Raw genomic sequence first — 70,863 nt, forward strand, 5'->3', positions numbered from 1 at the left:
TATCTGCTAGAACCGTTATCGGACATTCCTAAATATTTCTACGCACTAAGGAATTTAACTTGGGCGTCGATTCGAGTCCACGAAACTGAGTCATCGGATCCACTCATTGCATAAGTATATTTTAAATCAAAAATTCTGAGAACTCGTTTCGAAAATTTTTACTTAGGCCTAAATCACGGTGCTAAACGAGATCGTAACACCAGGGGTGTTACAAGCAACTATAGGTATAAATCATTCAGCAGAAACTCTTGGTTTTAGTTCAGCAGTGTTTACGACGCATTGAGCAAAAACGTTCAAATAGAAGCAGAGTTATGTTGGACTTTGTGCTTGCCTTTGAAGGAGGAAGAGTGTTGTTGCTATAGTTGTTCCTATTTCAACTAGGTAGGCCTTCAGTATTCATGCTTCCTTCTATCAAGAGCATTATGGCAGTACAAAATCTTTCCTCAGCCTTGTTTATAATTTTCACCAGGCATATTTGATTTTTGGACACTTGCTGCATTCTAACCCTATCGCTTAACCGTTGTAGCACCCGGTTTTAAGGACAAAACTAGATACACACCATATGTGAGCCCAGGAAGTCAAATCTCATATATAGCTACAAATAAGGGTAATATCAATAAACAATGCTTAAATACATAATGTATTAGTATAAAGAATATAACCTCAGAGTATAGACAGCGGAAAGACAACTCTGATCTTCAGGCGAAGACTATAAATCCACAGGGACAACTGACTGGTTGATCACAAGCCTAATTCCTCCAAACTCTAGAAATCTGGTACCCATTCGGGATTTTTTTCCAAATATGTGAAAAATAAAGCAAGCGTAAGTACATGTCATACTCAACAAATATAACATGGGGTTCATGAGGCTCAAAAGACTGACTCTGGTTTACTGCGATTAGCTTTTAATGAGTCATGATTTTAGCATAGGAGTAGCAACAAGTTTATCACAAGCCCATAAACACATGATCAGATAAACATGAATAATAAATAGCATAAACAGTAATCATTCATGAGCATCTTTATCATCAGTATCATCAGGGTTCATCATTATTAACCATTAGTGATCATCTATTCCATAAGGGTTCCAAGGCCGCTCGTGACCGTGAGCATGGCTGATATACCAGTTTTACACTACAGAGGTTGTACACTTTCACTGTGAGTCGTTATTTACCCTTTCGCCCGAGGTAGCTAATCTCTTGACCCACTTCCAAGGAAGGTCGGTAGGGTTCACTATGAAGCCTTTCAAAGGTTCATCTAACAAGTTAGGGCCATTAGATTCACTCGGCAAATAGATGTGGAGCCCCCCTTCCCGATGGCACAATGACACGTAGCCTATACACAATGGGACAGAGGCCGCACTATACCCGATTCGGCAAGCCATTCTTACGCCAATAAAGGTAACCACTAACAAGCTAGAAAAGGTCCTCATACTGAGCTAAAGCCAGAGCCATGTAGCCCTTATAGTTGTACTGTAAGTCCTGGATGATCACTTACAGATAAGTCCTTAGGGAGAGGAATCTAGAGCACCATAAAACAGCTCAATGCTCTAGCCCCCTTGTTCCATGTTGCTAAAAAGCATCTTTTAATGTTTATTGCATATTACATTAGTCAAGTTACAAGATCATGGTTGTAGTTGAGCACTAGCATCATACAACCCAATGCAATACCCCATAGGTAACAAGGCACAAGTACAAAAGTCTAGGATATCCTTAGTGGTAGTCAAGGTAGATACATGCAACATGAATTAAGTGATTAAAAGTGAATAGGTAACAAGGATGGAACCATGCTATACTTGCCTTAAACACCGATCCTTCGGTAAACTTTAATCCTCAATCTTCTTCTTCTTCTTCTTCTTGATCACCACGTATATCTCATCAACTAGACTTAATCATAAAGCACCACACAAGCATCCATATAATCATACACAAAGCAAATAATAGAACTAAATCAGAATAGTACACCAATCATAGAAAAATAAGTGAAAGAGTTTGAAACACGATTCTACACATCACTATAAACACACAGACGTGAAAAGCACACTAATCGGAGCTACGGTTGAAAAGATACAACTATCGAGAGATCTACTCATAAAACTATTAGCTTCATGTATTTTAATTATATAAAAACATATATAAGATATTTTATAGATAATAGAAATTAAGTCAAATTTAAGTTTGAAATATAATACTAAAGTAAAACAAATCATATTTTATTTATAAAACCCAGTTGCATAATTATTATTTAAATTAGAGGTTAAACCATAAAATTCCAGAAATAGTGACATGGTAAACACTGTTACTAACGTGTAGATCTCGTTGCTATGAATCTAACGCAACTTGAATGGACTAAAACGGAGTTAAAACGCAAAAGATATGATTTAAACAAGATTTCCTTTAATAAAATAATAGATTAAATCTAATCATGAATTTTAAAAGTTTAAAACACATCTAACAGTAGTATAAACATGTAGGTTATGAAATTATGAACCTAACGCAATTTGAACGGATCAAATCGGAGTTAAAACGGAGAAGTTATGGCTAAAACAGAATCAGTGGCAATTCTGTAAATAGGTGAAAACGTATTTTAGACTTAACCGAAACAAAATACGCTTTCAAATGAAGAAAACAAAATCCGTAAACATGTTTTGGACTGCGGGTTTATTTGCCGAAAATATAGGGGCTCTTTAGCAAAAAGAACAGCGAAGGGGTATGTTTTAATCTGGACCATTGATCTAAAAATGGACGGCTCAGGATGATTGTGTATTTCTATTGTATTTCAGAATTTGTTTTTGTAAAGGAAAACGGCCACAAATAGAGCATGACGTTGGAGATGATGTCGTCAAGCTAACTAGCAAATTGAATCACGGCGACGCATGCACGGCTCACGACGGTGGCACCGCGAACTCGGGCATGGACAGCGGTGAAACGACAGGCAATGTCAATGACGACAGCGACGTGAGCTCGGATGGAGGCGACGACTTGCGCTTGGATTCGGCGAGGGCGTAGTGGTGCCAGGGCTCGGTATTTATGAGACCGGGCTGCTTGAGGCGCAAGGCTAGGCGATGCTAGGCGACCTCGGACTCTCGGCGGCGGAGTCCGACCTAGTTACATAAGGTAGGAGAAAGGCCTGACCTATGGGCCTAGGCTGTCGGTGAGCGCGGAAGGAAAGGAGGGGCACGCTACGGCCTTGCTGGCTACGAAGCTGGGCCGGCGTGGTGACTTGGGCTAGCGTGAGAGAGGGAGACCGGGATGGGCCGCCAGAAGCAAAGGCCGAGTGGGGAGTGGGAAGCGGGCCGCACGGTTCCGAACAGAGCTGAACAGGCCGGCGCAGTGGAGAGAGGGAGAAAGTGAGTTTCCATTTTCATTTTTTCCTATTTAGTTTTTTAAAAAACCAAATTCAAACATGACCAAAGTCAAATTCAAATGGGGTTTCAAATATACTTTTTTCAAATCAAGTAAAAATGAGTAATTTTAGTAAGTCTTCCCAAAAATTATTTTTACAACTTTTTAAATTCTTTTATTTTCAAATTTTCTTTTCTTTTACTTCAAAGCCATTTTTAATTCCTTTTGCAAAAGCAATTTAAACCACTCAATCAAATACTTCAAATGCAAAGGCATGTATGCTCAAACATGTTGCTAGCTTATGATGAATTTTAATTTAATGAAAAATTTTATTTTCCTATATTTCATGTGCACAAAAATTCACAAATAAATCATTTTAAACCTATTTTCAAAAGAGGCAAATTTTAGGGCGTTACAACCGTTCACTTCTTTCCATTGCTTCAGCGCTCGTTTCAAGCAATAGTCAAGAGTTACTAAAGTAGTTTGTCCTATTAAAGCTATAATCAGTGACTAATATGCACACAACAATAAAGACAGTTGTTTTTTCTAGTGAGAAATCGAGTACTATTTTTACACAGCTATAGCGTCTGTAAATTTGACAGAAAAGCAAGGTTCAAAGCCCACAGAGCGGTAGGTCGACATTCCTTCTTCTTTCCAAGCTTCTAGTGGTATCTATACCTTTCGAGACCAAGCCCTGCTACAATTCATTGCTGGAAGAGACTGCTAGATTGATTTTGAATAGTTCGCTTCAGGGTTGTAGACAATGCTCTATCAAAGAGCGCCAGCTTACGTGCTCGAAAGCGTTAGTCAACTAGCTACTTGTCCTTGGTTTTCCCTAGTGTGCCCCTTCATTCAATCTCTAACTCAATGTCTACCCACATACCTTTCCTTTCTGAATCAGAGCTTTGCTTACACATCTAATTCTACATTTGACCCATTTGACAGATATTTTCTAAGGCTGAAATCACACAGTTCTTATCCCGACATCTTACTTACTATTTTGAAAACGACTACTCTTTCCTTTTCCTTTAGGGTTATGGGGTGATAATCTCCCGTTGCTATGGGGGAAGTCACTGAGAGCTCTGAGTCAGATGAGGTGGAAACTTTGCTCTTTCTCCTTGGCCGGAAGGAAAGAAACTTGCTACCTTCTGGAAGGTTGTTTCCCTCGGCTAGATAGAATGGATATCCATTTGTTGAGAATAGAAATAAGCCTCCCTCCTAGAGATGCCCCACTATCAATGAGAACCTTTAGGAAACCTAACACACATCTGTGCCGTAAAGAACTCTTGATCAGCTTGCTCAGTAGTCATAGCTTAACAGAAGGAAATCCTCGTTCACTACCTACATGCTCCACCGGGGGTACGCCCCAACCCGATCTTCCATAATGCATCAAGCTAGCCTTAGGCACCAATTCTCACACACCAATGCAAGGGAATTATGCCGATGAGTGAAACTCCCCTTTTATCAACTGAACACTTCCCCTTTCCTTGAACCAGAAACGGCAACCGGCACGAGGAATTTATTTATTCTTTTTTAATATATGAATGCAGGTAGTTACTACTCTTCCTATAAGATAATATGGATGAGATCCTATACATATGTATGAGACTTCTAGGCAATAGAGCAATAGGCATTGCCCGAGTACTAAATCAAGGCTCCCGCATGAAGGTAGGAAAGGTTGCTATCAAGATGGTGATCCACAGTAAGAAGATAGCATGTAACTAGAGGGCAAGAGTTGTAAGCCAATAAGGGGAAGTAGAATGCTCAGGTGGGAGGAATCCAAGCCTAAGCACTGGATAACTCGTACAGAAGGATAGAGGAAGAGAACCGGGTGGCTTGACACCTGGTGATGTTAGAAAGAAGACAAGTGCTTATGCTTATAAGGAACCCCAAGGTTAGCTTATAGCTCTTGAGTCTTATCTTATGTGGAAGCTCTAGAGAAAGGAAAAATAGAGTTCCAACAAGGCTGGCCCAGTCCACACTTCTCATCACTCTGCCTCCTTCGGTAGGTAACTTTGACACCTAGGAAAGAGTTGATGGCATCTCAACGCAAGAGGGTAGAGAAGAATCCCTAGAGCAGATGTGCTGAGAGTAAGAAAAAATGGCTCCTATTTACCAAAGAAACTCTTTTGTTAGTTCTTTCTAGCAAACTGATGAAGGTAGGCTTCCAGAAGCAAGCTAGTTGGGAATGGGTTTGATAGCTGAAGAATGGAACATCACATGGTTCATAGTTGAGGAAAAGGCGAGACTTAACTGACCCTCATTCTATATCTTGACAGGGCAGATCGCAACAGAAATGGCAGATACTACATTCTCCCGCCTTGATAGATAGTTCTACTAGAAAGCTCATTAGAAGTCGAATCAAACATTCAAACCTAAGGCCTTTGTTGTCCTGCTGAAAAAGCTTAGTAAGCCGGTCTTTGAGAAAATCCAGCTCTCAAATCGGACTAAAAGGAAAAGATATCCCTAGGTGGCAGAGCAGCCTTTAGAGTAGAGCTCACTTCCCCACTCTGTTCCTAATCTATGTCTTAATAAAAGACTCCTGATACCAGACATTACCCATTAGACTAATTGGATCACTTAAGAGGACCCCTTTAGCTTGGCTATTCTAGGCCTTCTTCTATTCGTACCTCCTTCCTTTTCTTCCCCCGCCATTCAAGCCAGGCCATCTCTCAGGCTTACAGTTTGAACTCTGAGTTCATGGATTGATTTCTTGATCATAGCCTAAACCCATAGCCGAAGAATATGAATTGTTGAAGGTGGGTACAAGTAGTGTTTCACTATAGTGAGTTGTGGTTGGTTGTTGACCAATAGAAAATGGGAGAAAGAAAGATTCACAAATGAGGTAAATTCTTGAAAAACCAATTGTTGCACTAAGATACTTACGATTATGCGAGCTCACCTAAAGTCAGATCGAGGGGCAACACTTGATTTACTGTCAAGAAAAACAATCTATACTAGACTAAGAACTCCCTTGGAGGATGAGATCTCAAAATCTCGATCAACACTATTTTATATCTTACTAAATATATTTATTTGTCAAGCTTTTAGACTTTGAAGGACTAACTTTCTTCTTAAGAAAGAAAGAGGAAGACTATTGATCTTATAATACGTCACCGGTGTACTTACTTCAACACAAGAAGCATGGGCCTATTCGATAGAAGCACTCTCTTTTCTTAGCCCTATCCCCATCTTTGTTTTCTGTAACACTAACTTTACCATCAAGCCAAGTTAAGATAGTGAGAGAGTGAAAAAGACGGCACAACTTCATCACCAAAGGAAGGAAGAGCGCTATCCTAGTCAAGAAGAGAAGTTCTCAAGATATCTATGGTGAACCAATGTTGCTTAGGGTGGGTGACCATCTTATGATTGAAGATAAGCACCGAAAGCTTTCCTGGTGAATGGAAGTGAGGCGTTCGGAACCTATTCTAGTAGAGGAACCAACCCTAAGAAAACCTGACCAAAAGATAGCTACGTTCCCGTCACTAACATTACTTCGAAGTATGTGGCTAATCCACTGAGAAAAGATGGGAAGGCAAATAGAAAGTACCACTTTTCTTATCTTAAGTTAAGATGAATCTATTAAAGAGTCAAGGTTTCCAATGAGCACGGATGAGGTGAAGCATCAATCCCTAACAAGCGAGGTAAGCGCATGGATACAAAGGAATCTTAGTCTATGTCTTGGTCACCCATAAAAGTATTCAGAGATAGTTGAATTGAGGGACCTCTACTTTACGTACCTCTGTAGTCTTAAGAGAAAGTAATACACTCAGTCTCACCATTGGAGGATTTAGTGGAAGATCTAGGGCGTTAGCCAGAAGCCCATAGAGAGAGAGTCAAAAGCCTATAGCACTGCAGGAAGACCAAGATCTCGATCGACAGATCTACTGGCCACTCACCGTCAATATTTGATTCTATGGCCTATGCTGATAAATTCAAATAGCAATAAAACAATGTTCCTGGGGAAGCCCTAGCCTTGAAACAAGGGGCTTTACTAATATATATAGAAATGGAAATCTGATAAAGATGCCTAGTCTGTGCTGTTAGAATCCATTGGAGAAAGGCTTGATCACTTCTTCATCTGTGAGATACTCGTATTATAATAATTTAGAATAATGGGACTGGACCTTAGCCGCTCGGGAATAGAATCCTTCACCACCAGGAAAGGCAATCGCCACGATGCTGACATCTTTTCATACGTACTAGACCCGGAGGCAAATTTGGAAGAAGCCACTTACACAACTTCCAATACAGACAACTCAAGCAAGAGGTTTGACATCACTCCTGCAACTACAAGACAAAGACTCAATCAAGAACCAGAGAAACTGAAATCAACCTTAGTAAAAGACTAGCTAGCCACATCCCTTGACTGTCAGTCTCAGTCAACTCAAGGTGAGAAGCGAAAGGCCAGCAACTGCACTAACTGAGGGACACATTGAAAGCAAAAAAGAAATAGAACTTAGACAAAGAACAATAATACAATACTGAAATCCGAGTTGGCAATGGGTCGGAGAAACATTCACTCATTAGCGACTCCTACTAAACAGCCAGATAGAGAAGGAAAGCAATGGAGATTTTTCTATTATCTATTATACATTCCCTAAGAAAGGAAACCTTCGCATACTCGCCCTAGCTCTGAGGCCTTGTCAATGACTTTATTGCTTGGGTTAGTTGCCCTAGGTCAAAATGGGACTATTCCTGAATCACATCAAGTATATAGGAAACATAAAGGGAGATGGGAGCATCTCTCCATCTGACTTCTTCCTCTCACTCAGCCATCTCTCCCACATCATCCTATTATTTACCAAAAACTGACTAAGTGAATAGCAAATTTTCATAAACCTAATAAAGTCAGAGTCGCTCATTGCTTCCATCCTCCTTTCCAATTTCATTGAAGCAACTCAAAGCGAGGTTAGGAAGAGAGCAAGCAGTGTCTCCTCAATGTTAGTGGGCCCAGAAGGGAAACCTCGGATTAAGCCAATTGCTATCATATCTTGTCGCATGGTGAAAGGCGAAATGCAGCGGTACCACAAGTGCTCATTCATTGGTCCAACCTAGAAGCTACTTGGGAAGACTATGAATTGATTGCAAGTAAGTATCATGGACAAGGAGGATTTTTAGGAGAAAGGAGATCCTCTCTCAACCCAATAGATGCAATGTAGGAAGACTAGTATCTTTAGTCCAAGGGTGTAACACCATAAGATGGGATTGATGGTAATCTATTGATGTAGACAAGGTCCGATCTTCCGATAGGTATGATAGCATCGATTGGTGGAGACTTGACATTCATGATCTAGGCTTCGAACCAAGACTGATTCGGACCCTTGCAACTGTTACACCACTGCTCCGTTGGTTATCAACCACGCGAACGTGATTGACCTCGCCGAGAAGGCTTTCCTGCAAGCGAATCAAGAACACAAGCAAGAACGGGATGAACGTAATCTGAAATTGCAAATAGATATGAGGCTTATGATAACAAGAAGGAGTTCAAGTCTTTATTCGAAAGGACTAATCGCCATAGGCGAACAAGATCAAGAACAGGGGCTCTGGTTCACAGCAAGTGGCCTTGGCGGCACAGTTGCAGCAAAACAACGTCTGTTTCATGAGGAAGCAAAGAACTAAACAAAACCCAAACCCTAAGGAGAGCGACGGCTGCTAATTATAGAGTCTTGGGCATCACCCCCATGGATGCACCCCCTAATGGACCCAAACACAATACACGGTCCAACGGACCAAAAGACGGTGTCGTAGCACCCTGGCAGATTCTGGACGCTAACTTGTTTCGACGATTCCCACTGATTCTAGAGAGATTTTGATGTGAAACCACTTGCGTTGGCTTCCTTATCTAATTAGCTTTCCATCCATATGTGGATCGTCGAAAACGGAGTCCGGACGCACCCGTGTGACCAATTTTATGACAGACTGGTCCTAGAACTTGAGATGGGCTCCAACTTCAGTTGGACTGGGCCTCCACCATGAGAAAGATGAATTGGACGCCCATGCTGGACCTCCTCCTCTCCTTGGCTTGTATGTGACAAAGTGATGTCCTCATCATCTATCATAAATAGTTTCCCTTTTGTCTAGATGACGTCCCCACGGTGTCTATAATTTATGTCAATCAATAAGAAATACCTGAAAGAAGATGCGTAGGCCTTCAATCATGGTGCAATGAATATCGTAGATAGAGTGATGGAAGAAGTTCGATCTCATATAGCTAGCTGGAGTCTTTCTTTTCAAAGGGAAACAATTTTCCTTTTATGTTGAGATATTTGAATTGGATTTTCTTTCACCACTACTATCGTAACGCATAGAAAACACTGACGTTTCCGCTCGCTTTCAACCACTACCACTTTACCTGAGCATTATGACATAGTCAATCAAGTATTAAGGCTAGTATACCAAGGACTTATGAGAACTGAAAAGAAAAAAACTAGGCAAATGAATTATCAAAGTTCATTGAGTTAAGGGAGGACCATTCATGGGGGGTTCGTGGAAGAGTTGGGTTCGATTCCCTTTATACGCGATGTGGCGAAAAAAGACTGATTCAATGAAATATGCCTACATTAAGATTTAAAATGTGTCGTCTACTTCTAGGAAATGTTTGGAACAAAGAACTTTCTCTAATCCAACGCCGCATTCTACGAAGATTGAGGAACAAGAGGAGATCCATTAAAAGAAATCTTTCTCTGAGAGAGTCTGAACAGTAACATCAAATCACAAACTACACAAAAGTTGTCCCTTTATTATGGGGATTTACCCATAAGGGAGATGCATAGAGGAAGAGAATGAACTTCATATATCCCTTTTTTACTCAATCAAGAAACAAGATCATACGTGATTCTGGTTCGTCTCCGTTTTAGGGACACTCTTCCTCAAGCAAGGCAGCCGATAAGTCATCGAAGGGTTTGTTTGAATAATGGACTTGTAACCATTACTCATTTTAAAGTTTCCCATGGTGATCTAATATCTTTTAAAGAAAATGACGCGAGAACCCACGGTGAAGAAATAAGGAGATCTTTCTATATCGACATATCAGTTGGAAAAATCATAGGCAAATTCCTACCGGTCAGAATCTGGAGAAGAACAAAAACAGAATGGTTCCGCTTACTCACAACTCAGAGGGGATGCCGCTTACTACTCAAATCTGGGTTTTTGCAAGAGTTGCGTTCTTATATGCAAGAAGAAGACTTAGAAAGAACAAAGAAGTTTGGATCCACAAAAGTATGCTTAGGCAGTTCCTTCGCTGAGCACAACAGAATGAAGAGGAATTTGTTTCATTTCAAATACTTCTTATGGAAAAGAAGGAAGGAGGAAGAGGAATTGATAAGAACAATAGGGGAAGTGTAATGGAAAAGAAGGAAGGAGGAAGAGGAATTGATAAGAAGGAAGGAGGAAGAGGAAGGGGTAGAAGAGATCCTCAAAGTTATCGAGGAAAACAAAAACCAAAAAAGAGCAATAAGCCCTTTTGTTTACACAAAAAAATTATATAGAAATTCGACCTATTGCTCCAGATCCCCATTTACTAGGAAGATAAGAATCAAAAGGATCGAACTACCTACTCATTATTTGGAGGTGAATCATAGAACACTAAAAGTTGTGGTATCTTATGGACCTAACATAGGTCACATCCCTCACGACATAAGATTGAAAGATCCAAACCTTCCTCTTCGGAGCAAAAACGGACGTGGACAAAACATATAAAAAAGATTGGCCTAGTCGCCCATAGGGACATATCTATCTAGATAGAGGATGGTCTAGATCAATTTTTAGAAAAATCTCTCTCTATATAGAATAGATAGGTATCTCTGTGGATAGATATAAAGATAGGGATCCCTATAAATCGAAATATATGGGAAAAGTGCACTTTTTACTACTACTATTTCTTAGACTTTTTCAAGGAAACATCGTTTTTTCAATTTTTACTGAATTGGTCGAAGCATAGACGAGCAAGCAGAGCCCAGGAAAGAGGTCAGATCATCATAGAGAAGTCAACTATAAGTATAAGACTGCTGGCCTAAGAGAAGGCAGTCTCTCTCTGGAAACATGGCCTAATTTCTCCTTTCTTTTCACACGGGCAACAATTGGGAATAAAACAGACCATGAACATGAGTTTAAAATGTAAAAAAAAGGTCTAAAAGAATTATTCTTTTTTAAAAGGAGGATAAGATAATTTTTAGATTCTTTTTTGATGTTATTATGTGTTATTTACTACCTTTGGCTTTGGGAAAAGTTTTCTACTTTTGAAGTTCTTGACAAGTCCCAAGTGGAGGAGATTAAGAGGTCATTAAAGAATTCTTCCTTTTAGTTCTCTTCAATGTATCGATCATGCATTCCTAAACCACTTAAGCCGGGGGAGATGCGCCCCATTAGATAGCCTCATAAGGCAGACATCATTGTCATGGATACGGCTTTTGAATAGCATTTTTGAAGACATCTTTCTAACGTACTCCCATGGGTTTGTGATTACTGAGGCAGCCCCATCCTTTGAAATCCCTGCACCACATCACTCTGGAACCCAATTCATAAGTAAGGAACTGAAGAAGAAGTGAACCACTGAATCTGATAGGTCTTTCAACTTAACTATATCTAGGCCCAAAATGGATTTTCCTACTTTTTTACAGTGATAATCTAGTAGGATGGACAAGATAGTATGAGAAATACTTTGATCTTGCTTGAGTTCCTCAGGGGATGTGGGTATCAATGGCCCCTCTTCATTGTTGTGGTAGAGCTTTTAGCTTGAAACATGCCGTAGTTCCTCGCTGGGACAGGAATAAGTCATCAAGTAGGCATATGAATAGGAAAGCCTTTTTGCATGGTATACGTCACTAATAGCCGCCAATAAGATAGCTCATCACGAAAAGTAGTTTCTAGGTTTTTTACAAATAGGCTTGTAAAGTAGCTTGGGTCACGGAAAGGCATTTGTGGTGAGGTGCCTCCGGAATCACATAAAGTATGCTTTCCAGTCCAACTCTTCAGTCCTGCTCAAAGGTTGACCTGTCCGGTGGTCCAGAAGAATGAAAGGTAAGTCAAGGTGATCGAAAGCCTACATATGGTTGAGGAGACGAAGGGAGGATTGTCTTGATCATACTTCCGCTTTCTACCTTCTTGTTTGCAAACTCGTAGCTTCTTCAACACTTAACCTAAAACAACCATCTTGAACAAGAATCTCTTCTTCAAAGCAGAATCTTAAATCAATGAGTCTTGATCTACACCCTTAGACGTCAATGCACTTACTCCTTACTCTATTTGGACTTTATGGTTAATGACTTATTTGAAAGATTCATGCAGGTACATATACAACTGACTATACTACTAATAATAATAGTGACTCTGGTTCAACTTCTTACTTTTCTTGATCATACTAGTACTAAATTAGAGTTGATTGAATAAGGAAGACTAACACACTTCTCGGTGGTGGTTGCCTTCTTCTTTTTCTTAGATTGTTGATACATATTGACTTGTTGACTTGATTTGAGAATATACTTAATTTACTTTCTTTCATTGTTGACAGAAACTGAACTCAAGATAGACCTTCCAGCTTGATCTTATTGATGGATTCCTATCTCAAAGGATAAGAAAATGCTAGTAAATGCACTTAGTCAACCAAAAAATGTATAAGAAAGAGTGCTTCTGGAGGGAATGTAGGTTTTAAGAGAAATGATGCACTTAATCTCTTAAGATGGGCAATGGCTACTTGGACTTGTTGATCCAGAATTGTCCCGCTCGCTCGTGAGAAGCCTCCGTTTTTCAATAAGCTCAGCATCAACCATTTTCTTTGTAATATAATATGTGATCAACTTCCATTATCGTGCCTATGTTCCCTGTTCCCTAACTGTTCCTATCGACCAAAGCACTCTCATACACGGCAAATTGGAAAAATAGACTTAGAATATTCTAAGCGAAAGAAGCTTGTTAAAGCTAATGATAAAGAAACAGATAAGTAGTTGTTGCAAGCTAGGGATGAAACCAATCAGACTAGCTACGCTGGCTAAAGAATAAAAGTATGAACCAACTGAAAACTTCCTTATAGTGGCAGCTGGTGAAGAGCTAGAGCAAGGAAAGGTTGTGTGCGCAATAGCTATAGCAATTGATCAAATCGAGTAGTTCTTTTGCTTGGAAGCTGAACAATGGATATAAAGATTCATGTGTTATTAGAGCCTTTACCAATTACTAATTGTGCATTGGAAAAATAGTTACAATGGATTTCATTACAGGATTGCCCAAGATAAGATATATTGACCAGAGGGTTGGACAAATGCGTAGAAGGGAAAGCCAGCATGGTAGGAAGTAGGTTCTAGCTTTCATCAACCCGGAACGATAGTGGAGGCGAGCCCGGATCTAGAGATAGATGGTGCACTAGAGTCAAAACAAGAATCCCTTATCAAGCAAACCCGGCACTCCTTAACTAACTACTGTTCAGTTGAAAGTAGGTGGATCAATAGAAAGCCTCTTAAACATCGGCCCTCGTCATCAAGAGCAATCTGATCTCGCTTTGATTCATCAACAATAGGATGACCTGATAAGATATGGTTACTGGTCTAGTCTGCTCATTTTACTTTCGGAAGGAGAATGGCTTTTCTTTTTTCTTAGACTCAAGGGAGCAAGCTAGAATCCTGCTTTTCCCAAAGAGAGTGGGATGCATCTACCAACTTGTCCTCTTAATTGAATGTTACCAACTTGTCCATTAATAGTAAGGAACCCAGGGATATCAGGGACGAGAACTTATCGATACCGATACGCTCAAAGTCTTGATTTGTCTAATACGGATATTGAACGGTATTCAGCGAGGGCTGCTGTCATTTCATTTCTATCACGTAATGCAAGAGAGGCAGTTTGTGTAGCTTGTCTCCAATCAACATATCAACATATGGTACAGAGGGACGTTATCTATCCATTCTCTCTTCCTCAAGCCACATACGAGAAGCATAACATTTCATCTATATTACACTAAGCAAGAGACATGGAACGTATCCGTTACTAGGCGAAGGAAGAGGGAATCCTACTCATCACCGGGAATCCTACCATGACTGACCCCAACTCTAGGAAAGCTGGTGGATAGCTGAACAGAACAGGGAAAAGCTGTATTCATTTTCTAAAAAAGAATAAGTCCTTCCAATTGCGTGAGCCTATTTCTCACTTTTCCTACCAGCCCTACCTACATAAGTTTGCTATAAAGAACTGAAGAACGGCGCATCTTTAAGGGGTTAGATGAACTTCTTGCTTCCCTAGATGAGGGAAAAGGTGGATACCTGCTACTGTACTTACGTGAAGTAAGCTATTCCCTGTCCGCTCAGCAAAGAAAAGTTAGCTATTAGATTAGTTAGGGTCCAGCTTTTCCCAATAGATTAGTTAGGGTATCTACCAAAACCATAGCTCGCTCCTCCTTTCTTGGGTTTCCTATGTTCCCTAACTGTCTGCTATTGATAAAGCTCAACCTATGCCTCTAGCAAAGGCAAGACGAAAAGCAAGCTAGTTAAGGTTTCAGAAACATGAATGCAACCAAGCTAACAACAAGAAGCCCTCAGGTCATGAGAAAAGGAAATAATGGATCATCTGCATGGAAGGTCATCCCTATTCCTATCTTTTTATCTGACTAGAAGCTTGTAGCAGTGGAAGAATAGCAATTCTTGATACTTTTCTTTATTCACTCAATCCAACCGCTTCATCTAACATAAACCCTTGTCTAGGTCAATTGATACATACAAGCTGCATATATCATCTATACAATCCTTCTCTCTCTTATTGAGTCAATCTAGCATAGTTCAATCTTTCTTCTTCTTATAACTTTAAACAAGCTGCAAGGCGTTGCTATCCATCGCAATACCCACCCACAAGAAGTAGTGGCAATTCTCTTCCCTTTGCTGACTACCTTCACCTTGTGCTATATCTCGAGTGGACATAGCCACCCTAACAACTAACCTATATCTACTTGCTTCGGCCTTTATATATCTGCATTCTCTGCTATATCCACCTTTACTTGGTATTCAGTGCTCTGTTCTAGAAGTCTGTAACACCTGACCTCGAACTCCATTGGCTCCTTACCTCGAGCCGGGATAAGAAGATAGATTATTTGATTGTTTAAACGTGAGACTCATTTTAAGCATGTTTCAGTGAAGGAGAAGTAGTGATGAAGGTTTCGTAAAAGGAAACAGGAAAGCAAAGCGGGTTACCGGACTTGGGAAACGGAAGAGATCAAAAGCGAGAAGTGACTAGTTGGAAGTTCCTGAAAGCAGGGAAAGCGATAGTTGACTTTTCTTGAGAAGTAGGGACCCAAGAATTACGTATTACAAGTGGACTAGTATTCATAGGGGCCTTTTCTTTCGAGAAAGGCTTACCGGATACTATGCTGGCCCCAATGCGAGGTAGTTTCCCTGCTTGTAAGATCCTGATTTTGAGTCAACCATATCACAATACTTTCTTTAGCAGATCGTTTATGTTAGAATAAAGGAAGAACCTATATTGCGTTTGTCCTACCGGTCAATAGTAATAAGGAAGAACCTATATCGCATTTCACCCGGATTTCACTAACCGACAGAGATAGGGGACCTCTCTTCTCAATCAGCTCCTCCCTGCTCCGCATAACCTAGGGTATAGATAGAACAGTTGGTCCAGTGAGGACAAGTATAGTACTGCCCCTAGTTCTAGTTAAGTATGTCTTATTGACCTGAAAGTAAGGATAAGCAGAAGAAGCAGCGAGATAAAGCAAACAGGATGCAGGTTTTGGAAAGAAGGAACAATCCTAGTCCGAAGGCAAGGACTGGAAACAATAATATTCAGTTGTTGGCCAATGCCAATATCAACAACCAGATCTTTGAGAATCGATGGAGCTTCCCCGCTCTTAGTTTGCTTTACAGGCCCACCACCTAGTAATTAGTCAGCGGATCCTTCCCCGATACAAGACAAGAAGGGTTATCCTATTAACCAGAGCAGAGCAACCAGTGTCTTCTTCCTCGACTGTCCTCTATCTGAGGGATAGCGAATAGGATCTTGGAATGCATCTATCTATTTGGGATGCATCCTAAGAAATGCTTAAATAATAATGATAGTTTAGTTCCATATATCATCTCGATACGGTCTACTTCCATACACCATAGTAAGTAAGGGGCTAGCCTGATATATCATTGGAAGTGTAAGGGTTTAGTAATCCCCTCCTACGAGAAAGAATTAGTAAATGAATGTGTATGAATAAGATTTTTCTCTTCTCTATTTTGGATCGGATTTGGCGGCATGGCCAAGCGGTAAGGCAGGGGACTGCAAATCCTTTATCCCCAGTTCAAATCTGGGTGTCGCCTGACCAAAAAAATACTTTGGATTTCTTATTGTACTGATTGAACTCTACAAATTCTTGCCCTGCATAAGCAAAGGAAAAGAACTAGGCCTGTCGATACTGGATTTTTCTTATTTCATATCTTCAAGGCAAATCGATCCAATACCGTGGCTGATGGAGTTTTTAACCTTTTTTTCTAATATCCGTTGCAAATTTTGGTATTTCTGCTTGAGCCGTACGAGATGCAATTTTCATATACGGTTCTCGGAGGGGGAGTCGGGCTAGTTACCTATCTCAATAAAGTATATGATTGGTTTGAAGAACGTCTTGAGATTCAGGCAATTGCGGATGATATAACTAGTAAATATGTTCCTCCTCATGTCAACATATTTTATTGTTTAGGGGGAATTACACTTACTTGTTTTCTAGTACAAGTCGCTACCGGTTTTGCTATGACTTTTTACTACCGACCCACCGTTACAGAGGCTTTTTCCTCCGTTCAATATATAATGACGGAGGCCAACTTTGGTTGGTTAATCCGATCGGTTCATCGATGGTCAGCAAGTATGATGGTTCTAATGATGATCCTGCACGTATTTCGTGTGTATCTCACAGGTGGATTTTGAAAACCCCGTGTTGGGTCACAGGCGTGGTTTTGGCTGTATTGACTGCATCATTTGGTGTAACTGGTTATTCTTTGCCTTGGGATCAAATTGGTTATTGGGCAGTAAAAATTGTTACAGGTGTACCCGAAGCTATTCCGGTAATAGGGTCCCCTTTAGTGGAATTATTACGTGGAAGTGCTAGTGTGGGCCAATCCACTTTGACTCGTTTTTATAGTTTACATACCTTTGTACTACCTCTGCTTACTGCCGTATTTATGTTAATGCACTTTCCAATGATACGTAAGCAAGGTATTTCGGGTCCTTTATAGGGAAGGCATATCATAGAGAATTCTAATTCTCATATATCATATCGGGTAGGTTGTGGTATTTCATTGCTACAAACATGGGTTATTGTAAAATAAGACATGTCATTTGGATACTTCTCTTCAACTTCGAAGTATTTTTATACAAATAGTTGAAGTGAATTTTACGAAAGAAAATAAGGCGGATTATGGGAGTGTGTGACTTGAATTATTGATTTGGCCATGCAGATAGAGAATTGGATCTGCCACATTAGAATTCACGACCAAAGGTGTCTCCGCATCCAATCAACACGTAAGTCCCCTATCTAGGAAGGATAGGCTGGTTCACTCGAGGAGAATATTTTCTATGATCATACCCCAACCATGTCATCCATGAACAGGCTCCGTAAGATCCTATAGAGTATAAATGGAATAAGTCATGTGATATGATCCAATTCTATTTTTATTACACTTACTTTTTATTATAGTATGGAAATGCATTCATTTTCTTTGCATCGATTTTGATCCGCAATACTATCGGAGTAAAAGAAGGGATCTAAGGAAGAACGCAGGCTAAACTTTTTGATTTTTTATTAGTAACAAGTAAATACTTTGTTTGGACATAAGAAACTTGCGATATCGAGGGGATAAACACCAACTAATCAAGAGACAATCCACAAAGCAATTGATCATGATCAAATTTGTAAGCCCACTTGGATATTGAGCATTTAAGCATAAGAATAGGATTCTTTTCAATGAGTAGTTATAGGCGCAACTTCGGAAAAGATAATTTGATAAAGCTTTTCTTACCTTGAGTCATTGAGTCATTATATACCCTATTCTATTGTGGATCCTCCACGGTCTTATTTCTTTCATTCTTGCTCGAGCCGGATGATGAAAAATTCTCATGTCCGGTTCCTTTGGGGGATGGATCCTAAAGAATTCACCTATCCCAATAACAAAGAAACCTGACTTAAATGATCCTGTATTAAGAGCAAAATTAGCTAAAGGGATGGGACATAATTATTATGGGGAACCCGCGTGGCCCAACGATCTTTTATACATTTTTCCAGTAGTAATTCTAGGTACTATTGCGTGTAATGTAGGTTTAGCGGTTCTAGAGCCGTCAATGATTGGTGAACCGGCGGATCCGTTTGCAACTCCTTTGGAAATATTACCCGAGTGGTACTTCTTTCCCGTATTTAAAATACTCCGTACAGTACCCAATAAGTTATTGGGCGTTCTCTTAATGGTTTCTGTGCCAACGGGCGCAGTACCCTTTCTAGAGAATGTCAATAAATTCCAAAATCCATTTCGTCGCCCAGTAGCTACGACCGTTTTTTTAATCGGTACTGCAGTAGCTCTTTGGTTAGGTATTGGAGCAACATTACCCATTGATAAATCCTTAACTTTAGGTCTTTTTTAGTTTAGGGATTTTTCGAGTTGATTCATTCCACCGCGAAGTCCCCTGCATGGGTATCTAGGAAATAGTTACTTCCAAGTGAATCTTCCCTAGATACCTAAAATCTATTTTATTATGATCCATTTCGCGAAAATATAGATTGTGCCAAAGATGCAAAATTGCTTTCTTTTTTCTTTTTATTCTAACTCAAAAAAGAAGAAGAGGAAAAAATTGCAATGATTTAAAGCGAGAACTTGTTCTTAGGTAAATCAATTGGGAGATGCTTCTCTAGAGTGTCCCATATCAGTTTTCCATCTTCCATACGAAAACTATTAATTCGCATAAGATCTTCTTCAGTCTTACTCAAAAGGTCCAATAGTGTATGTATATTGGCCCTTTGAGACAATTATACGTTCTAGAAGGCAATTCTAATTGATCAATAAAAATACAATTCAATGGAATTCCTTTTTTGTTTTTCTTTAGATTAGTGAATCTTTTTTGAAAGGTTAAAAGGGGTGGAGTTAACCTGTTTTTATTTTCTTCGAAACTAGTGCCCTCTTCCTCTGTGTGTATAAAAGGAAGAAATAAATCAATCAAATTACGAGAAGCTTCATAAAGCGCTTCTTTAGGAGTTAAACTTCCATTCGTCCATATTTCTAAAAAAAGTATCTCGTGTTTTTCATTTCCATTCCCACAAGAAAAAATACTATAATTCACATTTCGAACAGGCATGAATACAGCATCTATAGGATAACTTCCATCTTGAGAGTTCTTTCTGAGTTCCGTATGATATCCGCGATCTCTCTTGATCTGTAACTCAATACAGAAATCAACGGGCTCTCTCAAGTTAGCTATAGGTTGTGTCGTATCAACGATTTCTACGGAAGGCGGTAAGATTATATCTTGAGCGGTTATGTATCTAGGACCTTTGACGCAAATTGATGCGTCTCTAACTCCATAGAGATTACTTCTCAATACAATTTCTTTCAAATTTAGTAAAATTTCTTGTATGGATTCTTCAATACCTACTATTGTGGAATATTCATGTGGCACGTTCCCAAATTTGGCGCGTGTGATACATGTTCCTTCTATTTCTCCAAGTAAAGCTCTTCGCAAGGCAATACCGACAGTATCTGCTTGCCCTTTTCTAAGCGGAGACAGAATGAAACGACCATAATAAAGACGTTTACTATCTACTCTTGATTCAACACACTTCCACTCTAGTGTTTGAGTGGATCCTGTTATCTCTTCTCGAACCATACAGACTAGTATTATTATTTGATCATTGAATCATTTATTTCTCTTGAAAGCAGTTTCATTTTTTAATGAGGAATTGACAACTCTTCTTTTTTTACTTTATAGAGAGAATTTTTTAGCATTTACAATTCATATTAAGCAATAAAATGAGAAGAGACAGCTACATGAGTAGGCGAGCATTCATTTGAGCTGCCTTAGTTCTTCACAAGAAGCAAGCCCCTAAGATAAAAAGTTGTAGTGGGTGTCCTCTCCCCCTCCCTCTGTCTTTTTCCGCTTTGCTAATCTTCCCCTCTAACGCGGGCCGGGCTTAGGCGGGCGCGGGAGGAAGAAAGAAAGTCGAAGAGCGTCTTCTCCTTTGTCCTTTTTTCAGTGCAACACAGGAAAGCACCCTCTTTTTGTAATCTCTGCAGCTTCCCAGAGGCTTTTTTTTGTATTGAACGCATGGCGTAGCTAGGACCCCCCAATCATGTTTGAGCCTATGTTCACCCGGGGCTCAAAAAGGAGAATTCCGGAATGCCTGCCGACGTTCAGATAAGGTGCATATCCCTTACCACTAAAGGAAAGGCTCGACGAAGGGGGGGATATTTGCAGGGTAAGGAAAACGCTTTCGGAGATTGAGATGTCGATTTGTTTTTCATCGAAAAGGAAGAAGGCCGAGGGGATAGCAGCCTTCCTTCGGGCTTTGCCTGCCGACGTTCTAATAAAGAATTCCGGCTCGGCCAGGGAAAGCGCTGGCAACAACATAAAGAAAGGGGTCCATGTAGCTACTGCGCCCGCCCACTGAGCAGCAGGTTCGGCATCTACTACAAAAGAGAGAATCCACTTCAGATAACCACGTCTCTGCTAGGCAGCGTGTGGAATGGCCGAGAGCGGACCAAATGGATATATAATCCAAGCCGAGAGTGGAGTTACGTGAACAGCCATCTGATGGAAAACAACTTTCATGTTCGGTTCAGAGAGAACTTTTTTTGTTGAGAACAAGTCCTTCCCTTTTGTGTGAATTCCCCAGCGGTGAATTAACCAACTTGTGGGGCCCTATCTATTCAATGTCTCGAGCCCCAAGAAAATCCTCCTCTCCCTCGGACTCAATCTCTCTTTTGACTCTATATATGTGGGCACCTGATATCTATGAGGGTTCACCCACCCCGGTGACAGCATTCCTTTCTATTGCGCCTAAATTCTCTATTTCTGCAAATATGTCACGTGTTTCTATTGTTGCTTCCTATGGGGGTACATTACAACAAATCTTCTTTTTCTGCAGCATTGCTTCTATGATCTTAGGAGCACTGGCCGCCATGGCCCAAACGAAAGTCAAAAGACCTCTAGCTCATAGTTCGATTGGACATGTAGGTTATATTCGTACTGGTTTCTCATGTGGAACCATAGAAGGAATTCAATCACTACTAATTGGTATATTTATTTATGCATCAATGACGATAGATGCATTCGCCATAGTTCCAACATTACGGCAAACCCTTGTCAAATATATAGCGGATTTGGGCGCTCTAGCCAAAACGAATCCTATTTTGGCTATGACCTTCTCCATTACAATGTTCTCATACGCAGGAATACCCCGTTAGCTGGCTTTTGTAGCAAATTCTATTTGTTCTTTGCCGCTTTGGGTTGTGGGGCTTACTTCCTAGCCCCAGTGGGAGTAGTGACAAGCGTTATAGGTCGTTGGGCGGCCGGAAGGTTGCCATGAGTAAGGTTGGGAGACCGAAGGCTGTTTTCCATGCACCGGACACGTAGCTTACCGAATCAGTTGCAATACAGATGGGAATGCATGCTACGAAAGATAGGGTCGAGTCTGATACATCAACCATCGACTCTATATCCTTGTACGAGTCCACAATCACTACACGAGATGAACCTGGGTTTGGTGAATGGAAGTTGGCCTACTATATATCCTAATACTTTGCTTGTGTCGGTTTGAAAAAAATCAGTTTAAATTTTCAATAATGAATAATAATGTACTTGTTGAGAAACAAAACCTTGTCTGCAGGGGCTGCTGGGCCTATTCGGAGTCCTAAATAAATGACCCAATGATGCATATATTCTCAGCCCACTTCTTTCTGAGCAAGCCCATGCGTAATTTGCAAAAGGCCCATACTAGTATATGTCAGTATTGGTACGGTAAACAATGAACAATGTAACAACACATTAAAAAGTCTCGATGCCATGTGCACCATCAAAATACAGCAGCAAGGACAAGGGTTGAGTTTAGAGATTGACTGAAGGTTTGTTCCATCTATTTTTAACCCGTCGTCAATCATTGGTCTTGGTAAAGATTAGATCACTAAAATGGCCGGTTTGCACTTGATCCAATGTTAACTGACACGGTTATATAGTGATTGTTAGTGCAGGAAGCGACACGTCCTGACAAAGAACACAACTGCTGTGCGATAAGAGGACCAATGCAAATGCTATCGTGAAGAGCAGGACTAACAGATTACAAAATGCAAGCTTCTCCCATGTATATATTTGTCTTCCTTCTTGTTAATCTTAACATGTCCTTTGTGCTAGAGCTAGACGTAACAATGCTTAGTGATCAACACAACTTCAATTCCGTCTGAAACACAAAACAACTTAACAACAGTTTATAAAGTAAGATAGCCAAGCAAAAAGTTAAGCCAAGTATATCCATATATAAGCAACACCGTGGGGGCTACAAGCCTACAAGGCTACGACTGATACTTTTTTGTTCGTCCTAGATTCACCTCCTCATGCGTCCATGCATGCACCTGCTTGTCACTTTGACAATATCAAAACCTAACCAATCATTGCCAAAAAAAATGTATAAATAGTGAAACCACTTAGCCTCCTTGCACGAATCATTCCCAGTAGATCCACCAAAGCCATGCTTGGAACTCAATTCTTTTTTTTAGGAAACTGGAGGGGTACTCAATTCTTTTTTTAACAAAAAGAAACGAATTAGGTTTTTGCTTTTGTCGGTTTCTTGATGACACGGGGCGCACAACTAACATCTGCACAGATAGAATATCAGTGAAGCCAGGTAAGCCCTTGTGCAGCCCAGCAGATGGACACACGTCCTATGCCGAAAGCTTAGGAATCTGTTAGGTCAGGTCTTCCAATTGGGATTTAGCAGCAGTCAAATATACAACTCCGATCCAGCGCGGTGGGACAAAAAAAGTATTTGTCATGCTTAGTGTCCAGTTGTCCACGAACAATCCTACTGTGCAGACCATGTGAATCCAAACGCGTCCAAAATAGCTGACTCTCAACTCCCAAGTCTACCAAAAGGTGAACCTCTGAAACTTCACTGGCTCGTGCAAAAACTCTTCTTCACACATCAAGATCCCTCAGCTAGCTTCGTCTTGATTCTTAGTTTCTATTTTTATTTTTTCCGAAAGATCTTATTCTTAGTTTTAAAGTAGAAATGCTGAGAGCCTGAGATTGTGATGCTCATGTGACCCGATTAACTCATCTCTTAATAATTTCCCTTCTTTCGGGAAAATTACAGCGGCGGACAGCGAAAGAGACAAGAAGTTCTTTTTTTTTTCTTATCAACAAATGGAAGTACATAATTCACTCATTCATGCCCAGAGGGTCTCTTTCTTGAGGCACGCCTCCTGCAGCATCATTGCAGTGTTCCCTGCAGAGCCGAAGCAGCCCAGCATCTGCTGCTGATGAGCTGCTCCAGTGCCGTTCAACGTGTTCATCATCAGGCCATTCTGCACAAGCAGGCTGCCATAAGCCTCGCATTCCATCTCCTGCTGCTGCTGGTGGTGATGGAGTTGTTGCTTTGCCGGAGATGGCACAGCAGCAGCTGAAGCTGAATGCGCATGGCCGTCGCCGTGCTGCATCTGGACGCAGAGGATCTCGGCCTTGGAGAGGGCGAGCTGCACCTGGAGCTGGGAGACCTGCTGCTGGAGGAAGGAGATGGTGCCGACGCAGCCGTACACAGGGTCCCTCATGCGCGCGTTCGCCTCGTACACCAGGCTGCTCACAGCGTCCGCTCTCTGCTGAGCAGGCAGCTCCTGGAAATGGAATCAACAGTAGATGCAGTTTACGTTAGCCTGATAAGCAAGCTAGCTGAATGATCCATGGATGACAGTAGCTCAAGGAGGAGAATTGAACGGACCTGCAGCATCTTGCTGACATTGCTGGCGCCGAAGACCTTGTGGACGATGGCGAACTTGTGAGGGTCCTCGGGAGGGAAGTAGGGCGCGAACACACACTCCTGCGTGCACCGCCGTCGCAGCAGCTTGCACGAGGCGCACGGCGGGCTGCTGCTGCTGCTGCTCCCACTCCCGCTTCCGTTGCCGGCCATGTTCTGGTTCCTCGGTCACAGGGGTTTAGAGCGAGCAGTGAAGACAGGATGGTTGCAAAGGGAAGGGGGGAGACTGCCGGGGGCAGAGCCTCCTCTTTTATAGAGCCAGGCAGGCTAGAGGAAGGAACAGAGTAGGTTAGAAGAACTGATGATAGGTCGGAAATGATAGGTCTTGAGATGGGAGAGATCAGATAGTTCGCATTAACTAGCAGAGTATCAGGTCAGGACAAACATGATAGAATAGAGATTTGTGTTTAGTACTCTATTGTCATGCTGACCTATCAGCTAATGACCTTCCTTCCAGCTGGATCACAGGCACAGCAAGCATGTTATGGCCGTGTAGTGCTGTACCAGTACAGTGTGTATGGTTTCTTTGTCTGTATTTAGTAGCCACGATCAACAAGGTTTGTTGGTCGCAGCTGAAAGTCTTTATCTCCTTATAATTAACTAGAAACAAGAAAGAAAGCTAAACGTAGTCTACGCGTTCATGGTTCATGGACGTCTCCTAAGCGGTACAGTTGTGGCATGGGAATTTCTACCTCCGTTTTCACTTGCTGCAGCAGTCGGCCATAGGCACCCGTAGCTGGCCGGAGCCAGACAGAAATATGGAAGTGCATGTAAGCACCACTTGAGACCTCAAACTCTGACAGACCAAGACTGCCTTGTTTATTGTCAGTGATGACAAATTAAACCATGTTCCATGTTAATGGCTCACATAGTCACATGCATTACGATAGGTAAATATCTTGAGAAATGAGTTGACTACTATTGCAGCGGACCAAGGGCAGTGGCCGGCTGCTGTGTGTCCTGTCACACTGACCACACCTAGCTAGCTCTAGAGAGCAGGATTATTTGACTATGGGTGATGGTGGAAATTAGCGCCACATGCGCCTTCGGTCTGTTCACCTTAGGGGTCTGTTCGGTTACGACGTTCCCGGTCCTTCCTGACCGGGAATGGTTCCGGACACGTAGAAAATAACGAAGAAACAGCGAGGCCAGGAATCGATTCCGTATAACCGAACGAGGCCTAGGCCAGTTTCAGTGAAAGGTTTCGCCTCCCAATTTTCAAGATGTGAAATTTAACATAAAACGGGTCTCTCTCTTAGTGCATAGTTTCATTGCACAGTTTCGTAGGGCTATTTTAGCCTTTCGTGGGTCCCACCGGTGTCTCTCTCTTTTCCCTCTCTTCCCCACCGCCAGCAAGGTTCCGCTCACCTGCGAAATTCGCCGTGGCCTCTACCTCCCCGTCCAATAGCTCGCTCACGCAGCTCCGCCCCTCTCTTGCGGTCCTCTCTGACCTGCTCACGTCGCCAATCGTGGCCGGAATCGCCTATGCGACGGCGACCGACGGAGCCCGCGCATGGCGGAGCTCACGCCCGCGGCTGGCGGAGCTCGTCTTCCCCTCCAGCAGCGGCCTCCCGCGCCGCCTTCCCCTCCCGGCGGAGCTCGCGCCCGTGGCCGGCGGAGCTCGTCTTCCCCTCCAGCAGCAGCCTCCTGCGCCGCCTTTCCCTCCTGCGGCTGGTGGAGCTCATCTTCCCCTCCGGCAGCGGCCTCCCGTGCCGCCTTCCCCTCCAGCAGCGGCGGCCTCGTCCACGCCCGGCGGTGGTGGCCTCACCCGCGGTCGAAGGAAGAAGAAGTCACGCACGGGGTGAAACGAAAGAAGGCTCTCAATGGGGGTTTCATCCGGTTTCCAACGTTTTGGAAATAACGCTCACTCGTTTCGTCCCCATGAAACGTTTCCCTTCTCTCTCCTCCTCGATACATGCAAAAGCTCTATTTCTGCTGATGTGGCACTCTATTTAATGTGTATGAAACCCCATGAAATATGCATTGAGACTGGCCTTATTAGCTTAGGGAAGGAAGAGTACAGCTAGTTGCAATACCTTAGGTACAGACGCGCCAAAGCCGTCTAGCACTAATTGACACTAAGTACTAATTGACTCGATCTTAATTCTAGTAGTTTTGTAGCAATACATGTATATAGGGGTTACAGCTTATAAAACGAACGATGCATGCACTAGCTAGGTAGGATTATTCATCTAGGCCTGGGATGAAATTGAAACAGGGCAGGGAATTGGCACTGGAAGTGTTCAATTCAACATGGATGTCTGTATTGTTTTCTTGGCATTCACGTGGTCAGCTCTCTCCATATGGGATCCCTGCTCCCCATTCCGTTTCAGTTCTGAGACTGGACACGGCCACATCATGGTAGGTTCAATCCAATCCATATAAATTAAAGAATCACTAACCATTAGTACATTGCAAGCAAGAGAAAACGACAGAGTATTAGCAAAGATGAGGGAGAAAGCTGGCACGTATGTAAGCAGTAGGTCCGGAGTGGATAGTGGCTACCATGCATGCAAGACGAGGCCACGACAACAGCAAGATTAGGGATTTGTCGTGTATTACAACAGTGGGGAATCAGAGTATATGTTGTACACTAGCCTGTTCGTTTGGCTGTGGCTTGTCGTAAACGATCGTAAATTTTCAGCCGGAACAGGGAACACGGTCTTCCACGACCGTTGCCGCTCTCCCTCATAGAATCAAAGCTCCTCCTTGACGTCCGTTACCGCTCGGCAGAGAACATGCTAGCCGAGATGAACACGGTCCGCAAGTTCAACTAGTACAGATTTTCTACAATTTTCTGTATTTTCATATTTTAAAATATAGATTCTAAATCTTATACTACATTCTTAATATTTATTAGTTCATCAATCCATGTTTCTGCATGGCCTAAAATCTTAGGACATATATAGGTATTAGAAGTTTGTATTTAGTATCTACAACTAACTAAAATTACTAATATTTTCAGTCACTCGTTTTGTTCACTTTAGAGCGCAATAAGACAATTTTGTGATGAACATATTGATTAATTTTAGCGCTGCCTCCCTGGCCATGAGCTTGGGCTATGGGGGATGAGATGACAGGGTTAGGATTTGGATGCGGGTGGGAGCTGCTGCAGACACGTGACAACACTCGAGTCATTGGAGATGAAGGGCCCGTTTGGTTCGTGCCTACGAACGCCGCCGATGATGCAGTCGCGCCACAAACGCGGCGATGAAATCGGCCGCCCGAACTGCGGCGTGTGTTGGCATCCCAAATGAACTAGAGAGCACCTGGGCAGTTGCGGCGTGCCGTAAGTTTGGCGCAGGTTCGGCATGAACCAAACACGAGCGGAAGTCAGGTGTGGCGAGTTGTGGCAAGGTGAAGGCATGAACCAAACACGCCCGAAGTCCTCCCGAGCTGTACTCCATGGCCGCCCCGTTCCCCTGCTCCCTCTCCATGGCCATCGGTCCGAGCACACACATACACAAATAAAATCTACAAATAAAATCTATCTAATTTTTCTATGTGCACACACTCATACACACACTGTTGCTGACGAGGACGACGAGGGTGGAGGACGACGAGGATGGCCGGAGGAGATCTCTCGACGACGAGGATGTGACGGGACGACGACGAGCGCTTTGACAAAGGGGACAACGACGAGCGCTCCGGTGAAGGGGACGACGAGCGCACGGCGAGGCGTGCGAGCGCGTGAAACCGGGGAAAAAGCTGGCGATGACGAGGACGAGGATCGACGGCGGCGATGAGGCCACGGTGGATCCAAATCAGATCTGGGCGAGGGCGAGGATGATGGCGGCGGATCCGGGTCTAGGCGCCGCGCACGAATGGGAGAGGCGCGAGCCGGGCCGCTGGCGGAGATGGCGAGAGACGGGAGAGGCGCGTGGAGGCGGCTGGAGGCTATGGGGAGCGGCGGCGGCGTGGTGGCTCTCGGGCGAAGAATGAAGATGATGGATGGGAGAAGAAGACGAGGCGATATATATTTGGCGGATCTTTAGTCCCGGGTGAAGCCACGGCCCGAGACAAAAGGACCTTTAGTCCCGGGTGATGGTAAGAACCCGTACTAAAGGTCTGACCTTTAGTCCCGGATGCAACCATGACCCGGGACTAAAGTTATTTTTTTGGCAGGCCGCGAAAACGTAGCCCACCTTTAGTCCCGGGTGGTTGATCGACCCGGGAGTAAAGGTGGGCTGCAGTTGGCTTCCTGCCAATTTCCAGAAGTTTTTCCTTTTTTTATATATTTCTTTTATATAAATATGCAGAGAGTTATTAATTGCCTAATAAATAAAATATTATCCAAAAAATTAATAAAAAAATTCTGAACTTGGTTTTGCATTATTATACACAACAAAAATTTGTAACCTAAACTCCTTTCTTTTACTGTATAAATATTTAACATAGTATAAACAATAATTACAATTTGCACCATGCAAAAATATACTACTTGATTAAAATCATTAAAACTATTGCTTTTCGACAGGAAATAAGTTTTCACATCTTATTAACGTTGATCATTTGGTTTTTCATCACACATTCTCACGGGAAATCCACCGTCAAGCAGAAAATTCATTTAAACCGTAGAAAATATGAAAACACGACAAAAAAAATCTGAAGTCACAATTATTACATAATAGGTCTAATACATCACTATATATATCAAGCGGACACAGCAGTGAACTTCTTCTTAGCGTATATCCCTTGGTTATGATCGCGCCATAACCATGGAGTGTCCTCATCATTTAACTGGATGCTTGGGTCTTTGTTCACTGTGAAGGGTGGAATTCGGTCATCCTTTTCATAATCTTCTGATATGTTTGATTTGTCTTCAATTCTGATGATGTTTCTTTTTTCTGAAAGAACTATGTGGCGCTTTGGCTCATTGATTGGGTCGTTGTTGTTTTTTCCTCTCTTCGGTTTTGTAGACATGTCCTTAACATAGAACTCCTGATTCACATCCTTGGCAAGGACGAACGGTTCGTCTTTGTACTCAATATTGTTGAGGTCAACGGTTGTCATTCCATACTGGTTGTCGACTGCTATCCCGCCTCTAGTCGCCTTTACCCATTGGCACTTGAACAAAGGTACCTTAAAAGTAGGTGCATAGTTTAGTTTCCATATCTCCTCTATGCGGCCATAATATGTTTGCTTATTTCTATTAGGGTCGGTGGCATCTATGCGGACACCACTGTTTTGGTTGGTGCTCCTTTTATCTTGGGCTACTATATAAAATGTATTCTCATTTATCTCGTACCATTTGTATGTGAGGATATGCCACGATGGCTGCCTAGCCAACAAATATAGTTGCTCATCAATACTCTCATCACCTTGACATTCTTTTCGTAACCAGTCGCTGAAAGTTTCCATGTGCTGACGCGTAATCCAAGCTTCAGACTTCCCTAGAAACTCGGATTAGAGCAACTCTTTATGTGTCTCGATATACGGATCCACTAAGGAGGAGTTTTGCAGAACTGTATAGTGTGCTTTATTAAAATAATTATCCTACGTACCAATATATGTTTTCTTTCCTAGTGTCCCCTTTCCACTTAGTCTCCCCTCGTGTCGTGATTCAGGAACACCAATCGGGTCAAGGTCGGGAATAAAGTCAACATAAAACTCAATGACCTCCTCTGTTCCATAGCCCTTGGCGATGCTTCCTTCTGGCCAAGCACGGTTGTGAACATATTTCTTTAGGACTCCCATGAACCTCTCAAAGGAGAACATGTTGTGCAGGAATACAGGACCGAGAATGCTAATCTCTTTGACCAGGTGAACTAGGAGGTGTGTCATGATATTAAAGAAGGAAGAAGGGAACACCAACTCAAAGCTGACAAGACATTGAACCACATCATTCTGTAGTTTAGCTAGATCCATTGGATCGATTGCCTTCTGAGAAATTGTATTGAGGAATGCACATAGCTTCACGGTGGCTAGACGTACATTTGGAGGTAGAATTTCTCTTAATGCAACTAGAAGCAATTGCATCATGAGCACGTGGCAGTCATGGGACTTTAAGTTTAGGAATTTCTTCTCTGGAACATTTATTATACCCTTTATATTCGAGGAGAATCCAGATGGTACCTTGATGCTTGCTAGGCATTCAAACATGCTTTTCTTCTCTTCTTTGCTAAGAGTGTAGCTGACAGGACTTAAGTAATGGCGTCCATCATCTGTCTTCTCTGGATGTAGGTTGTCTCGTTCTTTCAAACACCACAGGTCCTATCGTACTTCAAGTGTGTCCTTAGGCTTCCCATACATACCCATGAAGCCTAGCAGGTTCACACAAAGATTCTTCGTCAGGTGCATCACGTCGATCACGCTACAGACCTCTAGGACTTGCCAATAGGGTAGCTCCCAAAATATGGACTTCTTCTTCCACATGGGTGCGTGACCGTCGGCGTCGTTCGGAACATGTTCACTGCCATGTGCCTTTCTAAATACTACTTTCACATCCTTGACCATATTGAGTACATTCTCACCAGTTTGGTTGCCCGGCTTGGTCTGGTGGTCCGCCTTACCTTTAAAATGCTTGCCTTTCTTTCTTAGGGGGTGATTCGCAGGAAGAAATCGATGATGGCCAAGGTACACGACCTTTTAATATTTTTTCAAGAATATACCTTTAATGTCATCGAAACAGTGCGTGCATGCATTATATCCCTTGTTTGATTGTCCTGAAAGATTACTTAGAGTAGGCCAATCATTGATTGTTACGAACAACAATGCTAGCAGGTCAAAGTGCTCCTGTTTGTGCTCATCCCACACACATACACCTGATCTGTTCCACAAAAGTAGAAGTTCTTCAACTAGTGACCTTAGGTACACATCGATGTCATTGCCAGGTTGCCTTGGGTCTTGGATGAGCACTGGCATCATAATAAACTTACGCTTCATGCATAACCAGGGAGGAAGGTTGTAGATACATAGAGTAACAGGCCAAGTGCTATGACTACTGCTCTGCTCTCCGAAAGGATTCATACCATCCGTACTTAAAGAAAATCTTAAGTTTCTTGCGTCATTTGCAAACTCCGGGAATTCTCTATCGATTGCTCTTCACTGGGACCCATCAGTAGGGTGTCTCAATATATTGTCTACCTTACGGTCTTCTTTGTGCCATCGCAACAACTTTGCATGGTCTTTGTTTCTGAACAGACGTTTCAAGCGTGGTATTATAGGAGCATACCACATAATCTTGGCAGGGATTTTCTTCGTGGGACGTTCGACCTCAACATTACCAGGGTCATCTCGCCTGATCTTATACCGCGATGCATGACATATCGGGCATGCATCTAACTTCTCATACTCCTCACCACGGTAGAGGATGCAGTCATTAGGACATGCATGTATCTTCTGGATTTCTAATCCCAAAGGGCAGACTACCTGTTTTGCTTTGTACGTAGTGACGGGAAATTCATTATCCTTCGAAAGCATCTTCTTTTGTATTTTCAGTAACTCCTCAAATCCCTTGTTAGATACACCATTCTTTGCCTTCCATTATAGTAATTCCAGTGTGGTACCCAACTTTTTCTGCCCCGCATCACAAGTTGGGTATAGCAATTTCTTGTGATCCTCTAGCATGCGCTCGAACTTGATCTTCTCCTTTTCACTTTCACATTCTCTTAGTGCGTCACGAATGGCCTGACCAAGATCATCAACGGGCTCATCTTCTGCCACTACCTCTTCTTCGGCTTCCTCCATTGCAGTATCATTGAAGGCACCATATTCAGCAATAATGTCATCATCGTCCCATTGTTCTTCTTCACCTTCTTCTATTACAACCCCGATTTCTCTGTGCTTCGTCCAACAAATATAGTTTGGCATGAAATCCGACTTCAACAAGTGTGAATGAAGACTCCTTGAGCTAGCATATTCCTTCAAATTTTTACATATGGCACATGGGCAGCACATGAAACCATCGCGTTCGTTTGCCTCGGCCACACATAAGAAAGAATGCACGCCCTCAATGAACTCTTGGGAGCGCCGATCAGCATTGTACATCCAATGTTGGCTCATCTGTATTACATGACGTACATACCATATTAAAACCTAGAACATAATTAGTTAATTATACGACATGCATGCCACCATACAAGGTATTAATTTATGAAAGACTCGCTACAATGTAGACAATCCCGACTACCAGTAAAAAAACTAAAGCTAAAATGCACTTCAGCAGCATAAGGATTTCGTGACTAATCCCAACTAAAACAGACAGATCATGCGTTTGTTCAACATCTATGGGCTTCTTCCGCAGGATCACTGCCTCATCAGCCGCCGTAGCCGCCTGTGCAAGAGAGTTTTGCACGTGTTCAACATACTCTTTCTCCCAGTACCAGCCTGAACATCTAGTGCCATCCCACTGAAATTAAAACAAAAAATAAGAACTTTAATCACAATCATCATAAAAATAAGTATAAATTAACCATAATCATCATGCGACAAAATAACTCACATTGCGATCCGGACACTTGTAGAAGATATGGCCCTTGTTGGGACACTCCTTCCTCACCCGGTACTTCATTACAATCTTTTTCTCACACTTGCCGCATGCAATGAGAGGGAGGTTCGGCCTCAGTCGCTTTGGAACCCGATGAGAGACCGATGACCCGGAAGCAGTTGCCATCTACTCTCTATACTCATTTTTAATATAATATAAATTTCTCATTTTATAAACAAATAAAATTAAAAAAACTCTAAAATTCTCTATATCTCTAAACCATGAAGTGTGCTATGCATGCTAGAAATGAAAGCTGAATACTAGTTTTGAATAACTACTTTAACCTTCTTTCATCCAAATATGCAAACTTTAAAGTGATTTTGAGCTTAAATGGCTTACAAATAAAAAAAATTCCACCATAAAAAACCACATATATCTAGTCCACAAAATGAGATATGCTACTGATGAAACATGAGAGTATAAAGTTGGTAACCTTTAGAACCGAAGAATCGATGGTGGAATCGAAGAAAATCTTGTGATTGCCAGCGATGAGGAAGAAGAGGCCGGCGATGAAGCAAGAACACTGAGCTCGAAGTAGCTCGGGCTCAGGGAGAAAGAAAGGCTATATAGGAGGAGAACTGTAGTCCCGGTTGGAGACAGCAAACGGGACTAAAGGTCCCTTTCTAGTTCCGGACGGAGCCTCCAACCGGGAGTAGACTTTTACTCCAGGTTGGAGGGACCAGCCGGGAGTAAAAGTTAACCTTTAATTCCGGTTGGTAGCTCCAACCGGGACTAAAGGTCCCCTGCAACAAAAGCCTGCCGCAGTAGCTGTTGGGCAGGGACCTTTAGTCCCGATTGAAGCTACAAACCGGGACTAAAGGTCTCTCTAGTCCCAGACGTGAAAAATACCAGGACTAAATCCAAATTTTAAGGTGGGATCAAAGATCATTTCTCTACTAGTGATAGTGATGGCGTTGGCTGTTAGATTAGATATGTCACGTAGACTCAGCAACGTGTATGTTTGCTTTTGCAGCAACATCAACAAAAAAATCCATCCCGGACGCGCTTTTCCTCCCTGTATTGTAGAAGCGATCGCGGAGCCGCCTACGGGGCGCGCCTGGATGTGCCGCCCACGCACCTGCGCTCGCCGTCGCTGAATGCGGAGGGGTTTCGATCCGTCGACCCGTTCGTCTACGACCTCGATCAGGTACGTGGTACACGTGCTCGATCGACGCAGCAACAGCTAAGCTAGCGTGCACTACTGCGACACGTGCGAGGCCGAGGCGTGGTGAGCCGTACGTGGCGCATGCATCCGTTCCGTCGTCCGGCCGTCTCTGCGACGACGCCACCACGTGCCATGCGACGACACCGTGAGCATCCTGGATGACTAGCCAATCAATCAGTATTCTCTCGATGAGAAATGCACAAACCTAGGGCGTGCAGCTGCGCGGCGGGCCACCGCTGCCCACCAGTCGCCACCTCCTCGCGCAACCGTGCGTACGTGGCCCCTCACCACGTCTGCCACCTCACTCGCCGTTGCCCATGCACACGAGGAGGGCATGAACATACGCGTTTGTCATGTCCTTCATTCAGCTGTGGGACCCGCATGCTGCCACGCACTAACGTCGAGGACCAAAACTGCGGTGGACAGACGACCAAACAAATTTAGCTTATGTTACCTACATTAGCTAGCAGGTTATTATGTGCTCATGGTTGCTCCGTGAAAACCGTCTTCACTGAATTTTTTTCTGGGCGAGGACAGAGAAAGACACAGATAATATAAACGTTGAGTGAAAAGATAAGATAATTTTTTTTTCCCATCAGTCCTCCATATCACACAGACATCTGCAGCTCGTTCGGCTGGGGCTGGCTGGCTGGCTGGCGGGGCTAGCCAGCCCCCTCACAAAAACACTGTTCATCTAAATCAGCCAACAATACTTCTCTCTCACATAAACGAATCAGCAACGATACGAATCAACCAACCGAACAGGCTGCTGATCTGACAATATGCCACAGCCTTCTTTATTACACTTCAACAATTTGACTCTCGATCGGTTTACAATAATGAAGCCAGAGGGGCTAAGCTCATCGTTCTTCTCGTGGATTTGGCGGGGCCAAGGAGAAGGCAAACTACAACATGCGTGATGAACCTGATGTCGAGCAAGATGATCGTCGGTGGTGTGGTGAACAGATCGAGAACTTCGGTGAACTTCCTACAGTGCATTGAATACACAGAGCGGGGTGTGTTAGAGAGGGGAGCGAGGTGAGATGCCCCAGGACCTTCGCGTCCTTTTTATATAGGGTTAGAGAAAGAGATCGAGGGGAGCAAAGAGACATCGAGTTGTCGCCTGACTGTCTAGCTGAAAAATGCTGTCCATTTCCTGTCGATGAAATAACTCAGAACTGTCAGAACAACTTCATACAAATCAGTCAGCCAACTCAAATCGTCCCCAAATGTGAAACGTCGCCAAGGAAGAATATAGTACCGCGACATGGAGCGTGTTGTCGTAGGGCTCAGATGTTGATAGACGAACCATGTCTTTCCGCAGCCATTGGTACAGCCATCATTCCTCTCAGCCCCTATCATGCCTGCATCCATAATCTAACAAAAAAACATGTGAGGATGAAGAACAAAATGTATGGTTGTGCTAGTTGCACAACTAACTCCAAACAGTTTAGATTATATTGTCCTAAAATATACTAATTAAAAAAAAGAAGCTTTATGTTATTTAACCATCAATGCCACTAGTAGTCACCAACTATATATACGTTTCACAATTTCAATACAGAATTGAGTTGCGGTCAAAAAAGAAAGAATAGATTTCCATAAAGTACGATACAATATGAGATAAAAACAAGTTTTTTTAACAATAGATTTCCATAAACACAAGTTTGTGTAAACTAAGGGGAAGTGAGGGATGGAGGTATGGAACAGAGCGTACAACCGATGTAAAACCGAAATTTTACTTGCACCCTGGCCTGATGTGTTGTCCATCGTTCACTCGACCTATTCCATGGGCAAATATTTTCTCCTGGCACTCTATTATTCCATCCTTGAAGAGCATCCTCAAAAGGCGGCGTCACTTCCCCCAAAGACCTATTCCATGCAGGCCTACAAGCCCTCCACCGCTCCTCCGCCGCAACGCCGACAGCGCAAGCTACCACTACTACCAACTGCCCTCGCGCATCTGCGAGGCCTGCGAGCGCCGCCGGCCGGTGAGGCGGCGGGTACTTGCAGCGCGCTTCGATCGACCTTATCAACAGCTATGACTCTATGAGCGCGACATGTCGGTGCTCCTTTGACTCTATGAGCGCGCGTTGGAAGGACCAAGTAAGAAGGCGAAGTGTACGAATAACGTGCACGATGAACCCACCATCAGAGAGGAAGATGCCCATGCAACGTACAGATGGAGAACCTCCTGCATGCACTGGTGAGCTCCATTCCCTGCAGTGTCACCTCCGATCCGGCTGATTTCACAGAGCGGATCGGAGCAGGGCGAGTCTCAGCTTGTGGCTAGAGCTAGCTATAGAGAGTGTGATCGATCGAGAGAAAAGAGCGGAGACCAAGGTTGAGGGGCCTTGCAACTTCACATATATCGTCCTTTTATAGAGAGAGAAAAAAGACCAGGTGGCAAATTAAAAAAATGAGATTTATTTGTGTCACCGTCAGGCATCCTGCACCACCGACCAGGGTTCAGCTTGTGGCAAACGGGCCGGACACAGGAGTATGTACGTCAAAGGAAGGCAGGAAGCCCAACTCGCATCTTACTGGGCCGGATCGGATATGAGCCCACTTGGCCTGCTTAGACCTTGTGTAAAGACTAACAACAGTTAAGCCTCCGGTGTCATGGTGATCTGTCAGGTTGGAAGGAAGGGTGTGATTGGGTGTGACTACTGGGTTGAAGTCGATCGCAGGAGGTGCTACCGCTCAGAAATTGTTGTGTGACCGTAACTGCCAACAACAATATTAGCACAGAGAGACAACCAAATCAAGTGAGCAGGAAACTGATATAGGTAGAAAAACTTAGGGTCCGTTTGGTTGGGCTTTTGGCTTTGGCTTTTAGTCCTAAAAGCCAAAAGCCCAACCAAAGGGGTTGCTTTTTCAGGTGGTTTTTTTTTTAGAAGCAGCTGCTTTTTCGTAGTACAGTTTTGAAAGCTGGTTTGACCCTGTTTTTGGCTTTTGGCTTTCTGCTTTTCGAAATTGGTGGAATAAAAAACTCTTCCATAGTTGTTTCAAGAGAGATAAAGATAGAGGGTATATTTTATACTTGTTTAACCAAATAGCTTTCAGCTTTTCTACAGCTCACAGCACACAGCAGCTTTCACACAGCTCACAGTCCGCAGCAGCTTTTTTCCACAGCCACAGCTCAACCAAACACACCCTTAGAAGAAGGCTCTAGCTCTTGCTTTAGCCTGAATTGACAGCCGTAGACATGCATGATGGAGGTTTTACCTCTTTGTTTCTTGAATCGGAGAAATGTAAAGTGCTGATTTGTTTGTGTTGTCTGGATCGATGATGCAAAACAACACCGGATGAATGCATGACAGAGTTGGTACTGAACTAGTGTAGAAATGGGACTCTATTGATGAATATCCAGTAGTCTTGTGATGGTCATTATTTGACTTAGTATGTTGAGATTTGTTCTTTTGGTTTCAGCTATTTATTACTAAAGCAGCTTGTCATGATCACAACTACAACGAACTTACAATCTACTGATTAATGCGACAAAATGCACGATAAATGGAAATACAGAGAAATCCATTCAGTTTCAGCCTCTCAGTAGCAATGCTGCATGACAAAGTTTCAGCCTGATAGTGCCAATGCAATCTCAATCTCCCTGCTCGGGCAGCAGATCACACAGGAGTCAGAAAGATCACCAATGCAGAAGCACGCACTAGACGTGTGTCCCTACTCTAACTGAAAGGTCGACACGCCGAAGTTGCCGTTGCGCCCATGCATGCGCCATTCCTGCCTGCCTCTCTTGCTGGCAGTGGTGAAGCAAGAGCAGATTAGAGGGTGGTGCAATTCTTTAGTAGATGTGAAAATTTAAGCTGTACTAATGGTGAAAGTTTTATTCTAATAGTAGTTTTTCAAATTTTCGTGGGTGCAACTGCACCCACAACCATGAACGTGGCTTCGCCACTGCTTGCTGGTGTGCGTGCAGTGGAACCTATAAATACTGGCGATTGCTCGATCGTCATAGCTGCTTTGAGATGAACTGCTGCTGCCACACTCTGATGGTCATATATCGTGCTATGGATGCCAGTTGGACAGTATGTGGGTGCATATTGTTAATGAGGTTCTAGCAGGATGAGTAGACGACATTAACAATATGGACTCACGTACTCGTCCAACTGACCCTCAGCACCATCTGCGCCGTCCCTGTAGTGCCAGCGGCTGACGGTCACTGTGGCCCTGTTGACTTCTCTCTGTTGTAGCACCGGCCGTCGCCGCCATGCCTAGCTACTTTTAGTTTGCAAGGTCTTTTTCTATAATTTATTTACAGTTCTTTCTGGTGGTTTCCTTGTCCGTGGTTATTAGTTTGAGGCTCAAAGATGAATGCAGGAAGCGGCTGCCATACACAAGCAGTGCTTGATGATAAAATAAAATGTAACTTTGTAGCTCTCTCTTTATATGAAAACAATAAGCTGAAATAACTTTGTAGCATGCCATAAAACCGTAAGGACGTTCTTTCCCTAGTGCTCATTATTTGCTTAGTGCAAACTCAAACTCACAGGAGACACAAACATCACCGAGTGCTTTATATTTGGTTGAGCTGTGGCTGTGGGAAAAAGCTGCTGTGGGCTGTGAGCTGTGAAAAAGCTGCTGTGGACTGTGAGCTATAGAAAAGCTGAAAGCTGTTTGGTTAAACAAGTATAAAATATACCTTCTATCTTTATCTCTCTTGAAACAACTATGAAAGTGCTTTTTATTCCACCAATTTCGAAAAGCAGAAAGCCAAAAGCTAAAAGCAGGGTCAAACCAGCTTTTAAAACTGTACTACAGAAAAGTAGCTGCTTCTGAAAAAGCCGCCTAAAAAAACAGCCTCTTTGGTTGGGCTTTTGGCTTTTGGGGCCAAAAGCCAAAGCCAAAAGCCCAACCAAACGGACCCTTAGACACTCAAGAAAGAGGAAATCTTCAGACCTGACGTCATCGAGTGTTGGTTTACTGACGGTTGATTGGCGAGTGTCTATTCCCGGGAAGTCTGTCCTGAGTTTATGCTTGATGTTTGTAGTGTTTCCGGCACTAGGGATTAAGGGAGCTTCATAGATACTAGTAGTTATATATGGGGGGTCGACTTGAGGAAGGATCCATGTGGGCAGCTGAAAGATCTGGGCAGAAGGGTGTGTATATTGGGATCCATGGACCATGGGCTAACGTCAAGGGCGCTGCAATGTTGTTGGAGTTCATGAAAATTAGGAAAATTACTATGAACAGTGGAGAAGCAACCGTGACGACCACCACTAGAGATATAGAGACGGTGTCTATTATTGAATGGAGACAATAAATATAAAAGAGAACTTGTGCAGCATCATATTGCAGACTTATTATACAGTCAGAACGCAGGAATATAGATGAACATATATATATCTAAAGATACATGTACCTCTAGAGCAAATGAGCGAAATTACACACATTAATTTCAATTAAATTAAAGTCGATGCAAGTGAAACAAAAAACAAGAACCCCGAAAGGCCTTAAAAACTGTGAAGTGAATATCACAATGTACTATTACATAGTCTATCCACTGAAAGCATGCTGTTTCTTGACATAGAACCATCAAAGCAATATGAGAAATTTAGGGAAAAAATGACAGCTAGTCAACTAGTACTATCTATGGCAAAAGATCAAACTAGTTAACTATGTGACCCTATAATTATTTGGACAAAAACGTCTTGATAATCGATTGGAAAACATGAACATAAGAGGCTATTTTATTTTCTATTTCGAGAGAACTAATGTTTACACAAACGACAAATGCACAAGCCATAAATTCCATGTCCATCACAATGGTATTCCCCCACACATAGACACCTTCGAATTTGGCCTCCAAATAACAATTAGTGTCGCACATAGCCTTAAAGCAAAATGGATGCACTTTAACAAATTGCTAGCAAGTTTCTGCAAAAAGCAACAACACATCAGAAAATTATAATCTTGCTTGGTGTTGATCACAATAAAATAGCCATAGAACTGGCATAAATGTTCAACACTAAGTTTCTCAAAAGAAATAAATGAATGAATAGCAACTAGGTGAAAGAAATGAATTGATATAAATCTATGATGCATCAATATATCATAAAATATACATGATTGTGGTGAAAAACATAGAGATACAAACACAAACCTGCCGAAGTTGGTTTTCCATTTAATCCAATTATTAGGAACAAGCACAGAGCAACATGTCTTGCGTCCATAATTGAACTTGAAATGTCTAGGATATACTTTGTTGCAGGTGATGGACCTATGATGATTTGCATCTACACATTTCATGTATAAATAATAGAGAGTGCAAGCACTAATAATAGAAATATAACATGACACTACTGCACAACCACATGTTGGATTGTTCAACCTTATGACTAATAGTTAGTTACTAGTAGACTAAAACTTGGCAGCAAATGGTTTAGGGATTAGCCACATGCAATCATGTATTCGGTGAAGGCTCTACATCTCCTTGAATGAAGTTAGATCTAGATCAAAAAGACCAGTATAACTAACACCACTAGAATAGAAGGAACCTTGCATGGAGACACACATACACGTAAGAGGGGTTTACGTTGTTTTCTTTGTTTTTCATTTTTTTTCTCAGTTTTGCAAATGTGTTATTTTAGTTTGTGTTGAACCTTTTCTTTCCTTATCCTCAGCCTAGCTACATGCATATGGGTTGTTATTTTGCCTAGCTACACATGCATATGGGTTGTCATTTTTATGACATATATATACAAGAACTAACCTTTGATAGATGGTCGCACTACTTTGTCCATTCAAAGTGTGATTTCACTGTTTTAGGGTACTCATAATCATAAAAGGTATATAAAATTTAAATAAATATTAATTATACAAGAACCAATATCTAAATTGGTGGTCATATTCACCAATTTTTATGCATAAGAAAATTGTTATGATGGTGTTAATCAAGTTTACTGAAGCAAGCTATCATTTCCATCATAAGCATGATAAGTTTTTATGCTCCAACTAGAATGTGATGTTGAAATACTTTCCCATCGCACTCCCACCGCATGTACATCAGGTCTTGTGCACCCTCCTGGGCTATTCATCCCAATTCCCAATACTCCTAGCCTCACGCTACACCATGGTGTCAGATGCTTTATTATGCATGATTATCGAATAAGATTATCTATTATTGATGCAGAAGATTGTCTGGCCCCTATCTCATCATTAAAACCAACTAGTTAACAATTAATTACGCACGGGCGAATATGTTTTGGGTGGCCCTGTGATGCTTATTTTAGAGCTTTGCGCCTTTCAATTTTATTAGCTGTTTCCAAAAGCAGCGGCACATGTAACTTTTTGTTCTTGGGCCCAGCCGCAAGCTTGCCACATTTTCACAACACCACACACATCTTGGCTCAATTGAACATACTCTGTGTTCTAAAAATTTACCCATTTCTACTATTATACAAAAAAATAAAAATAGTTCTCTAAATTTGCATCTAAATTACTCATTTCTGCACTGACTCTTATCCTTTAATTATTATTTTTGTAGGAGCTACGGCTCCTCTAGTTCCCTAAAAAAATAATCACCTCTGCCATTATGAGAGATAATGTAAAGTAACTACTAAATTTGTTTAAAAATTACTCAGGTTTAGTATTATGAAAATAATATAAAGTAATCATTTAATTTGAATATAGAATATCCCACCTATGGTAACCCCTAAATTTGTTTAAAAATTACTCAGGTTTAGTATTATGAAAAATAATATAAAGTAATCATTTAATTTGAATATAGAATAACCCACCTATGGTAATCAGGGAGACATTCCTCAAATCTATGTCTAAATACCAATGTAAACTATTATGGTAAATAATTCAACAACCATAAAGTTTGCTTTATATGTTCCAACTAATTACACACTTCTACCATGGCCCATAGTTGAATTAAAAGTAAGTATTAAAACTATATGCTACCATGTAGACCAGGTAAACAGGGACAGAGCTCAGTATGGCGAGGTATGATGCTCTCCATACCTTGAATTCTCTGTGATTCTCCTCTCTAAATCACCCTCTGCTATGAATGATACATCTAGCTAGGGACACGAAATTCTGCAGCTCTCAAGTCACAACCGGAGTCAGACAAAGAAGAACAGTGACCGTTATCTTTACCTCCGAAGTTAGCCGCCTCTATAAAATGGTTCTTCAGAGGCAGCTGACGTCACCAACCGCCTCTGAAAATAGAATCATTTTCAGAGACGGCTGGTAAAGCCAACCGCCTTTAAAGAACCATTTGTAGAGGCAGCTCAAGCCACCTCTACAAATGCCCCTATAGAGGCGGCTTGGTTCACAGGGCACTGTAGAGGCGGCTCCCTGATTGAGCCGTCTCTGCTCAAAATAGGTCCCCTTGCTGCAAATCAATTTTGTAGCAGTGTATACTTGTAACATGTTAGGGTTTGCCTGCTCAGCGTCAACTGCATACACTGTTTCTTGTCATACCAGTCTCAGCATCAAAGTGTGTACTGCATTTTAGATGAACACAGATTCTTGGGTTCCTTATTAATAAAAACTTATTTCATCGTTTTGCTTTCTCCTGTCTCTCCTACATATGTCATTTGTTGTTATGATATCAATGTCTAGAGCATTCTGTCTGAACATGAAGTCTTGGATTTCTTAAAAATCTGTTCCCTTTTTTTGTGTACAATTGTCAAATCTGTAGTGTCATGACAAATTAAGCGTTGGTGTTTTGGTGATTTATCAGGTGGAAGCTATCTACAAGGAAGGCTAAGCTGTTGTTGGGCGACTACGGGCGGGGTTCAAATCAATTGGCAAGAGATGCGACTGATTCCCCAATTGTTCTCTGTCTTTGTAACTGCCTATACTGACAGAGAGCACCAATGCAATCTCCCTGATCAGACACGAGCCAGAAAGATCACCGATGCAACAGGAGCACATGACCGGCCGGTCTGCCTGCAGCAGCATGCACTAGACGTGTACCCCTACTCTCTAGGAGAAAGGTGGACACGCCGAAGTTGCTTTTGCCATGCATGCGCCATCCTGCCTGCCTCTCTGGCCGGTGCGTGCAGTGGAAACTATATATACTAGTGATTGCTCGATCGTAGCTGCTTTGAGATGAACTACTGCTCCCACACTCTGATGGTCATATATCGTGCTATGGATGGCAGTTGGACAGTATTTGGGTGCATATTGTTAATGAGGCTCTAGCAGGACGATGACTATACGACATTAACAATATGTACCCGCGTACTGGTCCAACTGACCCTCAGCACCGTCTGCGCCGTCTCTATAGTGCCAGTTGCTGCCGGCCGCCGCGGCCCTGCTGACTTCTCTCTGTTGTAGCACCGGCCGTCGCCGCCGTGCCTACTTTTAGTTTGCAAATTCTTTTTCTATAATTTATATGCAATTCTATCGATCTGGGAGTTTCCTTGAGCAATTTCTTCACATTTCATCCCTTGTTGGTTTTGGGGACATGTATGTTATATACACTCTCTCAAAGAGATGAGTGCAGGAAGCGGATGTCATATACTAGCAATGCTTGTCTGCTTGATGATAAAATGTAACTTTGTAGGTCTCTCTTTATTTTAAGTTTAAACAATAAACTGAAATGATATTAGCTAAAACTTAGAAGGCTAGCTCTTGCTTAGCTTGAACTGACAGCAGTGAACATTGTGAAGGTTTCCTCCCCTTTGTTCATGAATGTGGGAAGAGTGTAAAATGTGGAGTTGTTTGTGTTGTTTCTCGACTTGTAATTGAGTCGGTACTGAATAGAATGGAACTCCATGGACGAATATATTTTGGTAGCCCTGTGATGGTTATCTGAGAGCTTTTGCCTTTTCAGTTTCAGCGGTTTCCTGAAGCAGCGACACCTGCAGATTTGTGTTTGGGGCCATACACATGCCACAGTTTCGCAACATCACACGCATACTTGGCTCAGTTGAATTCACTCTGTTTTCTAAAAAGTTACATATCTCTACTATTCTAAAAACTAAAAAATAACCTTTTTTTTCTCGAAAACGCAGGAGAGCTGCGCAACCCTATAAATTTACATCTAAATTATCCACATACGCCATTATTAAAGATAATTTAAAATAACCCCTCTAAACTTGCATCTAAATTAATAACCTTTTACAACTAATTTTAAATAAATTAAGTTCAGCCCGAGCTCATCACATGTGAATTGTAACAAAAAGCGAGCGAACCCCAAAAGGGCTCTAATACTCCAAAAAAATATCACAGTATATTATTAAAGTGTCCTTGACATAGAACCATCCAAGCAAATAGACGTGAGTAAAATTTGGAAAAATAACAACTAGTTTCAACAACTCTCATCCCTAAATCACTCTACCATGAACTTCTTAAGAAAAATGAAGTCTCTCCAATCAACCGCGATTTAGCTAGGCATCAGTTAGTTCTAGCATCACCGAGTGCCAATCTCTGATCAAGATCAGGACATTAGTCATCACACATCAGGTAAGGGCATAATTAAGGGCAATGCTCTATCTGCAAACAGAATCTTGAGTCAACCTGTTTGTTTACCTTTTGTCATAGGATACTTGGATAGCTAGAAGATACTCCACGCGTTGCTACAAGGATTTTGAAATTAAATTAAGTGAGCATGATGTGGATAGCTTGCATTAAGAGGTTGAAAATAGTAAGATGACATGGCTATTAATAGGAGATGATGTGGATAGCTAGTGGGGGATGATTTGGATGGCTTGCATGAAAAGAAGTCCCCCCCAATCAACTGTGATTCAGGCAGGCGGCAGTTAGTTCTAGCGTCACCGAGTGCCAATCTCTGATCAAGATCAGGACATCAGTCATCATGCATCAGGTAAGGGCATACGGCCAATGCTCTGTCCGCGAACAGAATCTAGAGTTGACTTGTTTGTTTACTTTTTTGTCATAGGATACTTGGATAGCTACGAATCATTCCCAGTAGATCCACCAAAGCCATGCTTGGAACTCAATTCTTTTTTTTTTAGGAAACTAGAGGGGTACTCAATTCTTTTTTGAACAAAAAGAAACGAATTAGGTTTTTGCTTTGTCAGTTTGTTGATGACACGGGGCGCACAACTAACATCTGCACAGATAGATGTGCAGCCCAGCAGATGGACACACGTCCTATGCCGAAAGCTTAGGAATCTGTTAGGTCAGGTCTTCCAATTGGGATTTAGCAGCACTCAAATATACAACTCCGATCCAGCGCGGTGGGACAAAAAAAGTATTTGTCATGCTTAGTGTCCAGTTGTCCACGAACAATCCTACTGTGCAGACCATGTGAATCCAAACGCGTCCAAAATAGCTGACTCTCAACTCCCAAGTCTACCAAAAGGCGAACCTCTGAAACTTCACTTGCTCGTGCAAAAACTCTTCTTCACACATCAAGATCCCTCAGCTAGCTTCGTCTTGATTCTTAGTTTCTATTTTTATTTTTTCCGAAAGATCTTATTCTTAGTTTTTAAGTAGAAATGCTGAGAGCCTGAGATTGTGATGCTCATGTGACCCGATTAACTCATCTCTTAATAATTTCCCATCTTTCGGGAAAATTACAGCGGCGGACAGCGAAAGAGACAAGAAGTTTTTTTTTCTTATCGACAAATGGAAGTACATAATTCACTCATTCATGCCCAGAGGGTCTCTTTCTTGAGGCACGCCTCCTGCAGCATCATTGCAGTGTTCCCTGCAGAGCCGAAGCTGCCCAGCATCTGCTGCTGATGAGCTGCTCCAGTGCCGTTCAACGTGTTCATCATCAGGCCATTCTGCACAAGCAGGCTGCCATAAGCCTCGCATTCCATCTCCTGCTGCTGCTGGTGGTGATGGAGTTGTTGCTTTGCCGGAGATGGCACAGCAGCAGCTGAAGCTGAATGCGCATGGCCGTCGTCGTGCTGCATCTGGACGCAGAGGATCTCGGCCTTGGCGAGGGCGAGCTGCACCTGGAGCTGGGAGACCTGCTGCTGGAGGAAGGAGATGGTGCCGACGCAGCCGTACACAGGGTCCCTCATGCGCGCGTTCGCCTCGTACACCAGGCTGCTCACAGCGTCCGCTCTCTGCTGAGCAGGCAGCTCCTGGAAATGGAATCAACAGTAGATGCAGTTTACGTTAGCCTGATAAGCAAGCTAGCTGAATGATCCATGGATGACAGTAGCTCAAGGAGGAGAATTGAACGGACCTGCAGCATCTTGCTGACATTGCTGGCGCCGAAGACCTTGTGGACGATGGCGAACTTGTGAGGGTCCTCGGGAGGGAAGTATGGCGCGAACACACACTCCTGCGTGCACCGCCGTCGCAGCAGCTTGCACGAGGCGCACGGCGGGCTGCTGCTCCCACTCCCGCTTCCGCTGCCGGCCATGTTCTGGTTCCTCGGTCACAGGGGTTTAGAGCGAGCAGTGAAGACAGGATGGTTGCAAAGGGAAGGGGGGAGACTGCCGGGTGCAGAGCCTCCTCTTTTATAGAGCCAGGCAGGCTAGAGGAAGGAACAGAGTAGGTTAGAAGAACTCATGATAGGTCGGAAATGATAGGTCTTGAGATGGGAGAGATCAGATAGTTCGCATTAACCAGCAGAGTATCAGGTCAGGACAAACATGATAGAATAGAGATTTGTGTTTAGTACTCTATTGTCATGCTGACCTATCAGCTAATGACCTTCCTTCCAGCTGGATCACAGGCACAGCAAGCATGTTATGGCCGTGTAGTGCTGTACCAGTACAGTGTGTATGGTTTCTTTGTCTGTATTTAGCAGCCACGATCAACAAGGTTTGTTGGTCGCAGCTGAAAGTCTTTATCTCCTTATAATTAACTAGAAACAAGAAAGAAAGTTAAACGTAGTCTACGCGTTCATGGTTCATGGACGTCTCCTAAGCGGTACAGTTGTGGCATGGAATTTCTACCTCCGTTTTCACTTGCTGCAGCAGTCGGCGATAGGCACCCGTAGCTGGTCGGAGCCAGACAGAAATATGGAAGTGCATGTAAGCACCACTTGAGACCTCAAACTCTGAAAGACCAAGACTGCCTTTGTTTATTGTCAGTGATGACAAATTAAACCATGTTCCATGTTAATGGCTCACATAGTCACTTGCATTACGATAGGTAAATATCTTGAGAAATGAGTTGACTACTATTGCAGCGGACCAAGGGCAGTGGCCGGCTGCTGTGTGTCCTAGCACACTGACCACACCTAGCTAGCTCTAGAGAGCAGGATTATTTGACTATGGGTGATGGTGGAAATTAGCGCCACATGCACGTTCGGTCTGTTCACCTTAGACCAGTTTCAGTGGAAGGTTTCACCTCCCGATTTTCAAGACGTGAAATTTAACATGAAATAGGTCTCTCTCAGTGCATAGTTTCATTGCACAGCTCCGCCCCTCTCTTGCGGTCCTCTCTGACCCGCTCACACTAGTAGAGAAATGACCTTTGATCCAACTCGAAATTTGGCTTTACTCCCGGTATTTTTCGCGCCCGGGACTAGAGAGACCTTTAGTCCCGATTTGTAGCTCCAACCGGGACTAAAGGTCCCTGCCCAACGGCTACTGCGCCAAGCTTTTGCTGGAGAGGACCTTTAGTCTCAGTTGGAGCTATCAACCGGGACTAAAGGTTAACTTTTACTCTCGGTTGGTACCTCCAACCGGGAGTAAAAGTCTACTCCCGGCTGGAGGCTTCGTCCGGGACTAGAAAGGGACCTTTAGTCCCGGTTTCTATCTCTAACCGAGACTAAAGGTCCCCTCCTATATAGCCCTTATTCCTCCCCGAGCCCGAGCCACTTCGAGCTCAGTGTTCTTGCTTCATCGCCGGCCTCTCCTTCCTCATCACCAGTGTATCACAAGATTTCTTCCATTCCTCCATCGATTCTTTGGTTCTAAAAGTTACCAACTTTATACTCTCATGTTTCATCAGTAACTTATTTCATTTTGTGGACTAGATATATGTGGGTTTTTTTATGGTAGATTTTTTTATTTGTAAGTCATTTAAGCTCAAAATCACTTTAAAGTTTGCGTATTTGGATGAAGGAAGGTTAAAGTAGTTATTCAAAACTAGTATTGAGCTTTCATTTCTAGCATGTATAGCACACTTCATGCTTTAGAGATATAGAGAATTTTAGAGTTTTTTTAATTTTATTTGTTTATAAAATGAGAAATTTATATTATATTAAAAATGAGTATAGAGAGTAGATGAAAACTGCTTCCGGGTCCTCGGCCTCTCATCGGGTTACAAAGCGACTGAGGTCGGACCTTCCTCTCATTGCATGCGGCAAGTGTGAGGAGAAGATTGTGATGGAGTACCGGGTGAGGAAGGAGTGTCCCAACAAGGGAAGTATCTTCTACAAGTGTCCGGATCGTAATGTGAGTTTTTTGTCGCATTTGATGATTATGGTTAATTTATACTTATTTTCATGATGATTGTGATTAAAGTTCTATTTTTTTGTTTTAATTTCAGTGGGATGGCACTAGATGTTCAGGCTGGTACTGGGAGGAAGAGTATGTTGAACACGTGCAAAACTCTCTTGCACAGGCGGCTACGGCGGCTGATGAGGCAGTGATCCTGCGGAAGAAGCCCATAGATGTTGAATAAACGCATGATCTGTCTGTTTTAGTTGGGATTGGTCGCGAAATCCTTATGCTGCTGAAGTGCATTTTAGCTTTAGGTTTTTTAGTGGTAGTTGGGATTGTCTACATTGTAGCGAGACTTTCATAAATTAATAGCTTGTGTGGTGGCATGCATGTCGTATAATTAACTAATTAGGTTCTAGGTTTTAATATGGTATGTATGTCATGTAATGCAGACGAGCCGGCATTGGATGTACAATGCTGATCGCCGCTCCCAAGAGTTCATTGAGGGCGTGCATTCTTTCTTACGTGTGGCCGAGGCAAACAAACGCGATGGTTTCATGTGCTGCCCATGTGCCATATGTAAGAATTTGAAGGAATACGCTAGCTCAAGGAGTCTTCATTCACACTTGTTGAAGTCGAGTTTCATGCCAAACTATATTTATTGGACGAAACACGGAGAAACCGGGGTTGTAATGGAAGAAGGTGAAGAACAATGGGACGATGATGATATTATTGCTGAATATGGGGCCTTCAATGATACTGCAATGGGGAAAGCTGAAGAAGAGGTAGAGGCAGAAAAGAGCATCTTAAACTCCTTAAGACATGCATGCTCGACTCGTTAAGAAAAGAACAAACAGAGTACCAAGACATGATAGATATTGTCCAAGGGTAATTTGGTCTCTCTAGCAACTATATATACCCCGATCTCTTAAATGCAACAATTATGAAAGGCCAAATTAATTTTTTATTTTATTGGGCGCAGTGTTTGGAAAAGTTTCATTGAGGAACACCACATGAAACATTGCAAAGCGCCACTGGATGTAATCGCACACAAAGTAAGTACTAACTATATATATATATAATTAATTCAATTAACACCATGCATGCTTTCAATTCACCGGATCTTTTTTCTCATAAAAGTGGGTTCTAAGGCAAGAACAGGGGAACAACTACTGCGGATACTATGTTTGCGAGTTCATCATGGCGTACGCAAAAAGAACTCCTGAAGAGATCCTCAAAGTACGTTATATAAATATATTCATATATTCACAATTTCTTTTGTTGCTCATATATATAAGTAATCACGTGACCAACACACACACACACACACATATATATATATATATATTAATAATTTTTCTTTAACTTTTATTGAAGACTCTATGGTTGAAGGAAAAAGTCATACGACATGACCAACTGAAAGCAATTCAAGAGACCATAGCAGGATTTCTTAATGACCAGGTCCTCAACCCCGCCGACGAGTTCTACAATGACGTCAACGAAACATGGAAGCCAAACCAGATGGAGTGAATTTATTATCCCAAGGATATGATAGAATATACAATGCAAGCTTTATTTGTAATATATATACATATTATATGTACATAAAATAACGTACAATATATGTATATGCATGTAATATATATGTTAGTTTCATACTTTAGTTTGTACAAAATGTTCAAACATTATTAACGTGTAGAATACGTATATTATTAACAGCGTAGAATGCGTATTCGAAAACCAAAATGAATCATCAATTGAAAATAGAAACAAAAAAAAAAGAAAAAAAAGGAAACCATACCAACCGGGACTAAAGGGCCGCCCCACGTGGCCAGGCCGGGAGGCCTCTTTAGTCCCGGTTGGTCTTACCAACCGGGACTAAAGGTGCATCTTTAGTCCCGGGCGAGAAACCGGGACTAAAGGAGGGGCTCTTTAGTCCCGGATTCGTGCTCCCGGTTGGGAAACCAGGACTGAAGGGGTTTCCCAACCGGGAGTAAAGCTCGTTTCTGTACTAGTGTTACGTTGCCTATCATGGCCGGAATCGCCTATGTGACGGCGGCCGGCGGAGCTCGCGCCTGCCGCTGGCGGAGCCCGCGCGCTCGGGGCCGGCGGAACTCGTCTTCCCCTCCAGCAGCGGCCTCCCGCGCCGCCTTCCCCTCCCGACGGAGCTCGCACCCGCAGCTGGCAGCGCCCGCGCGCGGCGGAGCTCGCGCCCACGGCCGGCGGAGCTCTTCTTCCCCTCCAGCAGCGGCCTCCTGCGCCGCCTTTCCCTCCTGCGGCTGGTGGAGCTCATCTTCCCCTCCGGCAGCGGCCTCCCGCGCCGCCTTCCCCTCCGGCAGCGGTGGCCTCGTCCATGCCCGGCGGTGGCGGCCTCACCCGCGGTCGAAGGAAGAAGAAGTCGCGCACGGGATGAAACGAATGAAGGCTCTCAATGGGGGTTTCGTCCGGTTTCCAACGTTTTGGAAATAACGCTCACTCGTTTCGTCCCCATGAAAAGTTTCCCTTCTCTCTCCTCCTCGATACATGCAAAAGCTCTATTTCTGCTGATGTGGCACTCTATTTAATGTGCATGAAACCCCCGTGAAATCTACATTGAGACTGGCCTTATTAGCTTAGGGAAGGAAGAGTACAGCTAGTTGCAATACCTTAGGTACAGACGCGCCAAAGCCGTCTAGCACTAATTGACCCTAAGTACTAATTGACTCGATCTTAATGCTAGTAGTTTTGTAGCAATACATGTATATAGGGGTTACAGCTTATAAAACGAACGATGCATGCACTAGCTAGGTAGGGTTATTCATCTAGGCCTGGGATGAAATTGAAACAGGGCAGGGAATTGGCACTGGAAGTGTTCAATTCAACATGGATGTCTGTATTGTTTTCTTGGCATTCACGTGGTCAGCTCTCTCCATATGGGATCCCTGCTCCCCATTCCGTTTCAGTTCTAAGACTGGACACGGCCACATCATTCCAATCCATATAAATTAAAGAATCACTAACCATTAGTACATTGCAAGCAAGAGAAAACGACAGAGTATTAGCAAAGATGAGGGAGAAAGCTGGCACGTATGTAAGCAGTAGGTCCGGAGTGGCTAGTGGCTACCATGCATGCAAGACGAGGCCATGACAACAGCAAGATTAGGGATTTGTCGTGTATTACAACAGTGGGGAATCGGAGTATATGTTGTACACCATATTAGCAGGCATTCGTGTCTTAACTAGGACTAAAGTTGTAGCAGGAGACAAGTATGCTATACCTACATACATCGACCATATGCATGTAGTAGTAGTGGGTCTCTACCAGTTGTGACATGTGTACAAGTTAGAGAGTGACACATGTACCGTGGTCTGGAGCGCACTGGCAGTCGGATGCGGACTCCACAACGACTCGCTATATTTTACCCGCACTTGTTTCCAATCTGCATGGCAGAACAAATTCTTGTTGCGGCAACTATCACAAGACCATGCATGCACGCATATATCAGCTACCATGACGTCTCTATTCGTGCATTAATCTTATAGCACGTTTGGCACAGCTCAGCTTTAATAGTGAAGCCGTTTCATAAATAACTTTTTCGGTGAAACTGAACTGTTTTGAAAAAACTGTTTGGTAAAACAATTTCACCAACAACTTAATAGAGAGAAATGTGGGAGAGAGCTATGAAAAGCTACTTTTTTCCGCTTCACCTTAACTCATCCCTTTGTGAGAGGAGAAAAAACAGCTTCAACCATAAAGCTGTTTTAAAAAAGGGTATTTGGCAAAAAAAAATAGTTGACAATAGCTCGTGAAGCTGTTGGTGAAGCTGTGTCAAACAAGCCCTTAATTTGTATAAAATGGAAAATAAAAGGAAACAGAACAAGGCATCTATTATTTTCAATGTGCACGTACTTATACTGCAGCGTGTTTGGTTTTTTATTGCAAGCACAACCGATGATTGATCTTCAGAAGAAAGAAGAAAGGACGTCTTAATTGTCCCGCTGTCTCTTAATTACAGAGGATCGGCTTTCTGGTTTTCTCACTGAGCGCCTGGCCGATCCATGAGATGGAAAGGCGTACATGAGTGACCTCGAGAGTCCAGACCAGGAGGAGGCAGGACTTCTAAAAGAGTTTGCTGCCATGCGTGTGTGCACATGCGTTTGCTATCAAAAGCTAACCTTCCCGAGGTTTGATTGGTCCCTAATATGGATGGATCCCATGCCAATCAAGTACAACCGCGGCTGCCCAGGCCCCTACCACTACATTAAGCTCTGCCGACAGTGTTAGTTTCTCGTCTTAAAAAAAAAAAGACTGTGTTAGTTTCACAGCCTATGTGAAAGTCTTCAGATTTTTCGAAGTCAAATTCAATCCGCCACTGGGTGTTCACCCACATGGCTACATGACGACCCACATCTAACCTCTTGTACTCCACATAACCCTTTTACTTAGCATCCCAAGTTTCCTTGCTGGAATAAGCAGCAGACGTCCTTTTTCTTGAAACACGACAACGTGTTCCCCATCTGAGCACTTCAGACTCGATGGAGGATCATAACTCTACCAGGATGGACCTGGGCAAGTAACAAATTTAGGTTCTTTGTCGTTTCACATAGCATGTGTTCCGGGATCATAGTTAGAATATTCTACTGCCACATTTTAAGTAACTGTCATTCAAAGGTATAATGCCCATGCTTATTACTTCCAGCTACAAACCTTCTATAGCTAGATTTCCAGGTGTTTCCAAGAGCATATATCAAGAAGAAAATCACCAAATGTTTGTTTAAAAGGTGACAAATGCATTGTGTCAGGACAATTTTTTCTCCTGTGCATTTGTGCCTAATAGCAAACTCCGCCTACGGTGGGGCGCCTTTGGTGTCCCAGCATAGCAGGTTCCAAGTCCTGGTAGAGGGAGAGGGTTGTGTTAGTCGTGGCGAGCCAATGTAAAAAACTTAGCCACTTTTATGGAGATGAAACCCAAAAGAATCCTGTTGGGGCGTAACCCTCTTAGCGACGCGCCATGTCGGAACCCGGGTATGGTGTTAAATGAGCAAGGGCCGGGTCGTCACCCCCGTGACGCGCCGTGTCGCGATCTGGGCACGGTGTCAAGTGAGCAAGGATCGGGTCGTCACATCCTTAGTGGCGCGCCACATCGGCGCCCGGGTGTGGTGCAAAATGAGCAAGGGTCTTTACACCTACACCGGCGGGTGCGAAGGGTAAAGAAGCTAGTCGAGCCAACTAGGATCTGTTTAGGTAGCTGGAATGTAGGGTCCCTTACGGGTAAGTTAAGATAGTTAGTGGACACAACGGTTAGGAGGCGTGTAAATATCTTATGCGTCCAAGAGACTAAATGGAAGGGGTAGAAGACGAAGGAGGTGGACAATACCGGCTTCAAGCTTAGGCACACAGGGACAACTTCAAATAAAAATGGAGTAGGAGTTTTGATTGATAAGAGCCTCAAGGATGGCGTGGTGGAGGTGAGAAGGCAAGGAGATAGGATCATCTTAGTTAAACTTGTCATTAGCGATTTGGTCTTAAACATAATTAGTGCATATGCCCCCCAAGTAGGCCATGATGTGAGTGCTCAGCGGCTTTTCTGAGAAGACTTAGATCGCTTGGTTAGAGCTGTCCCTAGTAGCGAGAAGTTTTTTATAGGAGGTGATCTTAATGGCCATGTAGGTACATCAAGCGTAGGTTTCGAGACAGTTCATGGGGGTTTCGGATATGATAGTAGGAACCAGGAGGGAAAGGGAGTCTTAGACTTTGCCATAGCTTTTGATCTGATGATAGCTAACACTTTCTTTTGTAAGAGACAGTCCCATTTAGTGACCTATAGTAGCGGCCAGTACTCTAGTCAAATTGATTTTGTCCTTACTAGAATGAAAGATAAACGAACTTGTGTGGACTGTAAGGTAATACCTGAAGAATGTGTGGTCGCTCAACACAAGCTGATGGTGGCTGACTTCCGCTTTTTGGTGCAAGCTCGTGGGAACAAATAAGCTTGGGTTGCTAGAACGAAGTGGTGGAAATTAGAAGGGAAGCGATCAAAGGTCTTTAAGAAAAAGATCATTGAAGAGGTCCCTTGAAAGGATGAAGGTGATGCAAACAACATGTGGGAGAAGATGGCAACATGCGTTAGGAAGGTTGCTTCAGAGGTGCTTGGAGTGACCAAAGGGAGCGGATGCGACTCAAAAGACACTTGGTGGTGGAATGAAGGTGTGCAAAGGCTATTAAGGAAAAGAAGGAGTGCTATAAGCGCTTGTATCATGACAGGTGTGCAGACAACATAGAGAAGTACAAGGTAGCAAAGAAGACTGCAAAACGAGCGGTGAGTGAGGCAAAGGGGCAGGCCTATGAGGACATTTACCAATGTTTGAGTACGAAGGAGGAAGAGAAGGACATTTATAGGATGGTTAGGGCTCGCGATAGGATGACAAGGGACTTCAACCAAGTCAAATGCATAAAGGATAAGAGGGAGCAGTTCTTGGTGAAGGAGGATGAGATCAAACATAGATGACAAGAGTATTTTGATAAATTGTTCAATGGTGAGAACGAGAACACCACCGTTCAGCTATACGACTCGTTTGATGACACTAACAGACGCTTTGTGCGGAGGATTCAAGAATCGAAGGTCAGAGAAGCTTCGAAGAGGATGAAAAAGGGCAAAGCGATGGGCCCTGATGGTATCCCAATCAAGGTGTGGAGATGTCTCGGAGATATAGCTATAGTATGGCTAACCAAGATGTTCAACAATATCTTTCGTTCGAACAAGATGCCTGAGGAGTGGAGAAAAAACATATTGGTACCCATCTACAAGAACAAGGGAGATATCTAAAGTTGTACTAATTATCGGGGAATTAAGTTGATGAGCCACACTATGAAGCTATGGGAGAGAGTCATCGAGCAGCGGCTACGAGGAACGACCCAGATATCAACAAACCAATTTGGTTTTATGCCCGAAAGGTCAACCACATAAGCAATCTTCTTAATAGGACAAGTTATGGAACGGTTTAGAGAGCAGAAGAAGGACCTCCACATAGTTTTCATTAACTTGGAGAAGGCTTATGACAAGATACCAAAAATGTTATGTGGTAGGCTTTGTACAAACATAAAGTCCTATCAAAGTACGTGACCCTCATAAAGGACATGTGCAATGATGTTGTGACGAGTGTTCGAACAAACGATGGTAACACATATTACTTTCCGATTAAAATTGGACTTCATCAAGAGTCAGCCTTAATCCCGTATCTCTTTGCCTTGGTAATGGATGAGGTTACCAGGAACATACAAGGAGGTATCCCTTGGTGTATGTTGTGCGCTGATGATGTAGTGTTAGTGGACAAAAGCTAGGCGGGAGTAAATAGAAAACTAGAGTTATAGCGGCAGACCCTTGAGTCTAAAGGTTTTAGATTGAGCAGAACTAAAACCGAATACATGAGATGCGACTTTAGCGGAGCTGCACAGGAGGAGGGAGATGTGAGTTCGGAAGGTCAAGTGGTGCCTAACAAGGATACCTTTTGGTATTTGGGATCGATGCTATAGAGGGATGGAGATATTGATGCGAACGTTAACCATAGAATCAAAGCTGGGTGGATCAAGTGGCGACAAGCTTCTGGCATTCTCTGTGACAAGAGGGTACCACAAAAGCTAAAAGGCAAGTTTTATAGAACGACGATTAGACCGGCTATGTTGTATGGAGCATAATGCTGGCCTACAAAGATTCGACATGTTCAACAACTGAGTGTTGTAGAAATGCGTATGTTGCGATGGATTTGTGGTCACACAAGAATGGACCGAGTTCGGAACAATGATATATGTGATCGCCTAGGGGTAGCACCAATTGAAGAAAAACATGTCCAACATCGGTTGATGTGGTTTGACCATGTTCAAAGGATGCCTCCAGAGGCACCAGTGCATTATGGAGTTCTAAGCCAAGCTAATAATATGAGGAGAGATAGAGGTAGACCAAAATTGACATGAAGAGAGGCAATAAAAAGATATTTGAAAGCTTGGGATATACCTAGAGATCTATGTCTGAATAAGAGTGCTTGGAAAGTAACTATTGAAGTGACTGAACCGTGACTTGGGGCTCTTGGTGGGTTTCAACTCTAGCCTACCCTAACTTGTTTGGGACTGAAAGGCTATGTTGTTGTTGTTGTATTTGTGCCTAATAGCACATTTTCCACAGGAAAAACATAAACCCTACCCCTTTTTTTCTTTTTTTTAAGAAGGACGGGACGGTGGGACATTTCCCAAGCAATAGTCTCGAAAGACAGTGCTTCACACGCATTGTTCTCCAGCACTCAATAAATTCCAGTTTCATATTATTTATTTAAGGCAATATGTCAATCATGACGGGCAGGCGGAGTTACTTTATAATTGTTCTGCACATGAAAAACAGTCTGCACATATTGAAGATAGCAACTTACTTGCAGAGCGAGTATGCTACCAAAGGATGCAAGTACTCTTCGACGTCTTCGTCTTAATGTTGAATCAAAGACTCATCCATAACTCCACTTAATGTCTCCACTGCAAAAATTATCACCTAATTGGACTGCATGTAAATAAAGAAAATTAACGTCTTCCAAATATACTAAGCGCAACTGTGCAGAGCTAGCAATACTTCCTGCGATCAGATTGAGCAGAGTAGGCAACCAGGCTGCAATATGTGGTTAAGGATTGTAGTAATGTAATCAGCAAACCTTTTATAGTAAATATGCCAATGACAAATGACATGATTCCATGTAAGCATCTTATTTCAATGCAATTGACTTATAATTAAACTTTTTGAGCTGAAACAAGACATGATGATCTAATCACAGTTTTCTTATTTATTTCAGGGGTCCAATGCTACAAAACTAAGCTAAAAAATACTGTGGTTCTGTTTTGGAGAACTCATGAACAGAGGTTGTGGACTACTTAAGAAAATGAGGACGGCTGGCATGCACATACTGCCAATGCCACTCCCACGTACCCAATTTCAATAATCAGATGAATGTAATTGACACTGCAGATATTAATTTGAGCTAGTACTCTAGAAGTTGAACTAGGCATTTAACAGATTGAAGTGCATATGCACTGGTGGTAACTTAGAAAGAAATAAGTAAATTAAGGCATAAAACTCACCTTTTTACAACATTCCTCTCGGTCTTGTGGAAGATGCCACGCTAAGATTGCTTCAAATCTCCTAAGTTCCTTTCCTGGCTATGAAGCAATTTCTTTATGTTCCTTGTTTTAATCCCTAGCCTAAACATTGAACTTCCTGTTAACTTTGGTTTTCCTGATTGCAAATTATACTTCTCGTGAACACCTGAAGCTCTCCTTTTCATGTATTCAGCAGACTGTGTCTGAACTGTCATAGCAGAAGTAAATAGCATTAGAAAGCTATATCGAAAATATGTTCAAACAGTTGAAAGATACAAGAGAAGATTTGGTGTCACAATGGGTCCCCAAATCTCCCAGATAATAGATGTCACGTTTGATTAAAAAAACAAGCCATTAGTTACTCAAACATAAAGGAAGACATACATTCAGTCAGATTGGATCTCTGTTGATTAAACATGTACCACTCCTTCATTTACTCAACTTCAGAAGATAAAGGCAAGTTTAGTTTCTCTGCACTTATTTTACTTGAAAAGTTCAAACAGGCTCAGTTTCTCTGCATGTAATTTAAGCGATCCATGGCATTGAAAACTCACCAGAATGTTGTGCAGATAATGACTTTGCCAAGTTCTGGAGTCCTGTTATATCATTGATCTTGTCCTTCTCCTCGATGGAATTAGCAGAGTCCAAGTGCGCTGGGTGGCTTGGATGAATGTGTGCAAGAGCATTTGCAAAAGCCTGAATTAGTTACAATATAATGTAAGCCAATGTCATTCTCCACAGTACTATATTTATATGTGCTCAGATCTACAACCATAAGCATTAGTGTATTAGTAGCAATATACAGTAGTCATCAAGCGGCCTTCATCGCTTACCTCAGACAGAGCAAAAGATGATACTTGTCCATTTAAATGACAAGAACCTTCACCCATTAGAGAAAATATGAATTGGAAGTAATATTTCCTGATAGAGTTATTTCAATAATTGTTTCTGAAATAATTGAGACTTATTTTTTCCCTTAGTACTTATTTACTTAATCATATCATACCAGCAGTTTGCTTATCAGAGTAGCATAAAAAAAAACTTAAACTTACACAACAGCAATAAACTTTCCAGCACATGGAATCGCCTAAAAGTAGTAACTAAAGGGAGACAACAATGTAAAGCAGGCAAGCAGGAAGAGAGGAAGGCTTCTTCGACACATTTCTTAGATCTTCAGGTTAAAAGAAGTACAGTAAGCCTCTGCTTCAAACTTCAAGATTACTATTGGATTGTGTTCCTCACACCATTGAACCTAATAGCTTAAGTGCCAACATGCCGATCAATAAGAACAGTAAAGGGGCATTACCTACAACAATGGTTATAGCTGAATAAGACTACCTTCTTTATCTAAAAAAGAAAAGACTACCTTGGAGGCAATGATGTAGAAGCCATTATCAAGAGAGTCCTTTGCGAAAGTCAACCACTCCTGACGGGACACTTGCAAGTGAAGGTCGTTGTAGTATCTAGCGTCTCGAAGCAGCAGGAACTCGTATCTCATGGCAAGGCAGCTCTATCAGTGTACATGAAGAGTAACAGTATTAGCAGAGAAGAACGCGGCGCATGCTCTACATTTGTGCGAACAGAAGTGAAAAAGGACGCATTGAAGCCTGATAAAACAAATGGTGATTGGTGAACACATGTCGGTTGATGAATTTGAGTGTTGCACTTGACTGTTGCTTGCTAGTGTATTTGAAGCATGCTGCAATCATCTAAAATAAGATGCTGCAAGCCTGCAATTAGGAATGTATACTGAACTGAAGCACGACAACTGCGGGCGCTCAAATCAGAGTAAAACCCCAGGCAGGGCGGGAGCACAGACTAGCAATAGCAGTGCATAATCTGCACACCGTACGCGCCAAGCACTAATTTCGTTGGGTGCTGACCTCGACATCGCCAACGAGCTCGAAGGCGCGTGCGAAGAAGTCGGCGATGGCGAGGCTCCTCCCACCATCCAGCACTGAACCCGTCGCGGTGGATGCGAACGCCTCCGCCGCGCTTGCTTGCAGCAGACTCCGGGCCGCCGAGCGCGTGGCGAGCAGCGCGGGTACGTCGGCGCCGGCGGACAGCGCGGCCTCCAGCACCCGGAGATCCTCGTCCTCGAACCTGCATCGCGGAGGCGGAGAGAGGGGGAAGCTGTAGGATGTTGCGGAAGGTGATTTGTATTGTATCGGGCTTGCTACCTGCGAAGGGAGAGGCGGGAGGCGAAGAGGGAGAGGGCGTCGGGCGTAGGCGTAGCACCACCGTCGCCATCCATCGGCGGCGGCATCAGCCCTACCAGCCTCCCCTTTCGATTTTGTGGGATTTCAAATCGTGGCTCGCATCGTGTTGCCGGAGACGAAATTGAGATGGCAAGGAGGGTTTTTGTTTGGGGTGGTCTGCCTCCTGCCTGAATTCAACCGAATGGGCTGGGCCGTCTCATGGACCGTGCCGTCTAGGAAATTTGTGGGCTTTAAGGCAGGGGACCCTGTACTGTAGTTTCCATTTTCTACTCTCTCTGGATTCTAAAAAAAAATACTCACTCATGAACCGCAGTAGCTCAAACCCCTGCTACCGTTGCTGAATTAACGAAGCCGCTTCTGTTTGTAGTCACTGAAGCTTAGAGAAAATAATGAAGAGTCCATCCTGCGTATATTTCTAGATCCATCGTTGCGCCTGGCATATCTGCTTCATCCGACAAACGGAGAGGGACCGGGAGAAGCAAAGGGAATTGATTTGTGCTCCCCTTTCATAGGACTCGTTTGGCTCCACATAAATGCATCTCAATTCACGTGGTTTGGGAAGGACTAAGGTGAAATTTATCTTAATTTCTCTCAAACCACGTGTATTGGGTGGATTGGGATGAATTTGTGTGCAGCCAAATAAATCGAGACGTTCCTCCATTGAGAAAAAATAAATTAGAAAAAAAAAGAGAATCTATTGGAGCTTATTTTTTTGTTTTCCAAACTCCTTTACAAATGGAGTAGGAGGTGGACGGTTCCACAAGGCAGGAGGAGCGACAATGATCCGTAAAACGTCCTGTTTGGCGGCTTTGTAATTTTATACGTCAGTAATTAGCTTCCAGATGTAATATCATGTGCACTAGAATACGACTGTAATTTCTTTCATCCGTAAAATATTCATTTGGCTAATCTTCCAACGCAACCGGCCACATAAGACATCACACCACTCGTCGAGTCAATGTGTAGTTGTGCAAAGAGGAAGAGAAGAAGAGCTCAGCAGATGCCGATGCCGGGCAGAAACATTCGAGAGCAAGCAAGCTGCTAGCTCAGGCAAGAAGCTTCTCCTACCTTAGCCATGGTGCTGCCTAGCAAGGTCACCGCTACCCAGCCGCCGCTGCTGTCCTCCCCTGCCCAACGCATCCCAAGAGCCAGCAATGCTTTGCTGCTCATCGAGCCGGGGACTGCGGTCCTCGGTGGCAGGAACCTAAGGCTGTCGCATGCTGGCGTGTGGAGGGCCCTAGACGTCGTCGTCATGCAGGCGTCGTCAGAGGCGATGGCCGCAGCGGCGGAGACCGAGTCGGGGGGGGGGGAGCGGAGGAGGAGTGGTCGTACGAGGAGTACTAGGTCACAATCGAGAAGTCGTACGGGCTTAAGTTCACCAAAGGCCACGACAGCAGCACCTACGCCGAGGCTAAAAGCATCTAGGCCCCTAGTGGGTTTCGATGATTAATGACAATATAAGATTACTGTGATTAACGTCTGTTTTGTAGAGAAATTTGAGTTAGGTCACGATAATGATGATTGTTTGAGCAATCAATGGTTTTCATGCCCCTGTCGATGAAAATTGTTTCGCTTTTCAAAGGATGGACGACAAGGTTAAGGACGGACTAGTTCTAAGTGTCGTTTGGCGTTGAGAGACACTTAGAGTAGTTTAGGACTTTGTTTTTCCTTTGAACGTACTATAAAGGGGGTATGAACTAGTATCTTAACCTAGGTGAGTCTAATGTGTTAGGTGTGGTGCACACTTGTCAAACTTAGCACTAAGTAGCTCAGAGTTAGCCCAAAGATCATTGGAGTCAACCTCATTCACAAAGGATTTCGAATTGGAAGTGAATGTAGTGTTGCAGAGTTCATCAGATGCTGTTTACAGCAGGATCAGACGATGAGTTCCGCGTCCGATGTCACTCAGACGTGCAACAACAGAGACTGAAACTTCATTGGACGCAACGATGGCACTGTTCACTTAGGGTTTGCTGAACAATAGTGCATCGGACGCTACTGCGGTTTTGTCCGATGTCATCCAGAGAGGGTTTTTCCACATCGGACGCTATCTTGACTACAACGGCTAGTTCTGACAGGTAACGTCACTATAGCCGTTACAGTCACACTGGACGATAATTCGATGCCTGTCAGATAGCGTCCGATGGTCTCGTGTCAGGTGAGAATTGGCTCCAACGGCTAGCTGCTTGAGTGAGGTGTATTTATACCCCATTTACTCGTCCATGGAGCTGCTCTTACCCATTTGTTCAGCTGAGGAAACACATCGGAGTGCAATGAGAGCAAGAGCCTAGTGGGGTGATTGAGATTTGTTAATCCAAGTTAAGGACCTCATTAGTGCGTAGGGAGTAGCAAGTGTGCATCCACCTTTCTCATTAGGCTTGTCATGGTCAAGTGAGAGTTTGTGCTTGTTACTCTTGGTGATTGGCATCATCTAGACGGCTTGGTGGTGATTGGGAGCTACGTGATCATCCGGTGGTGATTATGGATGACCTAACTCATCTTGTGAGCGGTTGTGAGCGATTCACCGCGTCAGAGCAACAAAGAATCATATCATAGAGAGCACTCGGTCCTTGCACGGATCGATGGGGAGCTATACCCTTGCACGGGTGCTTCAACGAGGACTAGTGGAGAGTGTCGACTCTCTGATACCTCTAGAAAACATCGTCATATTCCTTTCCCTCTCCTTACTTTGAGCAATTACTTTTGTGCAATTACTTCAAGTTCTTACATTCTTAGAATTGCTATGCTAGAGTAGGATTAGAACTTGGGGTGCAAAATTTTTGTGCGTAAGATAGAAATCACTTTTAGGCACTAGGGGTGAAAATGGGCTAAACGGTAGGTTTTAATTGTTGCGAAAATTTTTAGAGTAGCTCAATTCACCTTCCTTGTCGGACATCTTGATATTTTCAGAGGCCATCCTCCCTGGCCAGTTCGAGGTTGAAGAAGCACCGCGCTCAGGAATCGGGAGTTCGAAGAAGCACATGACATGATGGGGCGTGGAGGGTCGAGCGAGTCTGACTTTTCGTTGGAAAATACTGTTGCCTGGCGAGGTAATTATATTTTTTCGCTTGTAACTAGCTAAAACACCAGTAACTTTATTAGGTGAACCAGTCATCCAAACAATATTTTTCAATTCTGCCCATATAATTTTACAAGTCTATAATTTACAATTGCATTCGGTCTAAAACCAGTCTTCCAAACATGCCCAAGAGTAAAACGAAAATGGTGTGGAGTGCAGTGCACTTGTGCAAGCCGGGCCGCAGCACAGATGGTGGTCCAAAGTGCACGTGAGGTGACTAGTCAGCCTTTTGTGATGTCGCATGCATATGACCTGTGTGTCATGTGTCCTGTCATGATATTATATTTGTTTTTATATTTTGGTTTGGATTTGAATTTAAATACGGATAGTGTATACCTGTCGAATAGGATACGATTGAATATCGACATCATAAATATACGATTTAAATATTCGGATACGGTATCGGATGTTGAATATCCGGACTCAGAAACAAACAGATCTGAACCCCTCTAAATGAATTCGGTCTTAAATACGGTCGAAAAATAACAGTACCGTTTTCACCCCTACCTGTCGCAACCACGCATCTCCCCCTCATCTTAGTTACCATATTCGCTTATGCTGAAATTTAACTTATACTAATTTGTTACGAGAAGAAAACACTATTTATTAGCCAAAAAATAGTTCAAACGAAGAGGACCGTTATCTCTATGTCCTCGGGTCTTTCGCACTGTTTCTTGCAATCTGTGGCTCCCTGCTCATAGACAGAGAAGATGCTAGCTAGCTGTGTGGGCCGTCACCAGGCGTGTGCCTGCCACACGCCCGTTTTGTACGTAATTGCTAAATTTAAAGAGCATCGTCTTTAAATGTGCCACTAACACGATGATAAGCTTCCTTCTGTTGTCTTTGGTAAGAAACAATTGTGGCCTATTCGTTTGGACTTATCAGCGGTTTATCGGTTAGAATCTATAATATTTTTTTTCACAACAAATCAGTGAAGGCCGGTTTATCAGCCGGCTTTAAAATCAGCCGAACAGGCCCATGAACAGTAAGCTTTATTTGTGCTATCAATGAGACGAGGATATAGTGGGTACGTTCGGCTGGTATTAAAACCGACTGACAAGTCGAACTGAAGCTGTTTTGTTGTGAGAGAATTTTAGTTGATAAGCCGGCTAATAAATTCAAATGAACAGGCCCATTCAAGGAAGAAACTTCAATTTGGCCTCCACCAACGTCAGCAATGATAAGCAAAGCAATAGTCATAAGTGGGAATGGAATCATCCTGTAGCCTGTGCTTGCTATCAATGTCTGAAAGGATCGGATCGGAGGTGGTTCCAGGAGACTGACGAGGGATAGAGGCGTGTCAAAGGTAACTAACAACCATTCAGAGAGCTATATGCATGATCCTCCGTGAAAGAAAAATGAGACAGTGATGTTATTTTTTTAAGAACTTCTATGCTCCCCCGTTCAAATTATAAACCGCTTTGACTTTTTTTTTTTGATTCATTCATTTTGCTATATATGTAGACATAATATTATATCTAGATGAATAGCAAAATAGATGTAAAAAAAGTCAAAGCGATTTATAATTTAGAATGGAGGGCGTAGAACAAATCATCACGCCCTGTTCACTTGAGCTTATTCAGAACTACTTTTTAGCTATAGAACAGTGTTTTTTTCTCACAACATTTCAGCATAAGCCAAATTTTAGCATCAGCGAACATGAATACTCCACTTATATTTCATTTCACCTGGGAAAGAAAACAATGGAATGTCAACAAGTAAAAACAAATATTGGCTATGTTCGCTTGTCTTATAAGCCATACTTTTTCAGCAAATGAACAATATTTTTTCTCTCACAACAAATCAGTCAACAGTACTTTTAGCCATGGCTTATCAGCCAAACGGACATAGCTATTACTTACGGTCAACAAAAAAATGGCTATATATTAGATCCGGTGAACAAAGAGCAAATTGGAATTGTCTGTGCAAAGCTTGTTGTGCCAGCGTGCTCGGCGCAACAAATGAACCCTGCCGTGCCAGGCGAGCTGGCGTATTGCGCCAGCCCACCTGGCGTGGCGGTGCAATTTTGCCGCGCGAGGTCCCGTGGCACGGTCAAAGGGGTTAGGTTTGAAAAAAAGCCAAAGGAGGTTAATAATAAATATTATTTGAAAAGGATTAATAAAAACAAAAAAAAAATTCTCCATCAGGTGTTCATCTTAGACTACACACAATGTACATCTGGGGACAATGCCCCAAGACCGTGTGCGTGTTGCTATTGCTTCTTTGGAGGACGATGCCCCAAGACCGTAGTCATCACCTGTGCGTACCTGTGGGTCGCCGCATGCGGATGGGCTGGCGGCTTCGAGTACTTCTGGGGACAATGGCTCGGTAAGCGCTGTGCAGTCTTTCATCGAGGTCTTCAGGTGTCCGCTCCTGCAGCCACTTGATTGTGTCCCCGCCTAGGCTGCGCATCACCCAGGATCCCAATGCTGTTGATGATGACGACGTCGTCCCCAAACCAGTGCCGGTCCTGGGATGTCGAGCACGGCCCCTCTCGACAAATGTTTCTTAGGTAATATTCTAAAATTCTAACACCTGACCTAAATTACAAGAAAAACATAACTATATGAGTACAAAGTATTAGACAAAAATTGAACAAGGAAAAAAAACCTAGGGCCCAGACAATTTGGATATGAACTTATTCAGAACCAAGATTCATAAATCACAAAAAGGGCAGAAGGCAATAACCAAGATCAGATGTCGTCGTCTTCGTCGAGCCCTGCTTCAGCTGCCTGGTCGCCGCCGTCGTCTGGAACGCCGTCGTCTGGCTTCTGGAAGACTAGAACTCGAGCATCGGTGTCTCGGTGATCTGCGCTGGTGATCGCATGGCGAACTGGTGATCGACGTTGCGTCTCTCCCGTCTCGCCAGAAGTCCGGAAGTCGCGACTCGCGATCGCTATGTGTGGGTGTTGGCGGCTCGGCTCCTTGCCTCCCGGAAAGAAAGAGGCCAACGACTCCTTTTGCTGATGGGCCGCTGCATCTTCTCATTAATCTTAAATCATAATGAACTATCGCTAAATGGTATGGAGTATTATATACTTGGGCTTGGGCCCCTATCCTGCGAGGGCCCTCGGCCGTCGCACCTCCTACCCACCCCTTAGGGCCGGCACTGCCCCAAACGCAACTCCCGTTTAGCTGCTAAAAATAAGTTTAGAGCACCGAAGCCGGAGGCCCAGGCTAGGAAGGTAGTCATGAAAAAACTCAGACTTTAGGTCGATATGAGAAGCCTGATGAGGCGTCCTTCGAAGAATTTCAGCAAACTTTCGCGCCGCGGCTGTCTCCTCGGAAGTGGGAAGCCATGCGGGTACTCTTTCCTGGAAGGCGTCGGCATCGTGGGCTGGTGACAGACGTCGAGTAGGTCAAGCGGTTCCAACACTTTGCCTTGTTGTACCCACGGTGGCAAATTTTACTACGTATAGTCCTCTGTATGTGTTGTAGCTGCTAAGCTCTAGCTCTAGTTTGTCGACATTCTTGGCTGGTCCTGCACACTAGCGTCTTGACAGTGGGCATGGAACAGACGGAACTTATCGATGTCGTGTACCCTTGAGATTTTCCAGACTGCTTAATGAAATAGAGAGAAAAAACACACGGTGTACATCGACAATGTCGTGTGCGGAAGCCTCCAGCAATAACGTCAGTAAGCGCGGAGCAATAGTCATCAATCAGTGGGAACGGAATCATCCCGTGGCCCGTGCTTTTGCTAGCTACAGCTGAAAGGAGGTGAGGTGGTTCCAGAGGATCGGTGATCCGTATAAGAACGGCCCGGTTCGCTTAACCGATAAGGGCAAGTTTAGCTCCAAATAAGTCATCAACTTATAAGTTAAAAAGTGAAATAAGTGATTGATTTTGTTAAACACCATCAACTTATAAGTCATCCCTGTTTATAAAAAATAAGATGGTTCACCCCTACTTAAAACTTATAAGCCACCCTTTTTCGTGTGGGGCCCACACTTTTCACTTAACAGGCATGAGCTTATAAGTCATCTACAACCAAACAGGCATGACTTATAAGTCATTGGTTTTCAGTCATCTGACTTAATAAGTCACCTGACTTCTGGAAACCAAATATGGCCTAAGTTATGGTTGAAAGTACTGTTGGTTAATTTATTATGAGAGAAAAAACTATCTGTTCGTCGAAAAAGTACGGTTTATAAGATAGGTGAACAGGGATTCAAGCTGACGATGAACATAGACAAGACGTGTGTCCACATGCAGACGTGGATGATAACGACCGGTGTGGTGGCGGGCACCGGGCCAATCTGGTCCATAGCGCGCGTGAGGCCTCCACACGCGCAAGCCTAGTCAGCTTGTGCTACTGCTGCTACACAGGTCGCATGCATGCACGATTTCCCTTGGACTTTTGTGTGTGTGCTGTCCCGACCACACGAATCCCCTCATCTTATCTCCTTTGTCCTTGGCCACTCTCTCATGCAATCAATGAATAGATGGAGGACGATATGCAGTTGTTTGCTTGCTTGGGCCACCACACGACTATGTTCGTAACTAATCAATGAATAGCATACATCATGTTTGTTGAAACGATCGATGTGAGCTACAAGTCTCATGGGTACGTCTCGTTCCTTGTATTATCCTTTGGTGCTATGTATGTACTAGATCGATGACATGTTTGGATCAAATGGAGCTTATAGAAATATGTGTAAAAAAAGAAAAACTCTTTGGGTCCCTGGCATAGTAGTTATAAGAGCTTTAGTAGTAACCTTAGGTCGTGAGTTTGACTATCCGTGGGAGTGAATTTAAATATAGGTACATGTTAATAGCTCGTGACGTGTTGTTAAAAAAAAATCCCCTTGCCGACAAAAGGCAAGGTCCTGGGATTTCTTGGCCACCATGTTGACTTAGATGGCTCTCCTTAGCTCCTTAGCTGCTTTTGTAGATTATAACCTTGGGAGGACTCAAAACAAACTTTGAAACATGCCTTAAGATTATGTAACAAACCGTTGTATGGTGACTTTTCAGAGAGACAGCAAACTTTTTGTGCTTTTGATGATGAGGAGCAGGGATGAAGAATTCTGTGTATATATTTGGAGTGGCCACTCTCGGTAGCCACACGACTCTTTTGTAGGTAACTAAAGAACAAGCATTAATATAATGGGAGACTAAAAATTCTCTTGCATCACCCCTTTTCTCAAAACCAGTGGACAACAAACAACCTTTGCAGCTTGTGTATATATAAAAAAAAGAATATGCACCCCTATTGTTTCCCAACCTTTACAAGATATACTGGGAGACATAAAAAAGCTGTAACTCCAATAATTTTTAAAATCTCGCGACTAAAAGATCGAAGGTAATTTTACATCAGAAATCCTAAATTATTTATAAATCACACTAACCACTTTTATAATTTATTTTTCTCTTCTACATTTGCAACAGGAACCCTTCTCTACTATTTTTTTTCTTCCCCACGTCCTTCCACTTCTAGATTGGCGCGACGATACGCGTGCGTAACTTTACGCGCGTGGGGGTGGTTTTTTTCAAGTGCCAAAAGATCCGAGGTGGGTTTGAAAGTCGTTGGGATGAGTTTTTTTTTAATCTTCCCAAAATTCCTAGATGAAGAGACTGTTCTGGTACTCTTGGAGATGCTACCAGGCTTCCAAATGACATGACATGTACATAACCTATTTGTAGTAGTATTTCTTAATAACAAGATTTTATTTTTGAAACTAACACGATTTAGATTTTACTATATATCGAAGAAAAACTAAAATTAAAGACCGCCAGAATAGGACGATTCCAGGACTCCACCATCCAAAAATATCCCACGCCCGTGCGCAGTGGACGGAGCGGAGCTCGCCCTCCACGCGCTCCCTCCGCCTCCACCCAATCCCAACCGTCCACGTGTCCCCAACCGGCGACCCCCACGCGCCTATATCTATCCCATTCCTCTCCACGCCAGCTCCCACCGCACAATCCACTCCGCTGCCGCCGCCCAGAATTCAAGCGAACGCGCCCGCACGCCTCCCTCCTTGCCCTTCCAGATGATGCTTAGGGTTTCCCCATCGCCGGCCGCCGCGGCCAACCAGCTCTGTGGTGCGGGCGCAACCCCGGCTCCCGTCAGGGTGGCGGCGCCGCGTGGAGGCGTCTCGCCGCCCGCTGGGGCGGCGTGCAGGGCCGCCGGCAAAGGGAAGGAGGTGCTCAGCGGGGTGGTGTTCCAGCCCTTCGAGGAGATCAAGGGGGAGCTCGCGCTCGTGCCCCAGAGCCCCGACAAGTCGCTCGCGCGACAGAAGTTCGTCGACGAGTGCGAGGCCGCTCTCAACGAACAGATCAAGTAAGTACTGTTGCCTCGGTGCTCTGCTCGCGTTCCGATTTTCTCTTGCCAGTCATTAGGATTTCGGTCGGTCGGGCTATTATTAGGCGGGCGGCGTCCTTATATGTGTTGATTGTGGATCGATGCTTGTCTCCCCGCTAATGTGAATGCGTTGCTCCATTGGTTTATGCTAAGTTGTGCGATTTCCCCCCAGAATGTTAGGTTGTTCTTAATCGAGTCACGCGATTGGTATCTAAGGCTTAGGCTATTTTTGGTGTTGTCAGTCATGCCAGCCGTCTCTGTGCTTTGATGTGGATTCAATTCAACCAACCAAAAACATGTCAATGTGATGGCAACTTGACCGTGCCTGCTCTTATCATGCAGTGTGGAGTACAACGCCTCCTATGCGTACCACTCCCTCTTCGCCTACTTCGACCGTGACAACGTGGCTCTCAAAGGATTTGCCAAGTGAGTCCTCGCCTCTCGCCAAGTTTAGTTACCCATCTGTAAATAAAGCACGGCATTGCTATTTTGTTGTTCCTTTGTAATGATGCTGTTCTGCACATCTGTTCCTCCAGGTTCTTTAAGGAATCGAGCGACGAGGAGAGGGAGCATGCTGAGAAGCTCATGGAGTACCAGGTTGTCCTCTTAATTTCTTTGACCCTTTGGTCCGTTCCGTTGTACCATGCTACATACTTGGGGTACTGACTTGGCACTGCATGTGTTTCTGTTGACGTCAGAACAAACGCGGAGGCAGGGTGAGGCTCCAATCGATTGTGACGCCCTTGACTGAATTTGACCACCCTGAGAAAGGCGATGCTTTGTACGGTGAGTTGCCGTGCATTTCCTTCTTGTTTGCTGATTCTGACCTCTGGATTAGGATGGGATCTGAATCTCAAGTGCCTTAGAGGAGTCTGCATGTGTGGTACAGCAGAGGAAGTATGAAAAGCCAACTGTTGTCAAAAAGTGTACTTTATTCTGCAATTGAACCTAGTTGTATGAGTTGCAGTTTTCAGTATATGGATGGATGGTAGATTGAAAGACTGGTAGTGAATACTAACAATTTAACACGGCTTATATATAAATAGAAGGCTGGCTATTGTTAGTAAATGTTTGGTTGGTTATCAGCTAGGTTGGTCTTTTCTAGTTTTGTTCATGTTCATATTTGGAAAACTAATCTGATAGCCATGTTTTGATCTGTTCCTTTTTTGATTGATTTCAGCTATGGAGCTGGCTCTGGCTCTGGAAAAGCTGGTTAATGAGAAGCTGCACAACCTGCATGGTGTAAGTTGCTTTCACTCACATGCTTATTTGTGGAGAAATACTGTGTGCTTTGCTTAAGACATACTTAAAACATTTATGGGCAAATATAAATTGAATAACTTGAGTTACTAAATGTTGTTGTACAATTGTGACACGTACAATTTTGAATGAGTTTGCACCTGTAACTAACAGGTGGCAACAAGGTGCAATGATCCTCAGCTGACAGACTTCATCGAGAGTGAGTTCCTCGAGGAGCAGGTAAATGCAACCAAGCATATGTTCCGTATTATATTATATTGAACAAAATTGTGCAGGGCTATATTTTGTTCTATACAGTTTTTGCTCTACTTGCAAGACAATTCTTAGATGAACGAAAATCTTGTATTTTCTTTTGAAAGGTGGAAGCCATAAATGAGATCTCCAAGTATGTCGCCCAGCTGAGGAGAGTGGGCAAGGGGCACGGTTAGTCTGTCGCTGAACTTCGGTTTGATCTGCTATGTCTCGTGCCTAAAGTCACACCTAGTTGATATTGTTGAGATGTTATTTGCATGCAGGGGTGTGGCACTTTGATCAGATGCTGCTTGAGGAAGAGGCCTAAAGGAAGGGCAGACAGCTGCTCAAGGACCAAGTAAGGGGCCTGAAGGAAGGAAAGAAGTG

The 70,863-nt window shown here is 43.2% G+C and overlaps 4 protein-coding genes, 1 long non-coding RNA gene, 1 other non-coding gene and 1 pseudogene across 7 annotated transcripts in view; 3 read left to right on the top strand and 4 right to left on the bottom strand.

The window, feature by feature from the left end:
• The first annotated feature begins 9,898 nt into the window (after positions 1 to 9,898).
• On the top strand, positions 9,899 to 11,045 carry LOC136506717 (small ribosomal subunit protein uS4m-like; annotated as a pseudogene).
• A 5,520-nt stretch (positions 11,046 to 16,565) lies between these two features.
• TRNAC-GCA (transfer RNA cysteine (anticodon GCA)) lies at positions 16,566 to 16,636 on the top strand. Its single transcript has one exon. It is a non-coding gene; the product is annotated as a tRNA-Cys (tRNA).
• A 7,095-nt stretch (positions 16,637 to 23,731) lies between these two features.
• On the bottom strand, positions 23,732 to 24,468 carry LOC136509527 (LOB domain-containing protein 23-like). Its single transcript, XM_066504292.1, has 2 exons — positions 24,280 to 24,468; positions 23,732 to 24,175 (listed from the first exon to the last, which is right to left on the bottom strand). The coding sequence occupies exons 1-2, from the start codon at positions 24,466 to 24,468 to the stop codon at positions 23,732 to 23,734; spliced, it is 633 nt and encodes a 210-aa protein (XP_066360389.1).
• Positions 24,469 to 32,420: 7,952 nt separating this feature from the next.
• LOC136509328 (uncharacterized) lies at positions 32,421 to 36,297 on the bottom strand. 2 transcript variants are annotated; one of them, XR_010772310.1, is made up of 5 exons: positions 36,118 to 36,297; positions 35,230 to 35,345; positions 33,237 to 35,124; positions 32,759 to 32,936; positions 32,422 to 32,665 (listed from the first exon to the last, which is right to left on the bottom strand). It is a non-coding gene; the product is annotated as an uncharacterized lncRNA (long non-coding RNA). The 2 variants fall into 2 exon arrangements; XR_010772309.1 differs by having other exon boundaries at positions 32,421 to 32,665; positions 32,759 to 35,124.
• A 9,250-nt stretch (positions 36,298 to 45,547) lies between these two features.
• LOC136508072 (LOB domain-containing protein 23-like) lies at positions 45,548 to 56,848 on the bottom strand. Its single transcript, XM_066502682.1, has 3 exons — positions 56,666 to 56,848; positions 46,111 to 46,404; positions 45,548 to 46,006 (listed from the first exon to the last, which is right to left on the bottom strand). Exons 2-3 carry the CDS (start codon positions 46,288 to 46,290, stop codon positions 45,563 to 45,565), a joined length of 624 nt encoding a protein of 207 aa, XP_066358779.1. The 5' UTR covers positions 46,291 to 46,404; positions 56,666 to 56,848; the 3' UTR covers positions 45,548 to 45,562.
• Positions 56,849 to 57,291: 443 nt separating this feature from the next.
• LOC136508071 (protein DOUBLE-STRAND BREAK FORMATION-like) lies at positions 57,292 to 60,774 on the bottom strand. Its single transcript, XM_066502681.1, has 5 exons — positions 59,561 to 60,774; positions 59,264 to 59,483; positions 58,747 to 58,890; positions 57,935 to 58,076; positions 57,292 to 57,588 (listed from the first exon to the last, which is right to left on the bottom strand). The coding sequence occupies exons 1-5, from the start codon at positions 59,644 to 59,646 to the stop codon at positions 57,404 to 57,406; spliced, it is 777 nt and encodes a 258-aa protein (XP_066358778.1). The 5' UTR covers positions 59,647 to 60,774; the 3' UTR covers positions 57,292 to 57,403.
• Positions 60,775 to 68,583: 7,809 nt separating this feature from the next.
• LOC136508070 (ferritin-1, chloroplastic-like) overlaps positions 68,584 to 70,863 on the top strand; it is a 2,775-nt gene continuing 495 nt past the window's right edge. The window contains exons 1-8 of the mRNA XM_066502680.1: positions 68,584 to 68,964; positions 69,328 to 69,411; positions 69,522 to 69,582; positions 69,684 to 69,771; positions 70,166 to 70,227; positions 70,399 to 70,464; positions 70,605 to 70,668; positions 70,761 to 70,863. The exon at positions 70,761 to 70,863 is cut by the window's right edge and continues 495 nt beyond it. Of these exons, the coding sequence (XP_066358777.1) occupies positions 68,675 to 68,964; positions 69,328 to 69,411; positions 69,522 to 69,582; positions 69,684 to 69,771; positions 70,166 to 70,227; positions 70,399 to 70,464; positions 70,605 to 70,668; positions 70,761 to 70,804 (759 nt within the window). The 5' untranslated portion in view covers positions 68,584 to 68,674 and the 3' untranslated portion in view covers positions 70,805 to 70,863. The remainder of the gene's footprint in view (positions 68,965 to 69,327; positions 69,412 to 69,521; positions 69,583 to 69,683; positions 69,772 to 70,165; positions 70,228 to 70,398; positions 70,465 to 70,604; positions 70,669 to 70,760) is intronic.

This window comes from Miscanthus floridulus, chromosome 15, assembly GCF_019320115.1.
Source record: "Miscanthus floridulus cultivar M001 chromosome 15, ASM1932011v1, whole genome shotgun sequence".
NCBI classification, from domain to species: Eukaryota; Viridiplantae; Streptophyta; class Magnoliopsida; order Poales; family Poaceae; genus Miscanthus; species Miscanthus floridulus.

Bases quoted from the DNA above. Each gene is read 5' to 3' on its own strand.
- LOC136509527 (XM_066504292.1), bottom strand. From the start codon at position 24,468: ATGGCCGGCAACGGAAGCGGGAGTGGGAGCAGCAGCAGCAGCAGCCCG. The intron at 24,176-24,279 runs GTCCGTTCAATT...TTCCATTTCCAG, and splicing joins ATGTCAGCAAGATGCTGCAG to GAGCTGCCTGCTCAGCAGAG.
- LOC136508072 (XM_066502682.1), bottom strand. From the start codon at position 46,290: ATGGCCGGCAGCGGAAGCGGGAGTGGGAGCAGCAGCCCGCCGTGCGCC. The intron at 46,007-46,110 runs GTCCGTTCAATT...TTCCATTTCCAG, and splicing joins ATGTCAGCAAGATGCTGCAG to GAGCTGCCTGCTCAGCAGAG.
- LOC136508071 (XM_066502681.1), bottom strand. From the start codon at position 59,646: ATGCCGCCGCCGATGGATGGCGACGGTGGTGCTACGCCTACGCCCGAC. The intron at 59,484-59,560 runs GTAGCAAGCCCG...TCCGCGATGCAG, and splicing joins TCCCGCCTCTCCCTTCGCAG to GTTCGAGGACGAGGATCTCC. The intron at 57,589-57,934 runs GTGAGTTTTCAA...CTGCTATGACAG, and splicing joins ATTATCTGCACAACATTCTG to TTCAGACACAGTCTGCTGAA.